We start from the raw sequence: 72,089 nt of genomic DNA on the forward strand, positions 1-72,089 counted from the left end.
TGCACCCCCGCAGCCCCACTGCTGCCACTGGGGACTCCTCTACCTCTTGAACCTAGCATTGCTGTTGATCTTTGGCTCCCACACCTCCCCCCAGAATCTTGGGCTGCAATGGATTAACCATGCAGTATCGAGGGGTGACTCAGTAAGAAGAATTCAGCAGGCTTCCATCAGTGAGGTGAGTTTGCCCCTAAAATAGGAATAGAGTTTGCGACCTTCAGTAGGTAAACAGAATCAGTAGAGAAGCCCTCTCCAGAAATAGGCCATAGGCGAGCTTGGCAAGTGAGTGAGTGAGTCCTTACTCCTCCACACAGAGAATGTCAGGTAAGTTGAGAATGGTACCAACAAGCCCTCCCCCAACCTGGAGAAAATTAAGGGGACCTGTGGGACATGCAGAGACACAGTAGGGTCCCAGCCAAGACAAACATTGTAAATAGGGAGATCTGGTGAATATGAACAACATGAAGACCTAATAACAGCAGGAACTAGGGGTTGATTTCCATCAGTACTCCTAGACTTGTAAGCCTAAGAAGAACATAGGACTCACCCAACAGCCCCTACAGGGGACATCAGGTGACTGGCGTACTTCTTCATTGTGGGACCTAGCAATTGGACAAACACCAAATTTATAGTAGGGCCCAAAGATATACATTAGCAACAGTTGACACTAGTAGGATTTAAGGACCAAATATTAACCTGAAAGGTGAAAATGGCAAAATGAAAAAGCAAAATGTAATCTCAAACATCTAGCCCACCAGGAGCAAGTACAGGAGACACTGAAATAGAGGACTTCAAAAGTAACACACCAGGAATCTCTTAAAAGGTGTCAAGTGAAATAAAAAATAAAACTTCATGAGGCTACAGAGGAAATCAAATTAGAAGTAATCTCTCATGTAAAAACAGAAATAACAGCCTTAGTAAAGGTGCAGCTAGAGAAGAAATAGATTATAAAAAAGTACAGGAGCATGGGAAACTGATTGAAACCTTTAATGAACAATATAGAAAACAAGAGAATTCATGAAATAAACTCAAAGAGACATCCAAGAAATAAAATATTCTATTGAAAGCTGGCAAATCCATTTGAATGAAGCTGAAGATAGAACTTCGGACCTTGAGGACAGGATCTCAATTAGCCATCATGAAAGGATATAACTTTTAAAAATAACAAAGCAGTATGAAATGACAATCCAGCAACTTCAAGATGATGCCAAGAGAAACAATATAAGACTTATAGGCATCAATGAAGATGCAGGATTCAAGCAAATGAAATCAGTAAACTATTCACAGAAATAATAGCAGAAAATATCTCAAACAAGGAGAAAAAGTCTGCTATACAAATAAGTGAGACATGCAGAACACCAAACAATCACAACCAATATAAATCTACACCCATACATATTAATAATTAAGATCCCAGACATGCAGCATAAAAACACAATACTAAAAGCTTTTAGAGAAAAGACACAATTCATCTATCAAGGAAAGCCCATTGGAATTACAGCAGACTTTTCAGCACAAACCCTCAAGTCAAGATGAGCTTGGAGTGACGTATTTCAAGTCCTAAAAGAAAACAACTTTCAACCCAGACTGATGTCCCAGAAAAACTTTCATTCACATTTAATGAAGAAACAAAAAATGCTTCCATTACAAATAACAGCTGAAGAAATTCATGTCCACCAAATTACCCCTAGAAAGAGCATTGAAAGGTATACTAGATAGAGATAGAAATGACCACATTCCCCAGAACAGCAACAGAAAGAAACCACCAGGTAGGACAAGCAATTAAACAAAGGGGAAAAGCAGAAAGAAAACAACTGGAACATAACATGGCAAAGTTGAGCCAATACATATCAATTATGTCCATAAATGTAAATAGCCTCAATTCACCTATACAAAAAATAGGTTGACAGAATGGATCAAGAAACAAGATCCCACAATATGCTGTGACAACAAACACATCTGACCCAAAAGAAAATTCATAGATTAAAAGTCAGAAGAAGTAAAGCAGTGTTCCATGAAGTAGGAACCCAGAAAAAAGCAGGGGTAATTCTTCTATTTGCAGACAATGTGAACTTCAAACCTAATATGATAAAAGAGATAAAGGTCACTACATACTCATAAGTGGAAAATTCAGGAGAAAGAACTAACAATTATATATATATATATATAAAATATAGGAGCACCCAAGTATATAAGACAAATACTAATGGACATGAAAAACCAAATACACAAGGACACAATTATAGCAAGGGTACTTAATACCCTATTTTCACAAAGAGATAGATCAATTAGACAAAAAGTCATCAAAGAAATAACAAATTGAATCATAACTGTGAGCAACTGAACTTAATAGATGTTTACAGAGTGTTCCAACCAACCACATCAGAATACACATTCTTTTTCAGCTGTGCATGGGACATTGTCCAAGATAAACCATATATTATACCATAAAATATTCTAAAATAAATGCAAAGATATTGAAATTAGCCCATTCATAATACCTGACTATAGTGCACTGAAATAGGAAATTAATGGCAAAAGAAACTGTAAAACCTGCATAAATACATGGAACTTAAATAACAACCTTCTGAACAACCAGTGGGCTATGTATGAAATTAAAGAAGAAATAAAGCAAAACATATAATTCAATGAAAATGCAGAAACAACATACTGCAACCTGTGGGATGCAATGAAAGTGGACTTAAGATAGAAATATATAACAATAAATTACCATATCAAGAACACAGAACATGGAGAACTGTGGAGTTTCCAGCAAGCAGGTGGGCACACACTATCCCCAGAGCCCAGCCTATTTGGGACTCCTGCACTGTCTGGGTGCAGAGGAAGGGCTGGGCGGATCTGAGGTACATGCATCCGCCTCCCCGTGTGTCTGGAAGACTGTGGATATCTCAGCAAGCAGGCAATCATCACCAGTTCCAAAGGCCCCATGGCCTGCAGTAAGTGCCCAGTGCACTCTGCCCCAAGCCCAGACTGTTTGGGTCCCTCCAGGCTTCCCAGTGCAGTGAAGTGCATAAGTGGGTTTGAGGCATCTACAACCACCTCCCCATTCTGGCTGTGCTTGGAGAACTGTGGGCCCCCATCCCCGATCCCCTCTCCAGGTGAGACCCACAAACTGGTCCGTGGGCCTGATCAAGTGGCGCCCAATGTGGGGCGGGTCAAGTGGCAACCACGAAGGGACCCCACCTGGCACGAGGTATAACTACGCGGGACCATTCACAGGAATAAAGAGCTGGCCAGCGTGACTGACTCACGGATTTCGTTCCTGTGATCTGTGCAGACAGCCACCTTACGTCTCGCCTAAATCACGGTAGGTGAACGGCATTAGCATGGGACAAGCACTCAGGGAGCATGAATTGTTCGTGACTGTCCTCAGGGAGGCACTCAAGACTAGAGAGATTAAGGTTATAAGACAAAGATTTGATAAAGTAGTTTCAGTGTGTCCATGGTTCCCCCTAGAGGGTACCATTAATTTAAACAGTTAGAATAGAGTAGGAGATGCTCTTAAAGACTATTATGAAGTTTTTGGTCCAAAAAAGGTTCCTGTAACTGCTTTTTCATATTGGACTTTAATCTCTGAGCTGCTGGAACAAGGTCATGCAGATCCCCAGGTCGCAGAGACGCCCAGGGTGAGGCTGCATTATCTACCTCCTGCAATTGTACTCCACCTCCACTGGGCTTATCTAAGGCCCCCAGCCCTCCCAGCTCTGTTGTCCTTGAGATCCTGGAGCCTTTTCAAGATGGCGACATGCCACCACTCCCTTTGTCTGGAGGCCACGAGGGTACTCAAAATGGCGTGCACCGCCCGATACTCAAAATGGGGCTGCCTCCATACTGACTCTGGTGGTGAAAAAAAAAATAATAATAAGGCCTTGGGATTTAGCTCAGCAGCATAAGCGCCTGCCTTGCAAGCAGGCAGTCATGAGTTTCGATCCCCGGTACTGATAAAAAGGAAAAAGACAAAAAAAAAAAAATGGCAATTAGATGATGCAGAAGAAATTCATTCTAAAACCAAGAAAACAACTGGGTCAGATCATGCTGAACGGAGATAATATTACTCTGCTGCAAAGTGTCTCCAACTAGAAATGATCAATGAATTAAGACAGCAGTGAGAAGCAATTGTCAGGCAATTAAGATAAATGTCAATTATAGTGTGTACCCATATAAAAAAGGCAGCTGATTAAGTGGTTTGCCTTGGGAGTATTTATAAAATGTTTGTTCATATTGTTTTGTCTACCCTTATGTTTTTACTGGGAGCAATAAATGTAGGGTTGTTTTTATTTAAAAAGACAAAAAAAAAATTGCATTGCCACGCTCCCTTCTCTGTACCGCCCTATCTACCCTGGAAATGGGAGCTTATCCATTCTTACAAGAAGAGTTTAAAAAAAAAAAGAAAAGAAAAAAAAAAAGAAAGAAATGGGAGCTTAGTCACTGGAAAGACCAAGAGGTGGTTTGGACTTGGATAGGATCAGGAAGTCCATGGTTTGTGCCCACACTCTGTTGGTTCTTTCCAGGGCTCCAATGTCCCAAACAAAGTCATGTTTACCTTTGTCCCGCAGCAACCAGGGGCAGATCATATTGTAATTCCCTGGGAAAATATTTTTGTGCTTATTGGGGCTGTGAAACAGCTGCAACAGGGTGGCAACCTGCCTTCCCCGATAAACACCTTAAAGTGACATGGGGGCAGCCAGGGTGCAGCCTAGGTGACTACCCACTGGCCAATCAAAGATCCTGTCCAGTTCTAAACGTCAGTGTCACCACTCCTGAGGACCCAAGTTGGCTGACAGGACTCACCTGGGGACTGGGAGTTTATGAGTCAGGTAAAGACAGGGGAAGTCTTATTCTCATAAAAAAGGTTCCCCTACAGACTTCATTTGTGCCCATAGGCCCAAACTTTGCTCTAAAGCCAAAATATTATCCAAATCCAAAATACATCCAAAATACAGCCCACTACAGATCCTGTTACTACTGTTCAAATAACCACAGTAAGTCCCTCAGCCATAAGGGTTTCTCAAGCTCCGCTACACCAGACAGATCATGTACCTGCCCCTCAATATTCACATTCTAACCTATTCAGTTTGATTAAAGGAGCATACATGGCTTTAAATCATACCCGACCTGATCTCACCCAATCATGTTGGTTATGCTTGGCTGCTCCTCCCCCAAATTATGAAGGAAAGGCCCTCAATTTAACTTTTATCAGTTCTTCTAGCTCATTTGCCTGTGACTGGGACAATCACCACAAGCTGACTCTCCCTGATGTCTCAGGAAGAGGGACTTGTCTTGGGGACTCCAGCCGTCCACCAGCACTGGCAACACAACTCTGTGCCCAGCTTCATTCCAAATTCAAGCCAAATAATTACCTCATTCCACCCCCAGGAACATCTTGGGCCTGCAATTTTGGCCTCTCACCCTGTATAGCAACTGCTGTTTTTAACAAGTCTGTTTTTGTGTTCTTGTACAGGTTCTTCCTCGCATAACCTCCCACCCAGGAAACTACTACCTCCAGGCATCGCAGATCAGCTATATATCTAAGAGAGAACCTGCGACGCTCACCTTAGCTGTGTTACTAGGATTAGGAGTAGCAACGGGAATAGGGACAGGGACCACAGCTCTAGTGTTGGGAAATAAGCATCTAGCTCAATTACAGGCAGCAGTGGATCAGGATTTAAAAGAAATAGAAGCATCTGTGACAGCTCTACAGGCATCCCTGATGCCTCTATCTGAGGTAGTCCTGCAAAATAGAAGAGGACTAGACCTCCTATTTATGAAGGAGGGTGGCTTATGTGCAGCCCTCAAGGAAGAGTGTTGTTTTTATGCTGACCACTCGGGAGTAGTCAAAGAGTCCATGAGTAAACTGAGAGAGCGCCTCAAAGAGAAAGAAAAGGAGCGCATCGGAGCAACCACCTTCTCCTCCATGTGGGGGGATCTCTTCCCTTACATTGCCCCCTAATGGGACCCCTAGCCGCCTTGCTGTTACTGCTTACTGTAGGACCTTATATTTTTCAGAGGATCGTGACACTCATTAATAACGTTAATAACAAGGTTGACACATTTATGGCAAAGCCCATTCAGGTATATTACCATCGGTTGGAAATGGCAGAACAACAAACTTATCGGGAAAAAACACCCACCGATAGCCCACATGATGCTGTGGCCCAGACGCCCTGAGGCGCTGGACAGGCAGTCAGAGACAGGCAACTAGGACACATATGTAATGCCAATTGGCCACCTAAGACAGGTCCAGGACCAACAGCTATCCTGCAGGCCCATGACGGGTAAGGCTTGATTGGGCTCATATGAGGAGTCCTTGATCCAAGACAGGCGCTGTCCTCCCAGGGCCTGCCATGTTCCAAAAAATATATATAATAATAAGGGAGGAGATGTAGGGAGCGACTTCAAATAGCTGCTGCTGCCCTGCCCCTCCCGCTTGAGGGCATTTTGTGTGTCAGCCTACATTTCCCATGATCCTCATGTACACCTATATTACCAATAATCCTCTCCTGCTTACATCATATATCCGGATGTGATGATGACCTATCAGATAACACTCTGTGCCCTCTTCCTGGCTTTGGCCCGCCCCCCCCACCCTATATAAGTTGTAGCCATTTTAAAAATAAACGAGACTCAATTAGAATCGCACCCTGTCTCCATCTCTCTTTTCTCTTGCCCTGCCCCCATCCCCAATCCTCTCTCCAGGTGAGACCCACAAACTGGTCTGCGGGCCGGATCAGTAAAGATAGGAAAAGAAGTTAAATTATTATTGTTTGCAGATGACATGATACTCTACATAGAAGACCCCCTAAAGTCCATTGAAAGACTCTTAGCTATAATAAATAAATTCAGTAATGTAGCTGGATACAAAATCAATACTCAGGAATCAATAGCATTCCTATACACTGAAAACAAAATCACAGAGAGGGAAATAAGAGAAACCACACTCTTCACACTAGCAACCAAAAATATGAAATATTTAGGAATTACTCTTACAAAAGAAGTGAAAGACCTATACAGGGAAAATTATAATACATTGAAAAAGAAATTGAAGATGATCTCAGAAAATGGAAAGTCATCCCTTGCTCATGGATAGGAAGAACAAACATTGTGAAAATGGCCATTCTCCCAAAACTGTTATACAGATTCAATGCAATCCCAATAAAAATACCACCAACATACCTTATAACTCTAGAGAAATCACTCCTAAAGTTCATCTGGAACCAGAAGAGACCTAGAATAGCAAAGGCAATTCTAAGCAGCAAAGGCAAGGCAGGAGGCATCCCATCCCCGTCTTCAAGTTATACTACAAAGCAACAGTAGTAAAATCAACATGGTACTGGAATCAAAACAGAGACAAAGATCAACGGAATAGATTAGAAGATACAACCACAACTACAAACACACTCAACCACCTTATCTTTGATAAAGGAGCCAAGCAGGTCCACTGGAACAATGACAGTCTCTTTAATAATTGGTGCTGGAAAAACTGGCTCTCCATTTGCCGAAAACTAAAGCTAGACCCATGCCTATCACCATGTACTAAATTAAAATCTAAATGGGTCAAAGATCTGAATATTAAAACAGAAGCACTAAATCTATTGGAAGACAAATTGGGTAGAAACCTTGAAGACATAGGGGTAGGTAGAGAATTCATGAACAGGACTCAAACTGCACGGAAAATACTTCCCAGAATCAATAACTGGGACCACTTCTTATTAAAAAGTTTCTGCATGTCAAAAGAAATCTCCAGCATAATGAAAAGAAAACCCACAAACTGGGAAAAGATTTTAGTGAACTCCCTCTCAGACAAGGGACTCTTGTCTAAAACATATAATGAATTAAAAAAAAAAAACCTCAGACTCCAAAATTCAAAGATCCAATCCAAAAATGGGCATCTGAGATGAGTACGCACTTCTCAGATTAAGAAATACAAATGGCAAATAAATACATAAAAAAATGTTCATCATCATTGGTCATTAGAGAAATGCAAATTAAAACCACACTGAGATTCCATCTCATTCCTGAAAGTATGGCCAGGATCACGAAAACTAACAACAACAAATGCTGGAGAGGCTGTGGGGAAAAGGGAACTCTGTTACACTGTTGGTGGGAGTGTAGACTGGTACAACCTTTGTGAGGTCAGTCTGGAGATTTCTCAAAAAGCTGGGATTGGAAGTCCCATTTGTTCCAGCTATTCCACTTCTAGGCATATTCCCAGAAGAACTGAAAGCATCATACCACAGTGATATATGTGCATCTATGTTTATAGCAGCACAATTTGTAATTGTCAGATCTTGGAAACAATCCAAGTGTCCATCAACTGAGGAATGGATAAAAAAGTAGTGGTATTTCTATACAGTGGAGTATTATTCATCTATAAAGAAAGATCACATTGGGATATTTATCAGTAAATGGGTGCAGCTTGAGACCATACTCATAAGTGAAATAAATCAATCACGCATATGTGAACACCGAATAGTTTCCCTAATGTAAATAATGACCCTAATATATAAAAGTATGTGGTAATCATGATTCCCCATTATGTGGCCTTGAAGCCTTATAAAGTTTTCACTTATTAATTGGAATTGCTTTATTCTGGGCTTCTTGATATGGAAATATTTGAAGCTATAGTATATGAAGTTATATTCAAATATTTCCAGGCAAAATACAGACACTATGGTAACTACTATTAAGTCGGGTTATTTCGTGGTGAAGCCCTAGGTTGCTGAAACAGTCATGCTTTGACCTGTATTGTTATGTTGTTATGTCCTCTTTTATCTCAATCTCTTCCTTATTCATTAAAAAATTATTTAGTTATTTTTCATGATTTTTTAAATTAAGGGGAAAAATTAAAAAAGCAGGATTTCTTATAGTAACTTTTTTGATTTCCTATTAACTTGACTTGAAGTCCTGTAATACTCCCAATATCTTGTTTTGACTGATTAGACTCTGTTCCGTTCTGTATGATAGTATCAAGTTTGAGGGTATAGCAACTATTTTGAAGGCAATAAGATTCACTAAGATGCCCATTCTGGTTTGACTATTATATCCTCTGGAAGTCCTGTAATGCTTACAATGTTTAAGTTTTATTGGTCTTGTTTTCTACTGTTTTGTTCAACTTTATAATACCTAATGAGATAGACAATTCTTTTTAAGGAAGCAAGAGGCATTATGGTAACCATTGTTGATAACCTTGTACTCTGTTTTTACATCATGTACTATGTCTATCCTTGGTTTTGACTGACAGCTTTGTTTTGCCATTTTGACTTTATTCTCTTCCAAAAAAAAGTAATAAGAACTAAGGAGTAATAAAACCCAAAATGTGTAAATTTTGTTGTTAATAAACAGGGGGGAGGAGGGTGCTCTGAGGGATACAGCTGCAGGTGTATTTAGGGGTGTTAAATAGCTGACCATATTAATGTTTTGGTTGGATCATTGAACACAACTGTTTGCAGTCTCACTGTTTGAATGTCCACTTTGTATGCTTTGTTACTGTGACTTGAACAACTATCTCTAAGATGATAATGTGTAATCTATTAATTGATGGTTTACTATTATTTTTTTGTATTTCTGTATTCCTTGTACCCTTACACTGCTTTGTTTTGTTTTGTTTTGTTTTTTCTCTTTTACCTTTTAAATAAAATTTTAAAAAATTAAAAAAAAAGAAAACGGAACAAGCGCAAATAAACTACCTAATGCTTCATCTCAAGCTTCTAGAAAAAGAAGAGCAAGTTAAACCCAAAGCCCACAGAAGAGAGGAAATTGTAAAGATTAGAGCAGAAATCAATGCAATTGAAAAAGCCAAAGAATTAATGAAACAAAAAGCTGGTTTTTTGAGAGAATCAAGAAAATTGATGAACCTCTAGCTCACCTTATAAAGAAAAAGAAACGGAAAACCAAAATTCAAGCAATAAAGACTGAAAAGAGGGACATTACTGCAGATCCCATGGAAATTCAAAAGATCATGAACTCCCACTTTCAAAATCTCTGCTGAGATAGAGTGGAAAATACAGCGGAAATGGACAGATTTCTAGAAACATGAACTACAAAAACTTAACCAAGGAGATATAACAATTTTGAAAAACTCAATATAAGCAGTTGAAATTATAAACATAATTAAAAACTTAAAAACAAAGAAAATCCCACGTCTGATGTATTCAGGGCTGAATTCTACAAGAAATTTAGAGAAGATTTGATGCCAATACTCATTAAACTGTTCAATAAAATTGAAAAGGAAGCAATCCTCCCTAAATCGTTCCTGGAGGCAAGTACTGCTCTGATACAAAAACCAGAGAAAGACCCAACCAAAAAGGAAAACTATAGGCCCATCTCACTAATAAACATTGATGCAAAGATTCTCAATAAAATGCTGTCAAATAGAATGCAGCATATCATCAAGAAGATTATACATCATGACCCAATGGGATTCATTCCAGAAGTGCAAGAATTTTTTAACATATGCAAATCAATAAAGCAGATTGTCTCAATAGAAGCAGAAAAAGCTTTTTATGATAAAGTCCAACACATATTCATGATAAAAACCCTTCAGAAACTCAGAAGACATTAGTCTCATAAAGGCCATCTATGACAAACCAAAATCCAACATAATAAATGGACAAAAACTGAGAGCTTTTACTCTAAAAATTGTGAACAAGACAAGGATGTCCACTATGACCACTCCTATTCAATATAGTTCTGGAAATACTAGCCAGGGCAGTCAGACAAGAGATAAATAAAAGGAATAAAAATAGGAAAGGAAGAAGTTTAATTATCACTATTTGAAGATGACATGATACTCTATATAGAAGATCCCAAAAACTCCATTAAATGACTCCTTTTAATAAACAAATTCAGCAGTGTAGCTTGATTCAAAGTCAACACTCAAAATTCAATAGCATTTGTATACACAAACAAAAACTCATTGAGAAAGAAATTATAGATATATCGCCTTTCACAATAGCATAAAAAAAGTGAGATACTTAGGAATTAACCTAACAAAGAATGTAAAAGACCTATATGCTGAAAACTTTGCTATACTGCAAAAGGAGACTGAAGAGAATATTACAAAATGGAAGGATATTCCTTACTTTTGGCTAGGAAGAACCAACATTGTGAAAATGGCCACACTTGCGAAACTGTTATACATATTTAATGCAATCCCAATGAAAATACAATTAACATATCTCGCAGACCAATAGAAAACACTCCAAGAATTCTTTTGGAAATGGGAAACCTAGAATAACAAAGGTAATTCTGGAAAACAAAGAAAAGACAGAAAACATCTCAATTTCTGACTTGAAACTACACTACAAAGCCACAGTGATAAACTCAGTTTGGTACTGGCAAAGAAATAGACCTAAGGATCAATGGAACAGACTAGAAGATGCAAACACTACTACAAAGACACTCAGCCACCTGATATATGACAAATGTTCTAAACATGTTCACTAGAAGAAGAATAGCTTCTTTAATAAATGGTGTTGGAAAAGTTAACTTTCCACATGCCAAAGACTGAAACTAGACCCATGCTTATCACCATGCACAAAACTAAAGTCAAAATGGATCAAAGATCTAATAATTAAAACAGAAACACTAAATCTCCTGGAAGACAAGGTAAGTAAAATTTTGGGGACATAGGAATAGGAAGAGAATGCATGAATAAAATGCGAACTTCACAGGAAACACTTCAAAGAATCAACAACTGGGATCTCATATTATTGAAACGTTTCTGTACTTCAAAAGAAATCACCAACAGAGTGAAAGGAAAACCCACAGAAAGGGAAAGAATTTTAGTTAGCAACCCTTCAGACAAAGAACTTATATCAAGAACGTATAAAAATTGAAAAACATCAAGCCCTTCCAATTCAAAGATCCTCTCCAAAAATGGGCATCTAAGATGAACACACAGTTCTCAGATGAAGTATACAAATGGCAAATAAATACATGAGGAAATGTTCACTATCACTGGTCATTCGAGAATTGCAAATTAAAATGACATTGAGGTTTCATCTCACTCCCAAAAAAATAGTGCCATCAAGAAAACAACTGATAACAAATGCTGGTGAGGCTTGTGGTGAAAAAGGAAGACTGCACCACTGTTAGTGGGAGTGTAGACTGGTAAAGCCACTATGAAAATCAGTATGTAGATTTCTCAGAAGACTGGGATTAGAAGTTCCATTCAACTCAGCTATTTCCCTCTGGGACATTTTCCCAGGAAAACTGAAAAGGTCATGTCAGAATGATATATGTGCAATAGTGCTCATAACAGCACAATTTGTAAGAGCTAAATCTTGGAAATAACCAAAATGCCCATCAGCTGCAGAGTTGATGAAAAAGACGTGATATTTTTATAAAATAGAATATTACTCAGCTGTAAAAAGGATGATCTTGAGGCCTTCATAGGTAAATGGAGGCAACTTGAGACTATCCTCACAAGTGAAATACATGAGAATTATATTTATAAATATCACATTTTGTCTCTAGTGTAAAAAGTAAGAACTGTAGGAGTAATAAAACCCAAAATGTATAATTGTTATTGTAAAAAAGAGAGGAAAAGAAAGCGCTCTAAAGAGTATAACTGCATGTATGTTTAAGTGTGTAAGATAGATAACCATATTACTGAGTTTTTGTTGGATCGTTTAGCAGAACTGTTTTCAGGCCCAATGTTCGAATGTCTACTTTGTATGGTTTAATGTTGTAACTGGAACAACTATTTCTAATATGATAGTATGTAGTTTATCAAGTAGTGATTTCTTAGTGTTTATTTTTCTTTGAAATTCTGTGTTATTACTACCATTTTTTCTGTTTTGCTTTTATTTTTTCTCTTTAAATAAAATTAAAAAAAAGAAAAGCTATCCATCTCGGATTCTTTCTCTCCTCAGAAGTGTTCCTTGACTGGTACAGATTACCAAAGATTCATGAGGTGCTTGAGAAAGTCTAATTGATACCACTCACCTGGTCACTTAATCATTTATTAATTGGTGAAGCTACAAAACTCTATTGCATGCATGTGATCACAATAAGGTCATAAGTTTAAGAGTAGAAGCAGTATTATATGCTTATTTTCCCTACAACAACATTCAACACACTTTTGGATACTTATTAAATGCTAGATTAATTGTAGTTTGATTGAAATGAGCTGAGTTTAATATCCATAGCTGTGGCTTAAGTTAAGAGGCATAATTCACTTGGTTGTGTGTAAAAAACCCAATCCACCCTTTAAGACAGTAAGGATAATGCTTTAGCTGAGATAAGTACGTTTTATGGTCTTTATTTTTTTGTCTTTTGGACAAATCTGCCTTTTGATATATCAAGATATCGAAAAATAAGCTTTGTTTGCAAGGATTAAAGAAGGGTTTTGGCAAGTAATTTTATAGTGGAGAAACCTAGAAGGCAGTGACCTAGTTGTCCTTTTTTGAGCTTAGATTTTCAAAATATCACTACAAAACTATCTCACAGCATCTATTACTTTCTACTCTGTTTTACAACTTTCTATCTTAGTTAGGACCATTGTTAGAACTTGAACCTCATAAATAAAATAATTTAATCAGGCAAAGAACTGAAGACACTTATGTAGTACATTAAAAACAGATAATAATGTTAAATTTGGAAGTTCAAGAAAAGCCAGTTGTTGTAAATTCTCAGCATTCTGGGGGCTTCCAGTGAATTTATACATTATTTCATTATTTGTAATATGTTACTTCTAGTTCATAAATTCTGTTCTTTGATATTCTAGAACTACTGGAAATTGTAGTTACTTATTGAAGATTTGGGACTAACAGAAGAATTACAAACAAATGCAGGAAAATACATGTTTTTTTAGTACCTTTTTTGTGTGTGTATGTGTGTGTGTGCATATGTGTGCAAATTTCATGGCATTGTTTGGAGAGCAAACAATATTAGTTGTGGGGATAAACATGGAAAAATATTTTTTATGATAGTACATGCACAACTCTTTATTGATTCTCTATATTATATAATTATAATACATTAGGTGCACATTTATAGGAACATATACATATATATATATATATAGCCTAAGTTATAGTCATAGTTAACAGTTTTTAGAAAAATATTTTTTGATGACCTGCTTAACCCCTCATCATAACAAAGTTTTGTTTAACACTTGGAATTGAAACTTTTCACTAATCATTAATTTTTTTCAAAATCATTTGTTCATAACAAATAAGATGTTTAATTCTCTGGGTGACATATTTTAGTATTAACTAAAAGCTTTGATGGTGTATCAGTTAGAGTCTGAATAAAATTTGGTAGAGAAACTCTAGATGATGATGAATATTACCTTTGCTTCGTAATTTTCAGTTTCATGTGGGATTGTCAAATACCTGATTTGATACTGACATCCCAATTCAAATATAAATCCGTACTTACAATAAAAGAATTTAAATGTCCACTGTCCATTAATTTTTATTATGCCATATGAAAAGCAAGCATGCTTTGTCATACTATCTTGCAATAACGCTGGAAAATTTTGGCCATGCTTAGCACAACATGATTTAATTCATTTAATTCACAATTGGAAAACTCAACCTTCTTCTGGAAATATAATATGTATCTTACCATTTGCTTTCCAGTGAAGAAATTTATTAGAATCAGTGTAGTTATTTATGATTTTACCTAAAACTCATAAGGGCCACTTGTAAGAATAGTTTTACAAACATAAAATAATTGGTGGGAAGCTTACACATAGGATTTAATCATTTCAGGCATATCTGTGTATAATGAGGTTGAAATCTCTGAGATGTCTCTTTTGTTTTAGCTTTCAAGTCTATAATCTCAAGAGAGAACAAGAAGAGCTATGTGAGCTCTAAGTCTTTTATATAAAAATAAATAGAGAAATAATAGACTTGGATAAAGAAGTTGCAACTGTTGGGCAAAGGAGTTGCAATTTTTGGGCAAAGACTAATTGTTGTCTTTAATAGACTTGGGTAAAAAAGTTGCAACTGTTAGACAAATAAGTTGCAAATATTCTCTTTCTCTTTTTTCTTTCTATACTCAAGTATATATCAATTTTACCATATTTTACATGCTACAACATAGTGTAGTTCAAGAAAACTGTTGGTTACTGAGATGTGATGATAAATTAGTTGAATACACCCAAGAAGACACAGTGGGTTAAGGAAGCAAGAAATTCACTGAGACTTAAATCTCTCTATTACAGGCATAGCATACATAGTGTGTGAATGAAAGGTGTTCATGGATATAGCTGTGGTGGAGGTTTTCCCATATGGTACTTGGCACATAGTATTCAGAAGTAAAGGCTGAAGTATGGCAAGCATATTCTATGTGTCAAGTACTGAGCTCATTATATGTATAAGTTTCTTTGATTCTCACAAAAGCCCAATAAAACATATACTGTTAACATCCTCATTTGATTAAAACTGAGGCACAGAGAAGTTAAATATCTTGCGTGAAGTCATGTAGCTAGTAAGAAATAAAATTAATATTCTAATCCACTAGGAGTCATTCTAGAAAGTATCCTTTAATAACATAATGTACTGCTTCTCATTCACTATTAAGTGGAATAATAGTTGCAATCATTAGTTGAAATTATTTATATGAACAACCACTGCCTATTCATATCAAAGGTATGTGACTTTTCTTTGTTTTATGTAGTGATAGAAAGTTCATAAATTTTTTTGCATTGTGAAACAAAATTGTCAGTTATTTTACATGATAGTAATGTTGCTGATAATAATAAAGATCATGATTAATTATGAGATACCTGATCCTGTAATAAAATCTTTACATTCTTTAACACTTATATCCTCACAACAAACCAGTAAGACAGGTACAGACTTCTCTTTCACTTTACACATGAGAAAATTAGGGTAAAGAAATCAACTTTTGATTATACAACCAAGAGCAAGAGTGTAAGAATTTAAGACAAAATCTTATCTCCATCATTCCTGTGTTTTACCTCCACAGTATACATTACACATAATTTTGGCAGTCTGTCACATTATGTGACCTGATTTTTCCATACAAAGTAACTCCTAAGACTTCTATGGCTCATAATATATATATATATATATTTCAATTATATATAAAGTATAAAGATAGTGTATATATGTATATCCTTTCAAATATTTTGGTATGAAAAGTGAATGTGGGAGAACTGTGGAGGCCTAAGCAAGCAGGCAAGTGTCCACTTTCCCAAGGCCCCAGACTGTTTGGGACCCTCACAACTTCTGGGAGCAGTGGAACAGTTAGATGGGCCTGGGGCGCCTGCATCTGCCTCCCGTGTGTCGAGAGGACAGTGGAGTTCTAAGCAAGCAGGCCAGCACCACCTGTTCCAGAAGCCTGGCATCCTGAGGTAAGTGCCCCGTGCACTTTGCACCGAGCCCAGCCTGTTTGGGACCCTCGAAGCTTCCGGGTGCACTGGAACACCTAGGTAGGTCTGAGGTGCCTGCATCCACCTCCCTGTTCCAGCTGTGCTTGGAGAACTGTGGAGTTCTAAGCAAGCAGGCTGGTGCCCACTTTCCCCAGAGCCCAGCTTGTTTGGGACTGTGGAATTTTAAGCAAGCAGGCAAGCACCACAGGTTCCAGAGGCCTGGCGGCCTGGGGGAACTGGGTCCCAGAGTCACAGGAGCTGTGAGCATAGAAGTGAATTTCCAACAGACCCTGAGGAAGCTTTTGAATAACACTTGAAACACAGAAATATAGGAAAATGACAAAACAAAAGACCAAATTGCAATCCCAAACCTCCAGCCATCCCAAGAAACCCTAGGAGTGATGCATATAGAAAAAAAATATATGCCATACACCTCAAATATCAGACATAATAGCAACTGAAATAAACAAGCAACTCCAGGAAGCTTTAAAGGAATTCAAACTAGAAATAATCTCCCAGGTAAAAGAAGAAATGATAAAAGAAATGAAGGAGATGCTGAACATATCTAAAGAAATCACAGTTAAAAAATTGGAGGAACTAAACAAAAAGATAGAATCCCTGGATGAGCAACATAAGAAATAAACAGAATACATGAAGCAGATTCAAAGAGATATACATTAAATCAAAAATTCCATTGAAAGTTGTCAAAACCAACTTAACAAAAGTGAAGATAGAATTTGAGACCTTGAGGACAGATTGCAGCTAGTGATCCGAAAAGGATAGATCTTTTAAACATAACAAGGAATCAGGAAATAACAATTCAACGACTGAAGATGACACAAAGAAAAACAAAATAAGACTGATAGGGATTAATTAAAAAAAGAGGACGACATAAAGGATGTCAAGAGTATATTTAGAGAAGTAATAGCTGAAAATTTCCCAAACATGAGATCAGAAACTGACATCAGGTTCAATGAAGCATGTAGAGCTCCAAATAGTCATAACCAAAATAAAACTACACCCAGACATATAATAATCACCATCCCAGAAATTCAACACAAGAATAGAATGTTAAAAGCTGTCAGAGAGAAAACGCACATGACTTATACAGGAAACCCTATCAAAATCACAGCAGACTTCTTTAAAACAAACAATAAAGTCAAGAAGAACATGGAGTGAAGTATTTCAGATCCTAAAGCAAAATGATTTCCAACCTAGACTGATGTATCCTGCAAAACTATCATTCAAAAACGATGGTGAAATAAGATACTTCCATGACAAAGAACAGTTGAAGGACTTCATGATCACCAAGCCAACCCTGCCAAAAATAATGAAAGACAGTTTAGACACACAAAGGAAAAGACCACTAAGAAAAGCAGACAATTAAACAGAACAGAAAGATAAAAATGCAACAGCAGAAAGATAAAATATCAACAATAAACCACTATATAAGAGTTATAACCATTAATGTAAGTGGTCTTAATTCACCAATTAAAAGAAACAGACGGGCAGAATGGATAAAGAAACAAAATCCAACCATATGTTATTTACAGGAAACACATCTAACCCAGAAGGATACTCATAGAATGAAAGTCAAAGGATGGAAAACAATACTTCGCACAACAGGAATCAAAACAAACAAACAAACAAACAAAAAAAAAAACCATGAGTAGCCATTCTGTTTGCTGACAAGGTGAACTTTAAACCAATAATGATCAGAAGAGACAAAGAAGGTCACTACATACTCGTTAGGGGTAAACTCCAAGAGGAAGAGATAACTATCCTAAATATATAGGCACTAAATTCCAGAGCACCCAGTTATATAAAACAAGTATTAACAGAAGTGAAAAATTAAATTATCAGTAACACAATTGTAACAGGAGACCTTAACACACCATTGACACCAAGGGACAGATCAACCAGATGGAAAATCAGCAAAGAAATAACACAACTGAATCACACCTGTGAACAAAAGGACTAGATAGACATATGCAGAGTGTTCCACCCAACAACATCAGAATACACATTCTTCTCAGCAGTACATGGGACATTCTCTAAAATAGATCATATATTAGCCCACAGAACATATTTAAATAAATGCAAAAGGGTTGAAATTATCCCGTGCATGTTATTGGATCATAGCGCTTTGAAATTAGAAATTAATGATAAAAGATATTGCAAAAATCTCACAAACACATGGAAACTGACTAATACACTCTTGAGTAATCAGTGGATCACAGGGAAATTTAAAGAAAACATTAAACAATACCTACAAAAAATGAAAACACAGAGAAAACTTACCAGAATCTGTGGGACAAAATGAAAGCCATCCTCAGAGGAAAATTTATTGCACTGAGTTCCCACATCAGGAAAACAGAATGAATAAAAATAAATAACCTGATGCTACAACTCAAACAGCTAGAAAAAGAAGAACAAGTCAAGCTCAAAGCCAAAAGAAGAGAGGAAATTATAAATATCAGAGCAGAAATCAACACAATTGAGAGTAAGAAAACAATCCAAAGAATCAATGAATCAAAGAGTTGGTTCTTTGGAAGAATAAATAAAATTGATAAGCCTCTAGAAAACCTTATTTAAAAAAGGGAAGAAAAAGCTCAAATTCATGCAATAAGAAATGAAAAAGGTGAAATCACTACAGACTCTATAGAAATACAGAAGATCATCAACACCAAGTTTGAAAATCTCTACTCTCAAAGGTTTGATAACACAGAAGAAATAGACAGATTCCGAGAAACATATGAAGTACCAAAACTAGATCAAGATGATGTAAAACTGCTGAATAACCCAATCACTATTAATGAAATTGAAAATATAACTAAGTCTTAACTATAAAGAAGAGCCCAGGCCCAGACAGATTCACTGCAGAATTCTACAAGACGTACAAAGAAGACTTAATGCCGACATTCCTCAAACTCTTCAATGAAACTGAAAGGGAAGTAATCCTTCCTAAGTCATTCCTGGAACCAAATATTACTCTAATACCAAAACCTGAGAAAGACCTAACTAAAAAAGAGAACACAAACAATCTCATAATGAACACAGATGCAAAAATCCTCAATAAAATATTGGTAAATAGGATGCAGCAAATCATCAAGATTATACACCATGACCAAGTGGGATTCTTCCCAGGAATGCAGGGATGGTTCAACATACATAAATCAATAAATGTAATCCACCATATCAATAAAGCCAGAAGTAAGAATCGCATCATGATTTCTATAGATGCAGAAAAAGCTTTCGATAAGGTCCAACATTCATTCATGATAGGAACTTTACAGCAAATTGTAATAGATGTTCTTTACCTCAATATAATAAAGGCCATCTATGACAAACCAACAGCCAATATCATACTAAATGGCCCAAAATGAAGGCCTTTACTTTAAAATCAGGCACAAGACAATGATGTCCTTTATCACCACTCCTACTTAATATAGTACTGGAAATACTAGCCAGAGCAATTAGACAAGAGAGAGAAATAAAATGGGTAAAGATCAGAAAAAGAAGAAGTTAAATTACCATTGTTTGTAGATGACCACCAAAACTCCATTGAAAGACTCATAGATATAATAAATAAATTCAGTAATGTAGCTGGATACAAAATCAATACTCAAAAATCAATAGCATTCCTGTACACTAACAAAAATATCACAGAGAGAGATAAGAGATGTCACACTGTTCACACTAGCAACCAAAAAAAATGAAATATTTAGGAATTACTCTCATGAAAGAAGTGAAAGACCTATACAGGGAAAATTGCAATGCACTGAAAAAACAAATTGAAAATGATCTCAGAAAATGGAAAGACATCCCTTGCTCATGGATAGGAAGAATAATTATTGTGAAAATGGCCATTCTCCCAAAACTCCTACACCAATTCAATGCAATCCCAATAAAAATACCATCAACATACCTCATAGATCTAGAGAAATCACTCCTAAAATTCACTTGGAGTGAGAAGAGACATAGAATAGCAAAGACAGTTCTAAGCAACAAAGGCAAGGCAATAGGCATCACAGTCCCGGACTTGAAGTTATACTACAAAGCAACCATAGTAAAATCAGCATGGTACTGGAATCAAAACAGCACCAAAGATCAATGGAATAGATTAGGAGATACAACCACCACTACAAACACACTCAACCACCTTATCTTTGATAAATGGGCCAATCATGTTCACTGGAAGAATGACACTCTCTCTAATAAGTGGATTTGGAAAAACTGGCTCTCTATTTGCTAAAAACTAAAATTAGACCCATGCCTATCACCATGTACTAAATTAAAATCTAAATGGATCAAATATCTGAATATTAAAACAGAAACACTAAATCTATTGGAAGACAAATTGGGTAGAAACCTTAAACACATAGGAGTAGGTAGAGAATTCATGAACAGGACTCAAACTGCTCGGGAAATATTTCCCAGAATCAATAACTGGGAATACCTCTTATTAACAAGTTTCTTCATGTCAAAAGAAATCTGTAGCATAGTGAAAAGAAAACCTACAAACTGGGAAAAATCCTAGTGAACTGTCCCTCAGACAAAGGACTTCTGTCTAAATCATATAAAGAATTAAAAAAAATCAGACCCCTAAAATTTAAAGATCCAATCCAAAAAATGGGCATCTGAGATAAATACACACTTCTCAGATGAAGAAATGCAAGTGGCAAATAAACACATGAAAAAACGTTCATCATCATTGGTCATGAGAGAAATGCAAATTAAAGCCACACTGACATTCCATCTCACTCCTGAAAGAATGGCCAGAATCAAGAAAACCAACAACAACAAATGTTGGAGAGGCTGCGGGTAAGAGGAACTCTCCTGCATTTTGGTGGGAGTGTAGACTGGTACAACCATTGTGGAGGTCAGTCTGGAGATTTCTCAAAACCTGGGATTGGAAGTTTCATTTGTTCCAGCTATTCCACCTCTAGGCATATTCCCAGAAGACCTGAAAGCATCATACCATAGTAATATATGTGCACTTATGTTTATAGCAGCACAATTTGTAATTGCCAGAACTTGGAAACAACCCAAGTGTCCATCAACTGAGAAGTGGATAAAAAAGTTGTGGTATTTTTATGCAATGGAGTACTACTCAGCTATAAAGAAGGATCACACTGAGATATTTATAAATAAATGGACGCAGCTTGAGATCATACTCATAAGTGAAATAAATCAAACTCACATGTGTGAATATCGAATAGTTTCCCTAGTGTAAGATATGATTCAAATATATAAAAGTATGTGGTAATCATGATTCCCCATTATGTGGCCTTGAAACCTTATAAAGTTTTCACTCATTAATTGAAATGGATTTATTCTGGGCTGCTTGATATTATTGCCTGTGATGAAATGCACAACTATTTTGAAGAAAACAAGACATCATAATAGCTAGTGCTGATTTAATATCATCTTGTTTTGAAGTACCACCAAACAGTTGCTCTTCTGTCTCCATTGGTTTTATCATGTGGTATCTTACTGGATTTTATTATATGTGATAGTATAAACAAAATTTTTTATAGGCAAAGAGATAATATAGGAACCATTGTTCATTTTCCGTTAGCTGGTTCTAAATACCCTGTAATACTTTCATCCACTTGAATGTTTTCACACTTGATATGTTTGATGTGATAGTATATGAAGTTATATTTAAATATCAAGGAAAGAGACAGTATGGTGGCTACTATTAAGTAGGGTTATTTGGTGGTGAAGCACTAGGTTGCTGAAATTGTCATGCTTTGACCTGTATTGTTATGTTGTTATGTCCTCTTTTAGCTCAATTTCCCCCTTATTCATTAAAAAATTTATTTATTTATTTTTATCTTTTATTTTTTTAATTAAGGGGAAAAATCAAAAAAAATTAGCAGGATATATTGTAGTAACATTTTTGATTTCCTATTTGAAGCCCTGCATTACTCCATCTTGTTTTGACTGATTAGACTGTGTTCCATTCTGTTTGATAGTAACAAGTTTGACGGTATAGGCAACTACTTTGAAGGCAATAAGATTCACTGTATTGCCCATTCTGGTTTGACTATAATATTCTTTTGAAATCCTGTAATATTTCCAATGTTTAGGTTTAATTGGTCTTGTTCTGTGTTGTTTTGTTCAATTTTATTATACCTAATGATATAGGCAATTTTTTTAAGGAAGCAAGAGTCATTATGGTAACCATTGTTGATAACCTTGTACTCTATTTTTACATCATGTGCTATGTCTATCCTTGGTTTTGACTGACTACTTTGTTTAGTCAGATTTGGTTGTATTCTCTTCCAAAAAAGTGATAAGAACTATGGGAGTAATAAAACCCAAAATGTGTAAATTTTGTTGTAAAAAAGAGAGTACAAAAAGTGCTCTAAAGGATACAACTGCAAGTGTGTTTAGGTGTGTTAAGATAAATGACCATATTACTGATTTTTTTGTTGGATCATTGAACAGAACTGTTTGCAGTCTCACTGTTTGAATGTCCACTTTGTGTGCTTTAATCCTGTAACTTGAACAACTATTTCTAAGATGACAATGTTATCGATTAACTAGTGATTTCTTAACTTTTTTTTGTAATTCTGTATTACTTGTAACCTTATACTGTTTTGTTTTGTTTACCTTTTAAATAAAAAAATTAAAAAAAAACAAGAAAAGTGAATGCATAAAACTTTGACACTGGGATTGGTGTTTTATGCCACTGTCATACAGCTATCAGCATGGAGAGTAATAGCCTTGAACAAAAGGCATAGAAAGTGTCAAGAAATACATATTGCATACTCATATCTGCTGTGTACAAAAGTCTTTTTCTATCACTGAAGAAAGAGCATTAAAGAAAGCAGAATTCTCTGCCCTTATGTAGTTTGTATTTTAGTGGTAAAAGGGCCTTGTTCAATAAGCAAATTATTATCAGTGTCATGGAAAACAGTATCCCAAAGGGAAGGAGTTAAAGAAAGAGATATTTGGTCAAAAAACGAATGATATGAGCTCAATGGATAATGTTCAAAATACTGAAATGAATCAAATGTACAACAACTGGTGTTCGGGTAAATAAAATCTAATGTATCAATACAATGGAATATAATTGAGCCATAAATACAATAAAGTTTGATGTATACCACATCATTCATAATTTCAAACACATTATACCTATTATTAAAAAGTCAGATAGAAAATACCACATATTATATAAAATAAGATATTTATATGAAATATCCAGAATAGGCAAAAAGTCATAGAGACAAAAATAAATTAATGACTGCTGGGATCTGAACAATGGAATAGTAAGTGATTGTTACTGTGTATGAGATTTCTTTTCACAATGAAATTCCAAATTGAAGTAGTGGTTATAGTTGTACAACCTTGATAATGTAGTAAAAATTACAAATTGTACAATTTAAAATGGTGATCATTGTTGGAACGTGGTGGTATACACCTGTAATCTCAGCACTTTGAAGGCAGACGAAGGAGAATTGCGTAAATTATAGACCAGCGTGAACTACGTAAACTACGTAGGGGAACCTTGTCTGGAGGAAAAAAAAGAGGATCTTGTATTATCCCTTTTACTATCTGGGTCATACCAATGGCAGCAAAGGTGTGGGGGGAGTATCTAACGTTAAAGTTAAACTTGGGCAAGTTTTGTAGCCTAGTGATGTGGCTTCTAGTTTAAAAAACAATCAGACTACCACTTGAAGTAGAAAATAGTGATAGGAGCCCATTTCCCAATCTATTGCCCATCCTCCAACTATGAAGTGGGAAGGGCCTACTCCTATGCTAGTTAGGCGCATGAGTCAGTCCTGAGAATTGTGATGTCACAGGAACCCTCTGGACATTCCAGTCAGTCACATTTGAACACAGCACCCAGATTGGTAGCCGGTCTGGGTGTACCGGTAAAGGCTCTCTATTTTAGAGACATAATTGCTGGGGAAAACCCACCGAAATGGGGCTGAGTCATTAAAGGCGATGCCTTGATGTTCAGATCTATGATCTGAACTTCAGAATCTTGATTTTATAGGTCAGATTGAAGAATTCGCTGCTGTCATAGAGTCTAGCTAACTCCAACCTAAATACAGCATTTTCAGAGGTAAGAAACTATTTAAAACACTGTATTAACATATATAATACAACAAAAGACAGATGATTTAGTAAAATACACTTGCTGATCAATAATTAGTATATCATATCTATGTAACATTCTCCTCACACTGTATATAATATTGGTATTACCAATTACAAATATGTACATATTAGGGTTAATTTTATACTTTTAAAACCTAAAAATTAATACTTTTGTGCATCAATTGAGTAATAATCAAATTATGATATATTCTTACAAGAGAACGTTTTCATTGTGAATAGGAATGAAATACTGGTGCGTTACAATATGGGTGAACCCTGAAAACATTATGTTAAATGGAAGCAGCCAGTTGGGGGATACTGAAAGGGAAAAAAGTGATTCTGCCTCCCATTCTCAGCATATTTATGTGGGAAACTTAATTTGTGATTCCTTGTTATGCAATTATCATATTTTGCAGGTTTTTTTGTTTAACTGGCATATATCCTTTATAAATATTTATGGGTTGTATTGTGACAGTTTGATGCATGCATACGATGTGTAGTGATCAACAAGGGTAATTAGTATTTTCATCTAATATTTATCACTTCTATTGGCTGGGAACTTTTTGACTTTTTAAATAGATATTTAAAAGATATTTAAAAGACTTAAAATAGATCAAAATTGTTATAAATTATAATCACCCCATGGTCTTATAGTGCATTGAATCTAATTTCTTCTGTATGCCTGTATTATGATATATTATCTAGGAAATTTTACAATCTAGGTAGGCCTCCTATCTCCTTTACAACTCAGAAGTATTCTTCTATAGACTCCAGTAGCCACCTCTTAGAAAAGAAAATTTTAAAAAACATAATGTAAAAAATTTCCTGATAATGGAATATTTCTGTTGAACACGTTTGGTAATGAAAAGCAACATTCTTTATTTTCATCATACTAGGAAATGGAGTCAAACGGTAATAGCATTAAAATTACTCTCAAATTAACTGGAGTATTTAGACGTCATTATCCTTCATTATAATTTCATCCATATCTTTCAGTAAAATTCTTTAATAGACATACCATTTCTTTTTGTTATTAACAGACACAAAACAAAAGCATACATATTAATGAGATACCATTTGATAGTTTCATATTTGTTACGTCACATAATGTTTAAGTTAAAGGAAGCATGCCTGTCTCCTCAAACATTTGCCATTTCTTCATGGTGGAAACTTTTAAAATTCCTTCTTGCAGCTTTTTGAAATGCACATGTGTTACAGTAATATATAGCCACCTTATTTTGCAATAGCACACCAGAGCTTCTTTTTCCTGCACATCTTCATATTCCTAAAGCTTCATATTAATTGACTCAAAATCATTTCTTAGGGGCTATGAGGGTTGGGTGTTGCTCAGTGGTAAAAGTACTTTCTTGGCATGCATGAAGCTGTGGATTTCATTCCCAGAACTGTAAAAAAGAAAACATTTTAAATAATGAATAACATATCTGCATTAAAGCTTCCAAAATAACGTTGAAATAATGTAATATATAAGACTAAAGTTGTATATACCGTAATTTTGTTTGTTTAATATTTCAGTAGGCATTTTAAGCTATTTTAATAGCTCAGAGTTATCATAGTTAACGTTGACATCAGGTTAATGACCAATATTTTAGTTAGAAATGAATAGGTACTCAGTGTTTCTGTCCTTGATACAGAATAGGTCCCGAAGAATTAATTTTTGATAGATCCTTGTATCATCTTACTAATTTTCACCATCATTTATTGTTGTCAAGATTCTGAAATTATTGTGCTCTAACCATTTGATTGTAATAAAAGTAAACTTTTCAAGTTTGAAGACATACTCAAACACCAGACTGAAAAAGGGCTTTATTAAATAAAACCTTTTCCAACACATGAAATACTGTAATTCTTACCACCCAACCTTAGTTGATTGAGGAGCTTGGAGAAGTGACAGTTTCCAAATGTCTTAGTTACTTTTTTTCTCGTCACTGAGAGAAAATACCTGAAGCCCAAAATTGGGAAAGGAAAGGTTTATTTCTTACAGTTTTTGGAGGTTTCATCCATACTCAAATGGCTCCAAGGCAAGGTGGCATGGCAGAGCTGCAGTTCATGGAAGATGCAAACAGCAAGGCAGAAACCAACAAAAGAGCAAGACACACATTCTCCCTGCCATTACATTACATCCTGGCTCCACCCCCAGATGGGTGTAACACTGACACCATCAATCCAAGCACTAGACAATGAACCATCATAAATGCACAATGCAAACTCATGAGGCCTGGGGGCCACAGACATAAACCATGACGTTCCACTCCTGGCCCCTAGGATTCATGTACATCCTTTATAAAAAGACGTTTATTCCACCTCCCAGAGTTGCCAAAGTCCTAACAGTTTCAGCACTGCTGAAAACTCCAAGTCCCAAGTCTCCTCCAAGATCTATGGTAAACTGTTAACTGTAAACCCCTGTACAAATGAAACAAGGTTAAACATTTCTGAACTGCAAAGGCATAAGATAAACATTACCATTCCAAAAGTTATAAATGGGGGAATAAAAAGCATTGGAAACAAAGCAAGTCCAACATCCAGCAGGACGAACATTAAGTCCTAGAGTTCCATGCTCAGCATCTGAAGCAATCTGGTTGCAAGCTCCAAAAGGCTTGGGTGATTCCATCCCTAAGGTAATTCCAGGAACTCTGCTTGCTTTTTGCAGCTTTCCTTGGATCATCCACATTCCTGACTTTTCCAAATTTCTGGGATCTCCACTGCATCTTTGGCTTCACTTTTACATCTTCACAAATTGCCCTCTCAGGGACACACTTCTTGGCCTCCCAGGCCCTTTGCAATTGAGGTGGAAGCCATCTTGCCCTCAGAATTCATGCATTTTCCTTGTATCTAAAATCAGCACCATGTGGATGCTGCCAAGGTTTGCTGCTAGCTGGAGCAGTAGCCAGACTTTTCTCTCTCTTGGCTGTAGGGGTCAGTTGCCTGGATGGCAGGGCTCTGTTTTTCTGATTGTAAGGAAAAGCTTCTCTACATTGCTGCCATTCTGGAACCTCATGTGGCCTCTGCCACCATTCTGGAGCCTCGTGTGGCCTCCATCACCATGCTGGAGCATGGTCCTCTGCAGCTTTCTCCTCTGAGCAAATTCTTTTATCTTTCTGTTTCTCTTCAGCAATCAAACTCTCAACTCTGTCTTTACAATCCACAGCATTCCTGGAATTTTCCTTCTGGCCAAACTTACAGTATTGCAAATTATCCTGCTGGGCTCTTTGCTCTTGATTTGCAACATAAAGCTACAATAGCCATGCCACAGATTCAATATTCCATTGCTTTGTAATTTCCTTTTCTAGATTAATCAGTCCATTGCCCTTTGTTTCAGCTCAGGCAAAGTCTCTGGGCATGAGCAAAATGCAGACAAACTTTCTCTCAAGCCACAACATACATCATGGGGAGTCCAACAACCAATGCAGTCCTTCTTCCCTGCAGAAACCTCCCAAGCTTGGTCTTTACCGTGAAGCTTTTTATCAGTGTTAAGGTCTTCTGAGCTCTGACCAGAATCTCCATGACAGAACAGCCTAGGCTGCTCCAGCTCTATGCATCAAGGTGATATGTCCAAACCTTTCCAAACTCTCCCCACAAGCCATTTCCAAAGCCTCTTGAAAAACATGGTCAGGTATAGACGCAGCAAACGACCTCACTCCTGGTACCATATTCTGTCTTACTTCCTTTTTACTCATTGCTGAGACAAAATACCTGAAGCCCAAAGTTGGGAAAGGAAAGGTTTATTTCTTTCAGTTTTTGGAGGTTTCAGTCCATACTCAGATGGCTCCAAGGCAAGGTGGCATGGCAGAGCTGCAGTTCATGGAGGATGCAAACAGCAAGGCAGGAGCCAACAAAAGAGCAAGACACACCTTCTCTCTGCCATTACATTACATTCTGGCTCCACCCCTATGTGGGTGTAGCACTGACACCGTCAATCCACACACTAGACAATGAACCAATCACAAATTCACAATGCAAACTTATGAGGCCTGGGGGCCACAGACGTAAACCATGACACCAACAGACTAATAGCGGGTGCTGTTACCGATATTGCTTCAGTGTTTTTTGCAAAGCCAAAATGAACGATATCAAATGGTATATACTTATGCAAGCTTGACTTTAGCAAAGGAAACACTTAAATGGTCATTTATCTACTAATGATATGTATTGCATATTTTGCAGAATTATCTTTGTATACTTTTCAGGTTTTTATTATTTTACATATAATTCAAAAGTTAAAAGTTATATAAAACTTTTTAGACAAAATAGTCAATTTGATTATGGCTTCTGCATCAGTTAGAATCTTACCAGGAAACAGAACCTCTCATTGTTTTGAGAATCTACTTAGAGAGGGATAAGCTGGGCTAAGAGTACTAATAAGAGATGTGGTGGTTCCCTGTAACCAATCACAGTAGGAAGCCATTATCCCGCACCAGGCCTGAAGAAGCAAGGAAAGAAAATGTTATTAATGCAGTTTAGAGTAAGTTAGGTGTTGTAGAAGAGAGACTATCTTATGACAACTGTGAGCATAGTAAGACAAAAGGAAAAGGATGGATAAGGATAAATATACTGACTTCCTTTCTCATACCTGCTCTTTCTCCCTGTTTCAAGCCTCTAATTTGATGCTGTTATGCTATTTCCAACCAAGTAGAAGAACCGAAGTCAAAGATACCCAGCTAGAGTGCTCCTCTAATACTTTCAGTAGCCTTTCAAGAGGGCAGATGAGGCTATGCAAGGTTAGAGCGTAATCTTGAGGAAGGGAGGATAGGGACAAACAGAATAATTATCACCGTCCAAGACTGAAAAGCATTGTGTATTTTTTGGAACACTTTTGAACTTCAACTATTAAAAAGAAAAATTTACTAGCTTTGTTTTTAACGCACTACTCAGATATCTCAGGTTGTGTAACCTTGAAATTTTAGTGGCTTCCACGACTGTACTTGGAGGCCCTGGCAGTTTAGGTGCGAGCTGTACTGTAATAGTGGTCCGTAGTGTCCATGACAGGCAATAACACACTATCCTAAAAAACATTGACCTTGAAGATGGAGACTGAGGAGCTGTCATATGATCTAGCAAGAGTGCTTGGCCAAGGTAATTATGGAGTTGTATACGAAGCTATTGTCAGAAATACTTCCACAAAGGTTGCAATCAAGAAAATGATATGCAAGACACCTGAACATTCCGAACTGGCCCTTCGGGAGCTCTGGTCTCTAAATTGCATCAGGGGCCAGCATCCTAATGTAGTTTTTTTAGAGGAATGCATCGTGCAAAAAGATGGAATACTGCAAAAGATTACACGAGACTATAGTGCTCCATTATACTTAGGGCTGGTAGAAAGCTCACTAAAGGGTGCAATTGCTTTTTATCCAAGAAGTTACTACTGTGTATGGTTCGTAATGGAGTTTTGTGAAGGTGGCGACATGAACAAATATCTACTATCTAGGGAGCCTAATCGCAAAACCAACAAGAGTTTTATGCTACAAATGAGTAGTGCCGTAGCTTTTTTGCACAGAAATAAAATTATACACAGAGATCTAAAACCAGAAAATATCTTGGTTTCACCAAGCAAGCTAGACAAAAGTGAATTTGAACCTACAATAAAAGTGGCAGATTTTGGTTTGAGTAAACTTTGTGTGCCCACTCCCCAGAATCCACATGAACCTGTAAATCTAAACCAATGTTTTATTTCCACCCCATGTGGAACCCAATTTTACATGGCCCCTGAAGTTTGGGAAGGCCGTTACTCGGCAAAGACTGACATTTTTTCCCTGGGCGTTATTATCTGGGCAATGCAAGAGAGACTCACCTTTTTCAATCATGAAACCAAAAAAGAACATTTAGGAAGCTACATCAAGAATGGAAATCATGTTGTCCCAATTGGAAAGGCACTGAGAGAAAATCCGAATCTGGAGCTGGAAATTCCTTCAAAGAACAAACACATGAATGTAAGAATCAAGAAGCTGATTAAGCAAATGCTAGCGGTTAATCCTCAACACCGTCCAGATGCCGCCGAAGTGGAGTTCAGACTGATGAAAATGTCATACAGAGATAGTCGCTGAAAAATGTGATGCGATTTACAAATATTTGCATGACATGTATGTTGCTTACTTAACATCAATGCAACACTATGGATGAAAAAATAATAAAATCTGTCTCCATATTCTAAGCACTTATATTTTATTGTACAATGTCTTTTTCTTTACTTTTCTGCATCCAATCCATCTCTTTTATTAGTATATTTTAAATGTGTATTACTAATGTAGGTATAAATTTTTAGATGGTCGTTGGTAGAAGGTTGGCAGGAAAATTCTCTAAAAGACAAGAAAAGAATACAATTTTTTGGAAATGTCTCAAGTATTGTAGACAATCCTTGTAAGTATTAGGCATTGCCATGGGAGAAGCTTGAATGTTGGTAATGCAACCTTTGAAGTTCTGTAAAGAAAACATGTACACATATACTTATGTGCCTATAAGTATTTGAATATATGAATTTTTCATTTCATACAAAAACTGCCGCTGCTGTTTAAATTATTTTTACAGACTTGAGTTTTAGAGATTATTGGTGAAATCAGTGGTGAAAAATAAACCTCCCTCATTTTCCTCCCTGTCTCTTTCTCTAATGAAAAACACTGTTTTTGTAACAATATACAAATTTTTTGAAATCATCATTTTGGAGGCTTTATAATTTTGAGTAATCATAACTGAAATTGAGCCATTCAAAGCTGCTAAAGTATGTTTGAGCTCTTCAGTGCTCTGTATCACTGATGCTACTTACTTTTGTCACTTTGTGTCAATAATGACAGTAACAGTTGTCTTAATTATCACCTGTTTTTAAAAACAGAAGATGATTCATATGCACCTTGTGAAATGGATAAAATAGTATGGCATCAACTATCATTCCAATAGAAAAGATAATGATTTTTAAAAATCATTTGGTACAATTTATGTCAAAAATTGTGAGACTATTATTTCTTTTGTAGTCAGTTTAATTTTAAATATATGATCATCTCCACTTTTCTTGTACATGCACATAGTTAAAATCTAAAGAAGAAATGTTTTCCTGGAACACAACATTAGTGTTTGAACTGAAATAGACTTTACATTTTATTTAGGTTAATCTTGCTAAAACACTAGAGTCTGAAAAGTCAAAAAGGAACTAGAATATTGAAATTATAGATAGGTGGAATAATATTCTTGGGTTCTTTTGAATTTCCACAACTTTTAGAATATTACTACTATTTGTTCCCCATTTAAAGTATCTTCAGAGGAAAACTGAAGATAAAAAATCAAAAAAAAATTGGAGTATGAACATTTCTGCACCATATATTAATGTGGAAGTTTAAAATTTGGACTGGATGGTCATATTGAAATAAAACTTCAAAAAGAAAAATGTAATATATATTTAATTTCACTTTCAATCTTTTAAGTGTAAGAATTCTTTTGTTTTTTAATTTATTTAAAGAGAAAAAAAACATAAAAAGGGCACAAGTAATATAGAATTTCAAAAAAATAAACAGTAGGAACTCACTAGTTAATAGATTACATATCGTCACCTTAGAAATAGTTGTTCAAGTTACAAAATTAAAGTATACAAAGTAGACATTCAAACAGTGAGACTGCAAACAATTCTGTTCAATGATCCAACAAAAAATCAGTAATATGGTTATGTATCTTATACATTTAAATATACATGTGGTTATATCCTTTAGAGCACTTTCTTTTTTTAAAATTTTATTTAAAAGGACAAAGAGAAAAAACAAAACAAAACAAAGCAGTGTAAGGGTACAAGTAATACAGAACTACAAAAAAAAAAAAAAAAAAAAAACAGTAAGAAATCACCGGTTAATAGATTACATATTATCATCTTAGAGATAGTTGCTCAAATCACAGTATCAAAGCATACAAAGTGGACATTCAAACAGTGAGACTGCAAACAGTTGTGTTCAGTGATCCAACCAAAAACATTAATATGGTCAGCTATTTAACACCCCTAAACATACTTGCAGTCGTATCTTTAGAGCAATTTTTCCCTCTCCTTTTTACAACAAAATTTACACATTTTGCGTTTTATTACTCCTTATTCCTTATTACTTTTTTTGGAAGAGAATAAAGTCAAATATGGCAAAATAAAGCTGTCAGTCAAAACCAAGGATAGACATAGCACATGATGTAAAACAGAGTACAAGGTTATCAACAATGGTTATAAACAATGTCTCTTGTTTCCTTAAAAAGAATTGTCTATCTCATTATATATTATAAAGTTGAACAAAACAGTAGAGAACAAGACCAATAAAACTTAAGCATTGTAAACATTACAGGAATTCCAAAGGAGACAATAGTCAAACCAGACTGGGCATCTTAGTGAATCTTATTGCCTTCAAAGTAGTTGCCTATACCCTCAAACTTGATACTGTCATACAGAATGGAACAGAGTCTAATCAGTCAAAACAAGATCGTGGGAGTATTACAGGCCTTCAAAACAAGTTAATAGGAAATCAAAAAAGGTACTATAATATACCCTGCTAATTTTTTAAATTTTTCCCCTTAATTAAAAAAACATAAAAAATAACTAAAAAATTTTTTAATGAATAAGGCAGAGATTGAGATAAAACAGGACATAATGCTATAACAATACAGGTCAAAGCATGACTGTTTCAGCAACCTAGTGGTTCATCACCAAATAACCCGACTTAATAGTAGTTATCATAGTGCCTGTCTTTTTCCTTGAAATATTTGAATAAAACTTCATATACTTTAGCTTCAAATATTGCCATAGCAAGAAGCCCAGAATAAAGCCTTTCCAATTAATAAGTGAAAACTTTATAAGGCTTCAAGGCCACATAATGGGGAATCACGATTACCACATATTTTTATATATTTGAATCATTACTTACATTAGGGAAACTATTCGGTATTCATACATGTGAGATTGATTTATTTCACTTATGAGTATGGTCTCAAGCTGCACCCATTTATTGATAAATATCTCAATGTGCTCCTTCTTTATAGATGAATAATACTCCACTGCATAGAAATACCACTACTTTTTTATCCATTCCTCAGTTGATGGACACTTGGGTTGTTTCCAAGATCTGGCGATTACAAATTGTGCTGCTATAAACATAGGTGCACATATATCACTGTGGTATGATGCTTTCAGTTCTTCTGGGAATATGCCTAGAAGTGGAATAGCTGGAACAAATGGGACTTCCAATCCCAGCTTTTTGAGAAATCTCCAGACTGACCTCCACAAAGGCTGCACCAGTCTACACTGCCACCAACAGTGTAGGAGAGTTCCTTTTTTCCCACAGCCTTTCCAGCATTTGTTGTTGTTGGTTTTCTTGATCCTTGCCATTCTTTCAGAAGTGAGATGGTATCTCAGTGTGGTTTTAATTTGCATTTCTCTAATGACTAATGATGATGAACATTTTTTCATGTATTTATTTGCCATTTGCATTTCTTCATCTGAGAAGTGCGTACTCATCTCAGATGCCCAATTTTGGATTGGATCTTTGAATTTTGGGTGTCTCAGTTTTTTTAAATTCTTTATATGTTTTAGACAAGAGTCCCTTGTCTGAGAGGGAGTTCACTAAAATCTTTTCCCAGTTTGTGGGTTTTCTTTTTACCATGCTGGAGATTTGTTTTGACATGCAGAAACTTTTTAATAAGAAGTGGTCCCAGCTATTGATTCTGGGAAGTATTTCCTGTGCGGTTTGAGTCCTGTTCATGAATTCTCTACCTACTCCTATGTCTTCAAGGTTTATACCCAATTTGTCTTCCAATAGATTTAGTGCTTCTGTTTTAATATTCAGATCTTTGACCCATTTAGATTTTAATTTAGTACATGCTGATAGACATGGGATTTAGATTTTAATTTAGTACATGGTGATAGACATGGGTATAGCTTTAGTTTTCGGCAAATGGAGAGCCAGTTTTCCAGCACCATTTATTAAAGAGACTGTTGTTCTTCCAGTGAACCTGCTTGGCTCCTTTATCAAAGATAAGGTGATTGAGTGTGTTTGTAGTTGTGGTTGTATCTTCTAATCTATTCCATTGATCTTCGGCTCTGTTTTCATTCCAATACCATGCTGATTTTACTACTGTTGCTTTGTAGTATAACTTCAAGTCAGGGATTGTGATGCCTCCTGCTTTGTCTTTGCAGCTTAGAATTGCCTTTGCTATTCTAGGTCTCTTCTGGTTCCAGATGAAATTTAGGAGTGATTTCTCTAGATCTATAAGGTATGTTGATGGCATTTTTATTGGGATTGCATTGAATCTGTACAACCGTTTTGGGAGAATGGCCATTTTCACAATGTTTGTTCTTCTTATCCATGAGCAAGGGATGTCTTTCCATTTTCTGAGATCATTTTCAATTTGTTTTTTCAGTGAATTGCAATTTTCCCTGTATAGGTCTTTCATTTCTTTCATGAGAGTAATTCCTAAATATTTCATATTTTTGGTTGCTAGTGTTAAGAGTGTGACATCTCTTATCTCTCTCTGTGATTTTTTGTTAGTGTATAGGAATGCTATTAATTTTTGAGTACTGATTTTGTATCCAGCCACATTACTGAATTCATTTATTGTATCTACGAGTCTTTCAATGGAGTTTAGGGGGTCTTCTATGTAGAGTATCATGTCATCTGCAAACAATGATAATTTAACTTCTTCTTTTCCTATATTTTACCCCTTTTATTTCTCTCTCTTGCCTAATTGCTCTGGCTAGTACTTCCAGTACTATAATAAATAGGAGTGGTGATAAAGGACATCCTTGTCTTGTGCCTGATTTTAAAGTAAAGGCTTTCAATTTTTGGCCATTTAGTATGATGCTGGCTGTTGGTTTGTCATAAATGGCCTTTATTATATTGAGGTAAAGACCATCTATTCCAATTTTCTGTAAAGTTCTTATCATGAATAAATGTTGGACCTTATTGAAGGCTTTTTTCCGCATCTATAGAAATGATCATGTGATTTTTGCTTTTGGCTTTATTGATATGGTGCATTACATTTATTGATTTATGTATGTTGAACCATCCTTGCATTCCTGGGATGAATCCCACTGGGTCATGGTGTATAATTTTCTTGATGATTTGCTGCATCCTGTTTGCCAATATTTGATTTAGGATTTTTGCATCTGTGTTCATTAGGGAGATCGGTCTATAGTTCTCTTTTTTAGTTGGGTCTTTCTCAGGTTTTGGTACTAGAGTAATATTTGATTCCAGGAATGACTTAGGAAGGATTGCTTCCCTTTCAATTTCATTGAATAGTTTGAGGAGTGTCGGCATTAGGTCTTCTTTGTATTTCTTGTAGAATTCTGCAGCAAATCCATCTGGGCCTGGGCTCTTCTTTGTAGGTAAGGACTTAATTACATTTTTATTTTCATTAACAGAGATTGGGTTATTCAACAGTTTTACATCCTTCTGATCTAGCTTTGGTACTTCATATGTTTCTAAGAATCTGTCTATTTCTTCTGTGTTATCAAACTTTTGAGAGTAGAGGTTTTCGAATTAGGTGTTGATGATATTCTGTATTTCTATTGGGTCTGTAGTGATTTCACCTTTTTCATTTCTTATTGCATGAATTTGAGCTGTTTCTTCCCTTTTTTAAATAAGGTAGGCTAGGGGCTTATCAATTTTATTTATTCTTTCAAAGAACCAACTCTTTGATTCATTGATTCTTTGGATTGTTTTCTTAGTCTCTATTGCATTGATTTCTGCTCTGATTTTTATAATTTCCTCTCTTCTTTTGGCTTTGGGCTTGACTTGCTCTTCTTTTTCTAGCTGTTTGAGGTGTAGCATCAAGTTACTTATTTGTATTCGTTCTTTTTTCCTGATGTGGGAACTCAGTGCGATAAATTTTCCTCTAAGGACGGCTTTAATTGCATCCCACAAATTCCGGTAAGTTGTATCTGCATTTTCATTTTCTTTTAGGTGTTGTTTAATTTCTTCTTAAATTTCTTCTGTGACCCACTGATAACTCAAGAGTGTGTTATTCAGTTTCCATGTGTTTGCGAGATTTTTGCAGTATCTTTTATCATTAATTTCTAATTTCAGAGTGCTATGATCTGATAACATGCAAGGGATGATTTCAACTCTTTTGCATTTGTTTAAATATGTTCTGTGAGCTAATATATGGTCTATATTAGAGAATGATCCATGTACTGCTGAGAAGAATGTGTATTCTGATGTTTTTGGGTGGAACATTCTGTATATGTCTATCAAATCCATTTGTTCGAGGTTGTGATTCATTTCTGTTATTTCTTTGCTCATTTTCTGTCTGGTTGATCTGTCCCTTGGTGTCAATGGCATATTGATGTCCCCTGTTACAAGTGTGTTTCTGATAATTTGAGTTTTCATTTCTGTTAATAGTTGTTTTATATAACTGGGTGCTCTGGAGTTTGGTGCATATATATTTAAGATAGTTATCTCTTCCTCTTGGAGTTTCGCCCTTACGAGTATGTAGTGACCTTCTTTGTCCTCTATGGTCATTGTTGGTTTAAAGTTCACATTGTCTGCAAACAGAATGGCTACTCCTGCCTTTTTTTTTGGGTTCCTGCTGCATGAAGTATTGTTTTCCATCCTTTGACTTTCAGTCTGTGAGTATCCTTCTGGGTTTCCTGTAAACAGCATATGGTTGGATTTTGTTTTTTGATTCATTCGGCTAGTCTCTTCCTTTTGATTGGTGCATTGAGATCATTTACATTAATGGTTATAACTGTTAAATGCTGGTTTATTGTTGACATGTTATCTCTCTGCTGTTGCATCTTTATCTTTCTGTTCTGTTTAATTATCTGCTTTGCTTAGTGGTTTTTTCCTTTGTGTATCTGAACTGTCTTTCAGTATTTTTTGCAGGGTTGGTTTTGTGTTCATGAAGTTCTTAAGCTGTTCTTTGTCATGGAAGTATCGTATTTCCCCATCAATTTTGAATGATAGTTTTGTAGGTTACATCAGTCTAGGTTGGAAATCATTTTGCTTTAGGATCTGGAATACTTCACTCCATGCTCTTCTTGACTTTATTGTTTGTGCTGAGAAGTCTGCTGTGATTCTGATAGGTTTTCCTTTATAAGTGATCTGTCTTTTCTCTCTGACAGCTTTTAATAATCTATTCTTGTGTTGGATTTCTGGGATGTTGATTATTATATGTCTGGGTGTAGTTTTATTTTGGTTATGACTATTTGGAGTTCTATGTGCTTCACTGATCCTGATGTCAGTTTCTGATCTCATGCTTGGGAAATTTTCAGCTATTACTTCTCTAAATATCCTCTTGACATCCTTTATGTTGTCTCCTTCTTTTTCATTAATCCCTATCATTCTTATGTTATTCTTCTTTGCATCGTCTTGCAGTTGTTGAATTGTTGTTTCCTGATTCCTTGTTATTTTTAAAAATTCTTTCCTTTCCTGTTCACTAGCTGCAATCCTGTCTTCAAGGTCTGAAATTCTATCTTCACTTTCATTAAGGCGGTTTTTACAACTTTCAGTGGAGTTTTTTATTTCCTGTATATCTCTGTGCATCTGCATTATGTATTCTGTTTGTTTCTTACATTGCTCGTCTATGGATTCTATCTTTTTGTTTAGTTCCTCTAATTTTTATCTGTGTTTTCTTTAGATATATTCAGAGTCTCTTTCATTTCTTTTATCATTTCATCTTTTACCTGGCAGATTATTTTGAGTTTGAATTTCTTTAAAGCTTCCTGGAGTTGCTTGCTAATTTCAGTAGCTATTGTGTCCAATATTTGAGGTGAATGGCATATATTTTCTTTTATATACATTGCTCCTAGAGTTTCTTGAGATGGGCTGGAGGTTTGAGGTTGTAATTTGGTCTTTTGTTTTGTCATTTTCCTATATTTCTGTGTTTCAAGTGTTATTTGAAAGCTTCCCCAGGGTCTGTTGGAAATCTCCTTCTATGTTTGCAGCTCCTGAGACTCTGGCACCCCACCACCCCAAGGCTCTGGGCCTGCAGAACCAGTGGCCCTCCTCTGCCTGCCCAGAACCCTGCAGCTCCAGACAACCTGGGCCCCAGGGACACTGTGCCCCCACCTGCCCCCCGGAAGCTTCACAGCTCTCCAAGCGCAGCTGGGATGTGGAGGCAGATGTAGCTGCCTCAAACCCGCCTCTCCACTTCACTGCACCTGGAAGCCTGGAGGGTCCCAAACAATCTGGGCTTTGGGAAGAGTGTGCTGAGCACTCACCACTGGCCGTGGTGCCTCTCAAACCTGTGATCCTCCCCTGCTTGCCAAGTCATCCACAGTCCTCCAGACACACAGGGAGGCTGATGCAGGCACCCCAGACCCACCCATCCCCTCCTCTGCACACCGATGGTGAGGTGTGGGAGTCCCAAACAGGCTGGGCTCAGGGGATAGCGTGCGCCCGCCTACTTGTTGGAAGCTCCACAGTTCTCCAAGTGCAGCCGGGTTGGGGAGGGGGATGTAGAGGCCTCAAACCCACCTCTCCACTTCACTGCACCCGGAAGCCTGGAGGGTCCCAAACAGTCTGGGATTTGGGCAGAGTGCGCTGAGCACTCACCACTGGCCGCGGTGCCTCTTGAACCTGCGATCCTACCCCGCTTGCTGAGATATCCACAGTCCTCCAGACACACCATGGGGCCGATGCAGGCACCCAGATCCGCCCTGCCCCTCCTCTGCACACCTGTGGTGAGGTGTGGGATTCCCAAACAGGCTGTGCTCAGGGGATAGCATGCACCTGACTACTTGTTGGAAGCTCCACAGTTCTCCAAGTGCAGCCGGGATGGGGAGGCAGATGTACAGCTAGAGCACTTTCTTTTGTTCTCTTTTTTACAATGACAATTACACATTTTGGGTTTCATTACTCCCCCAGTTCTTATTACTTTTTTTGAAGAGAATAAAACTAAATGTGACAAAACAAAACCGAGTCAGTCAAATCAAAAGGGTGGACATAGTACATGATGTAAACACAGAATACAAGGTGATCAAAATGGTTACCATAATGCCTCTTTCTATCTTAAAAAGAATTGCCTATATCATCAGTTATTGTAAAATTGAACAAAACAGTACAGAATAAAAGCAATAAAACTGAAACATTGGAGATGTTACAGGACTTCAACAGAAGAAAATAGTCAAACCAGAATGGGCATCAAAGTGAATCTTACTGTCATCAAAGTAGTTGCCTATACCCTCAAACTTGATACTATTAAGCGAAACAGAATAGAGTAACATCAGACAAAACAAGATGGTGAGAGCAATACAGGGTGTCAAATCAAGTTAATAGGAAATCAAAGTGGGTTACTATAATATATCCTGCTATTTTTAAATTTATTTTTCATTTAATTGCTACTAATCTCTTTTGGTTCATCCAAAACAACAGTTATGCTTTCATTGTTTGATTGTTTTTTGTGTCTAAATCTTGTAACCTGAATAAGTATTTCTAAGAGAGCAATATGCAATATATGAATTATTGTTAATATCCTGTTATTTTAAAAATTCTGTATCATTTCTATACTTTTTCTGCTTTATTATTAAAAAAAGGAAAAATAAAAGAAAAATATGAAGGGACTATGTGAAATCAATAAAGCACCGGCTGCATGAGGCAAAGAAGAATAATTGAAATTTGATTGGAGTCAAAGAAAAAAGAGATAGCACTAACTGTATATATATATATATATATATATATATATATATATATATATACATGCAGAAAACTTCCCTGGTAGGGAAAAAGAATCTGGCATACAGATAATTGAAGCATGCAAAATCCAATTAACCATGACCAAAAAAATTCTACAGACAAGCATATCATAAACAAGATTCCAGAAATTCAACATAATAATAGACTCTTAAAAGCAGTTAGGCAAAAGAAACAAATCACCTATAAAAGAAAGCCTGTCAGAACAACAAAGGCAGCACAGGAAGCACTACAATCTGTGACTTGATATCATATTATAAAGCTACTCTGATAAAATCAGCAGTGTACTGGCAAGTAAAAAACAAAAGGCCTGAGGATCAGTGGAACAGATTAGAAGATGCAGACACAATAAAATCACTCTGAGCCACATACATTTCTTTTAAAAATATACTCTTTATTAATAAATTGCGGTGGAAAATCTGACTCTCTACATGTGAAAAGACTAAGAATAGACTTGTGTTTCATATACTAAGTCAAAGTCAAAATAGATCAAGTATCTAAATATTAAAATAGACATTAAACTTGCTGGCAGATAGAATAGGTAAATCCTTTGAAGACATCTGTGTAGGCAAAGACTTTATGAATAAAATCCTAATTGCATGGGAATGTCACAAAAATCAACAACCGAAATATCGTCTTATTAAATAGATTTGTACAGCAAGAGAAATCACCAACAGAGTGAAGAGATAACCAGTAATGTGGCAAAAGTGTTTTCCAGCTGTTCCTCAGATAGCTGGATCTGCAGACAAAGGATCACTTCTGAGAATACATACAGAACACAAAAATATCAGACCTCCTAAACTTAAAGATACAGTCCAAAAATGGTCATTTGACATGAACACACACTACTTCAATGAAGAAATGCAAATAGCGAATGAATATATGAAAAAAATTTCACTGGTCATTACTGAGATGCAAATTAAAACAACACTAGGGTTTCATCTTATCCCAGAAAGAATATTTATTAATCAAGAAATTAATCAATAAAATGTGGGAGGGGCTGTGGGGAAAGAAGAATCCTATCCAATGTTGGTGGAAATGCTGGCTGGTACAACCACTGTGGAAGTCAGTGTGAAGAGTCTTCAAAAAACTAGAATTGGAGGTCCTATTTAACCCAACTATTCCCCTTCTGGTTATCTTCCCAGAAGAATTAAAAACATCATACCACAGTAATATAGGTGCATCCATGTTTATAGCAGCACAATTTATAATAGTCAGATCTTGGGAACTGAGGGATGGATAAAGAAGATGTGGTATTTCTATACAATGAAATACTTTTCATCCATAAAGAAGGATAAACTGGACATTTGAAAAGATAAATGGAGGCATCTTGAAAACATACTCAGTGAAATAAATAAGACAAGCATGTGTAAAAATTGTATTGTTTTATTAGTGTGACAGGCTGTATATATATATATGTATATGTATATAAAAATAGTTAAGATAGTTATAATACTGATTGCTCTGAGTTTACTGAAGAGAAGGATTTATGCTGGTATTTTTTGGATTGTTTCAGGTCAGGAATTGAGATGCTTCCTGCCTTGTCTTTGTTGCCCAAAATCGCCTTTTATATTCTAGGTTTACCCTGTTTCCAAATAAATTTTAGTGGTGTTTTCTCTAGACCTGTAAGGTATATTACTGGTATTTTGATTGGGATTGCATTAAATCTGTATAAGTTTTGTTAATTTGGCCATTTTCAAAATGGTGGTTCTTTCTAACCAAGATCAAGGAATATCCTTCCAATTTCGAATATCTATTTCAATCTCCTTTTTTAAAGTAGTGTAATTTTCAGCATATAGATCTTCTACATTCTTGGTTAGGTTTATTCCAAAGCATTCCATTTTTTTAGATAGTATTGTGAAAGGTGATATGTCCATGATTTCTCTCTCAGTGAGTTTTTTGCTTGTGTACAAGAGTGCTATTGATTTTTGAGTGTTGATTTTCTATCCAACTACACTGCTGAATTTGTTTACCTCTAGTAGTGATTCAATGGAGTTTTGAGTATCACATCATCTGTAAGTAGTAATATTTAACTTCTTCCTTCCCTATCTTTATTCCTCTCTCTTATCTGATTGCTCTGGCTAATATTTCCAGAACTACATTGAACAGGAATAGTGATAGTGGACACCTACATCTTCTTCCTGATTTTACAGTGAAGGCTTTCAGATTTTTCCAGTTACTATAATGCTTGCTGTTGGTTTGTCATAGATGGCTTTTATCAGATTGAAGTAGATACCATCTAGTCTGAGTTTCTGTAGGGTTTTTATCATGAACAAGTGTTGAACTTTATCAAAAGGTTTTTTCTATTAAGATGATCATCTGATTTTTTTATGGCTTTGCTGATGTCGTGTATTACATTTATTGATTTATGTATGTTAAATCATCCCTGCATTCCCGGATGGTTATTATGTATTATCACATGGTTGATTATGGTTATTATGTATGTATCACATGGTTATTATGTATAATCTTCTTGGTAATTTCTTGCATTCTATTTGGCAGTATTTTATTTAAAATCTTTGCATCAATGTTAATTGGAAATACTGGTCTATAGTTCTCCTTTTTGGTTGGATCTTTCTCTGGTTTTGGTATCAAGATAATACTTGCCTCCAGAAATGACTTACAGAGGACTGATTCCTTTTCAATTTCATTGAAGGATTGAAAGAGTATTGATATTAAATCTTCCCTAAATTTCTTGTATAATTCAGCTGTAAAACCATCAGAACCTGGACTTTTCCTTGTTGCTAAGTTTATAATCATATTTTCAATTTTAATAGGTGATATTGGGCTATTTAAAGTTTTTGCGTCTTCTTGATTGAGTTTTGGTAATTCATATGTTTCTAGAACTATATTCATTTCCTCTGTGTTTTCCCACCTAGAGTAGAGATTTTCAAAGTATGTTCATGATCCTTTGAGTTTCCATGGGATCTGTAGTAATTCCTTTCTTTTCAGTCATTATTGAGTAAATTTTAGTTTTTTCTTTTTTTCTTGATAAGATTGGCTAGAGGTTTATAAATTTTGTTTATTCTCTCCAAAAAGAAGCTCTTTGATTCTTTGTACTGTTTTTTAGTCTCATTTGCATTAATTTCTGCTCTGATCTTTACAATTTGCTCTTTTCTATGGGCTTTGGGTTTGACTTGCTCTTCTTTTTCTAGAAGCTTGAAATGTAGTATTAGATTGTTTATTTGTGCTCATTTCATTTTCTTGAATATATGTATAATACATATTTCCCTCTTTGGACCACTTGCATTGTATCCCACAGATTTTGGTGTGCTGTATCTGAATTTCCATTGAACTGTAGGTATTGCTTAATTTCTTCTTTAACACAATCATTGTTCAGAAGGTTGTTATTTAATTTCCATGTATTTATCCAGGTTTTGAAGTTTCTTTTGCCATTAACTTCCAGTTTCATTGCACTTTGGTCAGATAGTATGCATGGGATAATTTTAATCTCTTTGCTTTTACATAAGAATGTTTTATGGGCTAATATATGGTCTATTTTGCAGAATGTCCCATTTGCAACTGAGAAGAATGTATATTCTGATGTGGTTGGGTGGAACACTATGTAAACATCTACTAAGTCCATTTGCTGACAGACTTGATTTAGTTCTGTTATTTCTTTGCTGTCTTTTTGTCTGGTTGACCTATCTCTTTGTGACAATGGGGTTTTAAAGTCTCCTATTGCAATTGTGTTCTTGCATATTTGGTTTATCATGCCCATTAGTATTTGTCTTATATTGTTGGGTGCTCTTGTATTTGGTGCGTATATATTTATAATTGTTAGTTCTACTTGTTGAATTTTTCCACTGAGAAGTATGTAGTGACCTTCTTTATCTCTTTTAATTATTTTAGGTTTGAAATTCTCATTGTTTACAAACAAAATAGCTCCCCTTGCTTCTTTCAGGGTTCCTGTTGCATGGAATACTGTTTTCCATCCCTTGACTTTTAATCTATGAGTTTCCTTTTGGGTCATGTGTTTCTTGCATGCAGCATATTGTGGGATCCTGTTTCTTGATCCATTCTGTCAATCTATTTCTTTTAATAGGTAAATTGAGGCCATTTACAATGACAGATATAGATGATATGTACTGACTCAACTTTGCCATGTTATGTTCCTTCTGTTGGTTTTCTCAAGGTTGTCCTTCTTTAATTGATTGCCCTGCCTTGTGGTTATTTTTTACTGCTTTTCTGAAAATTGTGGTCATTTTTATCTTTATATAGTATGTCTTTCAATATTCTTTCTAGTGTCGGTTTTTTGGACATGAATTTCTTCAGTTGTTCTTTGTCATGGCAATATCTTGCTTCTCCATTGAACTTGAAAAAAAAAGTTTTTCTGGTTCATGAATCTGGTTAAAAGCTGTTTTCTTTCATGGCTTGAAATACTTCACACTAAGCTCATCCTAAACTGAGGGTTTGTGCTGAAAAGTCTTCCGTGATTCTAATGGGCCTTCTGGAAAGGTGAGTTGTGTCTTTTCTCTAACAGCTTTTGGTGTTCCATATTTAATTTTTTTTATTTATTAAAAAAATTCAAAAAATAAAGAAATAAAAAAGAAAGAGATTAAGATAAAATAGGACAGAACAACATAACCACAAAAGTCAGTACAGAGCAATTTAAGCAACGTATCGTCTCACCACAAGATAACCTGACATCACAGTAGTTACCATAGTGTCTCTTTCCTTGAAATATTCAAGTATCACTTTATATACTATAGCATCAAACATATCAAGACAGTGTAAATCTATTCAAGAGAATAAAAGTATTACAGGGTATTTAGGGCCAGCTAACAGAAAACGAACAATGTTTTCTATATTATCTCCTTGTCTATTAAATTTTTATTTATATTATTACATATAATAAAATCCACTAAAATACAGCATGATAAAACTGATAGAGACAGAAGAGCAAAACCTTGATGGGACTTCAAAACAAGATGATATTAAATTAGCACTAGCTATTATGATGCCTTGTTTTCTTCAAAATAGCTGTTCATAGCATCACAGACAAAATCAAACAATCCAGAAAAAAACATTCCAATTAATGAATGAAAGCATTATAAGACTTCAAAACAATATAAGGGATAATCATGATTATTACATACTTTTATATATTATTACCATTTCTTACACTAGGGAAATTATTTGGTATTTATATATGTGAGTTTGATTTATTTCACCTATGAGTATGGTCTCAAGCTGTGCCCAGCTCTTTATAAATATCTCAAAGTGATCATTTCTTATATCTGTGTAGTATTCCATTGTATAAAAATACCACAACTTTTTTATCCATTCCTCAGTTGATGGGCACTTAGTTTGTTTCCAAGTTCTGGCTATTACAAATTGTGCTGCTATAACATGGGTGCACATATATCACTGTGGTATGATGCTTTCAGTTCTTCTGGGAATATGCCTAGAAGTGCAATAGTTGGAAAAAATGGGATTACGCATCCCAGTTATTTGAAAAATCTCCAGACTGACCTCCACAATTGTTGTGCCAGTGTACACTCCCTCCAACATTGCAAGAGTGTGTGCTTTTCCCCACAGCTTCTCCAGCATTTCTCTAACGAGTAATGATGATGAACATTTTTTCATGTATTTATTTGCCATTTGTATTTCTTCATCTGAGAAGTGTGTATTCATCTCAGATGCCCATTTTTGAATTGGGTCTTTGAAATTTGGGTGTCTAATTTTTTAAAATTCTTTATATGTTTTAGACAGAAGTCCTTTGTCTGAGAGACAGTTTACTAAGCTTTTTTCCCCAGTTTGTTGGTTTTCTTTTCACTATGCTGGAAATTTCTTTTGACATGCAGAAACTTTTTAATTAGAGGTGATCCCAGTTATTGATTCTGGGAAGTATTTCCCATGCGGTTTGAGTCCTGTTCATGAATTATTTACCTACCCCTATGTCTTCAAGGTTTCTACCCTATTTGTCTTCCAATAGATTTAGTGTTTCTGTTTTAATATTCAGATATTTGATCCTTTTATATTTTAATTTAGTACATGCTGATAGACATGAGTCTAGCTTTAGTTTTCGGCATATGGGCAACAAGTTTTTCCAACATCTTTTATTAAAGAGACAATCATTCTTCCAGTGAACCTGTTTGGCTCCTATACCAAAGATAAGGTGGTTGAGTGTGTTTTTAGTTATGGTTGTATCTTCTAATCTATTCAGATCTGTTTTAATTCCAGTACCGTGTTGATTTTACTTACAGTTATTTTGTTTTATAACTTCAAGTCAGGGATTGTGATGCCTCCTTCCTCACCTTTGCTGCTTAGAACTGGCTTTACTATTCTAGGTCTCTTGTCACTCCAGATGAATTTTAAGAGTGATTTCTCTAGATCTACGAGGTATGTTGATAGTATTTTTATTGGGATCGCTTTGAATCTGTATACGAGTTTTGAGAGAATGGCCATTTTCACAATATTTATTCTTCCTATCCATGAGCAAGGGATGTCTTTCCATTTTAAGAGATCCTATTCAATTTCTTTGTTCAGTGTATTGCAAATTTCCCTGTATAGTTCTTTCACTTCTTTCGTGAGAGTAATTCCTAAATATTTCATTTTTTTGCAAGTGCGAAGGGTGTGCCTTCTCTTATTTCTCTATCAGTGATTTTGTTGTTAATATATAGGAATGCTATTGATTTTTGAGTATTGATTTTACATCCAGTTACATTGCTAATTTATTTATTATATCTAAGAGTCTTTCAATGGAGTGTTGGTGGTCTTCTATGTAGGGTATCATATCATCAGCAAATAATGATAAATTAAGTTCTTGTTTTCCTATCTTTACCCCTTTTATTTCTCTCTCTTGTCTAGTTGCTCTGGCTAGTATTTCCAGTAGTATATTAAATAGGATCAGTGATAAGGGGCATCCTTGTCTTGTGCCTGATTTTAATGGCCTTTAATTTTTGGCCATTTAGTATGATATTGGCTCTTAGTTTGTCATAGATGGCCTTTTAGATATTGAGATAAAGTCCATCTATTCCAATTTTCTGTAAGGTTCTTATCATAAATGAATGTGGGATCTTATCAAAAACTTTTTCTACATCTATAGTAATGATCACACGATTCTTACTTTTGGTTTTATTGATATGGTGGATTACATGTATTAATTTATGTATGTTGATGCATCCCTGCATGCCTGGGATGAATCCCACTTGGTCATGGTGTATAATCTTCTTGATGATTTTCTGCATTCTATTTGCCAATATTTGATTTAGGATTTTTGCATCTGTGTTCATTAGGGAGATTGTTCTGTAGTTCTCTTTTTTAGTTGGGTCTTTCTCTGGTTTTTGTACTAGAGTAATATTTGGTTCCAGAAATGTCTTAGGAAGGATTGCTTCCCTTTCCATTTCATTGAAGAGTTTGAGGAGTGTCAGCATTAAGACTTCTTTGTACTTCTTGTAGAATTCTGCAGTGAATCCATCTGGGCCTGGGCTCTTTTTGTAGGTAAGGACTTAATTACATTTTTAATTTCATTAATAGAAATTGGGTTATTCAGCAGTTTTGCATCTTCTTGACCTAGTTTTGGTACATCATATATTTCTAGGAATCTATTTCTTCTGTGTTATCAAACGTATGAGTGTAGAGGTTTACGAGAGAGCTGTTGATCTTCTGTATTTCTACAGAGTCTGTAGTGATTTCACCTTTTTCATTCCATATTGCATCAATTTGAGCTTTTTATCCCTTTTTTTAATAAGGTTGGCTAGGGGCTTATCAATTTTATTTATTCTTTCAAATAACCAACTCTTTGATTCATTGATTGTTTTCTTAGTCTCTCACGTTAATTTCTGCTATGATGTTTATAATTTCCTCTCTTCTTTTGGCTTTGGGCTTGACTTGCTTTTCTTTTTCTATATGTTTGAGGTGTAACATCATGTTGTTAATTTGTATTTGTTCTGTTTTCTTTATATGGGAACTCAGTGCAATAAATTTTCCTCTGAGTAAAGCCTTCATTGCATCCCACAGATTCCGCTAAGTTGTAATTGTATTTTCATTTGCTTGTAGGTATTGTTTAATGTCCTCTTTAATTTCCCCTGTGAGCCACTGATCACTCACCAGTGTGTTATTCAGTTTCCATGTGTTTGTGGGGTTTTTTCAGTATGTTTTATCTTTAATTTCTAATTTCATGGCACTATGATCCAATAACATGCAAGGGATAATTTCAACACTTTTGCATTTATTTAAATGTGCTCTGTGAACTAATGTATGGTCTATTTTATAGACTGACTCATGTATTGCTGAGAAGAATGTGTATTCTGATGCTGTTGGATAGAACACTTTATATGTCTGTCAAGTCCATTTTTTCACAGGTGTGATTCAGTTTTGTTATTTCTTTGCTGATTTTCTGTCTGGTTGATCTGTCCTTTGGTGTCAATGCTGTGTTAAGGTCTCCTGTTATAATTGTGTTACTGCTAATTTGGCTTTTCATTTCTATTAATAATTGTTTTATATAAGTCATTGCTCTGGAATTTGGTCCATGTATATTTAAGATATTTATCTCTTCCTCTTGAAGTTTTCGCCCAAACAGTATGTAATGACCTTCTTTATCTCTTCTGATCGCTATTATTTTGAAGTTCACATTGTCTGCAAACAGAATAATTACCCATGCTTTTTTGGGGGGTTCTTGTTGCGTGAAATATTGTTTTCCATCCTTTGATTTTCAGTCTGTGAGTATCCTTTTGGGTTAGATAAGTTTCTTGTAGGCAGCGTATAGTTGGATTTTGTTTCTGCCAGCCTGTTTCTTTTGATCGGTGCATTGAGTCCATTTACATTAATGGTTATAACTGTTATATGTTGGTTTATTGTTGACATATTATCTTTCTGCTGTTGCATCTTTACCTTTATTGTCTAATTGCTTTGCTTAGTGGTTATTTCCTAAGTGTATCTAAACTGCCTTTCAGTATTCTTTGCAGGGTTTGCTTGGTGAACATGAAGTTCTTCAGCTGTTCTTTGTCATGGAAGTATCTTATTTCTCCATCCATTTTGAAGGACAGTTTTTCAGGGTACATCATTCTAGGTTGGAAATCATTTTTCTTTAGGATCTGAAATACTTCACTCCATGCTCTTCTTGATTTCATTGTTTGTGTTGAGAAGTCTGCTGCTATTCTCATAGGCTTTCCTTTATAGGCTTTCCTTTATAGGTCTTTTCTCTCTGACAGCTTTTCATATTTTATTCTTATGTTGGATATCTGGGATGGTGATTATTATATGCCTGGGTGTAGTTTTATTTTGGTTATGGCTATTTGGAGTTCTATATGTTTCGCTAGTCCTAATGTCAGTTTCTATTCTCATGTTTGGGAAATTTTCAGCTATGACTTCTGTGAATAGCCTTTTGATATCACTTGTGATGTTCCCTTCTTTTTCATTTATCCCTATTAATCTTATCTTATTTTTGTTTGCACCATCTTGCAGCTGTTGAATTGTTATTTCCTGATTCTTGTTTTCTTTTAAAGATCTTTCCTTTCCTGTTATCTAGCTGCAATCTTGTCTTCGAAGTCTGAAATTCTATCTTCACTTTTTTTGTGTTGGTTTTGACAACTTTTGATGGAATTTTTGATTTCCTGTATATCTCTTTAAATCTGCTTCATGCATTGTTTGTTTCTTAAATTGTTCATCCAGGAATTCTTTTGTTTTGCTCCTCTAATTTTTTTAAACTATGAATTCTTTATATATTTTCAGCATTTATTACTTTTCTCATTTCTTCTTTAACTTGGGAGATTATTTCTACTTTGAATTTCTTTAAAGCTTCCTGAAGTTGCTTCTTTATTTTAGTTGCTATTATTACAGCTATTTCATGTTTATAGCATATATTTTCTTCTATGTACATGGTTCTTAGGGTTTCTTGGGGTGGGCTGGAGTTTTGAGATTGCATTTTGGTCTTTTGTTTTGTCATTTTCCTATATTTCTGTGTTTCAAGTGGTTTTCTAAGGCTTCCCCTGGATGTGTTGGAAATCGTTTCCTATGCCCTGGGCTCCTGGGACTGAATGGAGGTTGTTGAGCTCAGGCCTCCCGGCCCCCCAGGCACAGACCAATGCCCTGAAACTCACTTCACCTGCTCTCCAGTCCCTTTATTGAAGAAGGTCAGTTGGGGTAATCTACTCTGGCTGCAAAACCTTCCAAGGCGAGTCTAGTGTGGCTGGGTTCTGGGCAGGTCCTTGAGCTCTGGGAGCAATGATCGTAACACAATGTCCCAGGCTGGGGATAGCACACAGACTCACCCCAGCTGCCAGCTGAGTTTCCTGGTTCTGAGTTCCAGAGAAGGTCACTGGGCATGTTCTGGGAAGGCCTGAAACCTGACAGGCAAGCACAGCCTAGTGGGACTGTGCTCTGGGTGGGTCCTTGAGCTCTGGGAGCAATGATCTTAACAGAATGTCCCAGGCTCGGGATGGCACGCGGACTCACCCCAGCCGCCAGCTGAGTTTCCTGGTTCCCGATTCCAGAGAAAGCAAAGAATTCTTTTGTAACGTAGAAGTGGCAATGCACTAAAAATTTCATGGTAATCTATCCTCTAATTTACTAAACTAACTGAACATATACAACTGAGAAAATGGAGTTTCTAGGGGGATAAAAGCACATTATGATGTCTAATGAATATCGTGGCACCTCAGCAGATTGGTTCGTGTATTAGTGTTGTTTCAGTCAGAAACTGAAGTAAGTACCTACTGTGTGCATGGCATTAAAAATCAGTTGATAAAAATGATAATTTAAAAATAGCATTTAGTGACAGGGTTTCCTAGTGAAGAATAAAAAATAAAATATGATGGGTGATGCTCGAAAATTCCCAGTTATACTCAGGATATCTTGTGGTGAAACACTATTTTGCTTAAATGGTTATGTTTTGACCTGCACTGTTCTGTTGTTATGCCCTCTTTTATCTGAATCCCCTTTTTTAAAAAAATATTTACTTTTTTCTTTTTTATATTTTAATTAAGAGAAAAATAAATAAAAATAGCAGGATACATTATAGTAACCTACTTTGATTTCCTATTAACTTGATTTGAAATCCTGTATTGCCTTCACCATCTTGTTTTGACTGATTTTCCCCTATTCTGCTTTGCTTGATAGTACCAATTTCGAAAGTGGAGGCAAAATTGTGAAGACAATAAGATTCATTATGACGCCCATTCCAGTTGACTATTATCTTCTTTTAAAGTCCTGTAATGTCTCCAGTGCTTTGGTTTTATTCTTTACTGTTTTGTTCAATTTTATTATAACTGGCAATTCTTCTTAAAATAGCAAGAGGCAGTATGGTAACCATTGATGATCACCTTGTATTTTCTTTTCACATCATCTATTGTCCATCCTTTTGATTAGACTGACTGTGTTCTGATATGTTGCATTTGGTTTTACTCTCTTCAAAAAAAGTAATAAGAACTGTTGGGGGTAATAAAACCCAAAATGTGTAATTGTCATTGTACAAAAGAAAAGAAAAGAAAGTGCTCTAAAGGTTATAACTGCATATATGTTTAAGTGTATAAGATAGATAACCATATTACTGAGTTTTTTTCAATCATTGAACAAAGCTTTTTGCACTATCACTGTTTGAAAGTCCACTTTATATGCTTCAATTTTGTAACTTGAAAAATTATTTCTAAGATGAGAGTATGTAATCTACTAACTGGTGATTTCTTACTGTTTATTTTTTAAATTTTGTATTACTTGTACCCTTTTTCTGTTTTTTTTTCTCCTTAAATTAAAAAAAAAGAAAAGAAAATTCTCAGATATTCCCTAGAGGTAAAGTAAAATCAAGAATTCAAGCACAGTTCATTTCCCATAGCATATACTAAATAAACAATTATTCCTCATGGATTGTTTTGCCATGGTTTCTTTAGTGTTTTATGAAGTTTGTCTTAAAGTGTCTAAATATTCAAATAACCTTATAGGCAGCTATGTCCAGTTAATATGCAAGGTTTCACAGTTAGTTCCTAGGATGTTGTTTTACACTTGTTGTCACTTAGGACGGTGGAGTTCCTGCAGATTTTGGGTGCTAAGGAATACTTTTTCATTATGAAGTGTCAAATATCATGTAAAGAGAATACAGAATAGTTCTTTCTGCATGTCTGGTGTTTTTCTTTGTTGTTGTTGCTTTTAATTGTAAAATGTTATCAAACTATTGTAACAGCTAAGAAATACTTCGCAAGCTTGACAAAATGGTAGAAAGAAATCATTATTACTCCAGAAATGAAATCAATTTCTGAAAATTTCTTTAATGTTGTCAAATATATTTTGTTTTTCAACTTTTTGTTGCTATAATTAAATACCAACAGGCTATACATAAAAATGGTAGGCTTATTTAACAGTTTTGGAAGATCAAAATTAAAGATTAGGAGCCTTTTTTACGTGAGCTCGGATGAGTGCAAAGGCTGGTTGGATTGCAAGGCAACAGCAGATACAGGAGAAAGCAGTCATATCTTGAACAGAAGCAGAGAGAAAGAAAGTGAATGTGGCTAGATTTGCTTCTTTCATTCAAATTATCTCAGGATAACTGCCAGAGGGTTCACACAGGAACTATTGAAAGCTTCCCATGAGATATACTTCATGACTCAGTGACTAAAGGACCTCCCAATAGGTTTCACCTCTCAAAGTTTCCACTACTTTCCAATGACATCACATTTGGATAAATTAATTGCAATCAACCCTTGGTGGATACACAAAATCATATGCAAAACAAGTCGCAGCACTTAGAATTTAGAGCAAATTTTACCTATATGCAGGCTAACTTGTGTCTTAGTATTCTTTCTCATTTTTCATAGAAATGCAGAAACATTTTAAATTGACTATTTATTTTGAAAAAAATAAATGTAAATAACATAGTGCAAGTGAATGAAGAAAAGGGTAATTCAGATATACCATTGGTATTGAGAGAAAAATCATAGTTGTGCAAGGGAGGTGACAAATCATAGTCTATGTGTCATATCTGCAGGAGTCAGATATTAATCAATGTAACTGATACTAGCATTTATGAATTGCTTAGTATGCACTAGATTTTTTTCTGTACATTTATATAATTATAGTTGGATGACCTTATCATTACCTTCCTTTTGCATTGGGAAAATAAGATCAGATATGAAGTAACTCACCAAAGTCACCATTTTCTGTGAAAGAATGTAAGCTTCGTTTTGCTGTATTTCCTGATATGTCAATGAAAGTAGAGAATCTACATATTTTCATGGTAATTCTATATGTTTAAATATAGATTGACTTTATTCTGTTTTCTGGTCAAATATATACATTTCTAGGTGTGATATAGTTGATAGACCATTGTTTTTAGATTCTATCATACTCAAATATAATTATAGTGTCACCAGAGTCATTAGAAAATTTAGTCAAAATTATGAGTAATGGAAAAATTGCTGGTACAGGGTAAGAACTATAAAAGTAAAATATCTGAAACAAAGGAGGCTTTTGGTGCCCATGCAATCTTACAGATGCAATTTAACATTTGTAGATTCTGGGGAGAAGGGGAGAAGGAAGTTCTTTGAAAAGAAATATTTCTAGAAACATCTTTGTGTATCATATAATTACTATATTCCCAATATTCAAGAGAGAGAGAGAGAGCACACCAATTCACTCTATTCAAGCCAACAGTAGAAAAATGTATGGCTTTGTGTTTCACATCAGCCTAGCAAAATACATCTAGTTTATGAATAACCGTACTATGATATGAACAAAAACAAAAAGACTGTCATTTCTAATATGCAAATGTTTTTCTTTTTCCAACTCCCACCCTGATACAGTAATCACTGGAGGTAGCTTTCACACACATAGTTTCAGTGCTAATGGACTTGGGAATTATATTGGGAGCCAGTAATTTCTTTTTTTGTAATTTAATCTTTTCATCAGATTTTTTGTAGGTACATAGCATGGAGAAATAACCTGTAGTCCTAGTGTTGAATTTACATTGAAAATGATACATGTATATGGAAGTAGAGGGTACACATGCAATTTTGAGGAAAGAAGCATTCCCATGCATTGCAATAGATGTGAGGCAGAAAAAAATAGACAAATTGGTTTGGACACTTAATTGCAGTAACTCTGAAATTGTAGCAATTGCATCACTTATGTTAGAAATAAAATGCAGATCTAAATATATTCCTTGTTTATTCATGCCAGGAATTTTATTCTACCCTCTCTGCTTTAACAAAAACAACAGTAAACATAAAATAAAAAACATGGAGCAAATTTAAACTACAAGTATAATGTGTAATTCCTCATACTATTATTTTGAATGAAGAAATAGTGTCATTTCATCTCTGAAAAGCGCTGTATTTGGTGAAAGCTGTATTTTATAAATATTGTTAAAGAAAGTTTCACATTCAGAAAAATATCTAATTCTGAGGAAACTTCTAGACACAGAAAAGCCCAATTAACCAAAAATAATGGGAAAGGATTAAAGAGAGCAAAAAGATAAGGATAATTGGAATCCATAAATAATCCTTCTTGTTTAAATCCTTAGTTTCAACTTGTTTTTCCTTCAAATAATTTATCAAAATAGCTCACAACACAAGGCAATTGATTTGAATTTAAACCTTTTCTCATAAAATATGCATAGGAATATTCCAGTAATGATAATTTTTATACTTTAATGAATTCTTAATATACTATATACATGTATTATCACAATACTTAACAAAAATCATGCAAACCAGATATTACCAACAAGTAACTGAGGTGTAATGAGGTAAAGTGGCTTAAGAAAATTCAGTTAAATTTAAATCATAGTTTTGTTTCCAAAATCAATGATATGTTGTCTCAAGTATAATTGGAAAATTGTACTGAATACTAGGAATAGATGTAAGTAGTGTTGAGCATTTATAATTGGATGTAGGACACTGGAAAATAATTAGTTTTACTATTATATTTTTCCATTTAGGTTTTCCTTTGCTATCAATCTTAAAGGAATTTATTCATAATGGCTTAACAACTTACTCCATAGATTTAAGCCTACATGTACCATCAAAAGAATGCAGTCATTAGTATTTAAGATATAATTGTATTTATGTGAATCATTAGATTGGATATATGGTGTGATCAAAGTATAAAGTGAATGTTTAAATTTTAAAAATAATTAGTGACACTTTCAGGAGAACATGGTGGATAGATAGCAGCAGCTACAGAGGCTCTCTGTGATACCCCGTTTATAATCCAGGAATAGGGTGGTGCGAGGAGTCCTAAGCAAGGGGAGATATACCCTGCCGACCCAGGAATAAACTAAGCTAAGAGAAACCAACTGGGAATGCAATCCTGGTGATATAACAGGAACAGATAACATGTCAGCACAGAAGCTAGAGCCTGCACTATTGGATACCGCAATTTGAATTTCCTGCTGCCGCTGGTGCATCCAAATCGGAACGGCACGGAGAGAGATGCGTGAAAACTCTGAGAGTGGGAATCGGCAAGCGGAGTTGAGAATGGGACTGGCAGGGAGCTCTGCATCGACCTGCAGTGAGTGAGTGGAACGGGGACCCTTTCATAGAGTAGGAGGCTTTAGCAAAGGACATACTGGGACCGGGCAGACTTGCCTGGAACAGAATGCTGCAGTAACTTTAGTCGCATATTCCCCTCTCAAGCGGGATTGGTGGGGAGTGCCTGGCCTGGGTGATGCCGCTGACTAAGACCCAGTAGGCTAGCCCAAACCAGGTCCCAGTACCTGCAGGTGCACCCTAGCAGTGAAGCCCTCGGTAGGTTGACCTGGAGGGGTGGGCCCAGCAGAGGCTGCCCAGGTCTGTGTCTCCCTAGTACACTGCAGTGGGCGGGAACACCTAGCCAGCACAATTCAAACAAACTTTAACAGACAAAGAGAAGAAAAAATGAACTGGGCCTCCTATATTCGCTTGTATGGAACGAACAAAAAGTATGGGAAGAGGAAGCAGCAAGAAAGAGTCCTCAGTCCCCAATCCTGAGAACACTGATCCAGGAAAGGTGAATGCAAAGGAGAATGAGGAAAGAAAACATGCAAGATCAGACACGGCACCAATAGACATAAAGTGATGTCTCTGGAGCCTCATAGACGAGTTCAAAAGAAAAGTATTTAACAAAATAAAGCAAGATATAAGTAGAATAGTTAGAAAAATGCTAAGTACTGCCCAAGAATAAACAGATGGTGGAATCAAGAACAGAAAAAAAAAAAAAAAAAGGTGAGAATCGTCTGATGGATAAAACAGAGAAAACTTAGAATATGTGAAGCAGGTTGAAAGAGATTACCAAGAAACTAAAAACTATCAAAAGCTGGCATAATAGCTTGAAAGAAACTGAGGATAGGTTATCTGAACTGGAGGGCAGATTTGTAATGTGGGGGCATGAAATGAAAAACTTCTTAAAAATAACAAGAAAACAGACAGCAATAATACAAAGGCTAGAAGGTGATAAGAGGATCTATAACTTAAGAATTAAGAACATAAAAGAAGAAGTAGGGACACAAACAAACAAACTACAAAAGCTATTCACAGAAATAATCCAAGAGAATTTCCCTAATTTAGCAAAAGGTAAATATACTCAGATATATGAGGCATATAGGACCTCAGCCACCTACAACCCAAACAGAGCTACACCCAGGCTTATAATAATCAAAATTCCAGAAATCTAATATAAGAACAGAATATTAAACACTGTCAGAGACAAGAAACAGATCACTTACAAGGGAACACCCATCAGAATTACAGCAGACTTCTCAGCACAACCATCAAATCACAAAGAGCATGGGGGGAAATAATTCAAACTTTGAAAGATAATAACCTCCAGCCAAGATTGATATATCCTGCACAACTGTCCCTAGAAATTGATGGAAAAACAAGGTGCTTCCAAGATAAAGAGGAACTAGGGGAATTTGCAACCACCATTTCAACTCTACAGAGAATACTACAGCATATTCTAAAAAAGGAAAATATGAAGATTCCAGAAAGAGTGCCAAAGAGGCCACAATGAATGGAGCAGAAAGATAAATGAAAAAGACAAACTAACAACAAATGACAGAAAAAGATCTCAACAGAAATGAGGCAGAGAAGATTGGATGGTAGGAACAGCTATTTTGGAGAAAACAAAACATCATAATAGGTAGTGCTGATTTAATATCCTCTTGTTTTGAAGTCTCATTAAGCTTTTATTCTGTCTCCATCGGTCTTGACAGGTTGTATCTTATTAGATTTTATTATATGTGATAATATAAGCAAAAACTTTTATAGACAAGGAGATTATACAGAAACCATTGTTCATTTTCTGATAGTTGGTTCTAAATACCCTGTACTACTGTCATTCTCTTGAATGGTTTTACATTGTCTTGATATGTTTGGTGCTACAGTATATGAAGTTATACTCAAAAGATTTCAAGGAAAGAGACACTATAGTAACTACTTTTATGTCAGGATAGCTTGTGGTAAAACACTATTTTGCTTAAATGGTTGTGCTTTGACTTATGCTGTTTTGTTGTTTTGCCCTCTTTTATCTCAATCTCCTTTTTTTAATTATTTATTTTTTTATTTTTATCTTTTTAATTAAGGGAAAAATAAAAAATAGCAGGATACATTATAGTAACCCACTTTGATTTCCTATTAACTTGTTTTGAAACCCTGTATTGCTCTCACCATCTTGTTTTGACTGATTTTCCCCTAGTCTGCTTGCTTGATAGTACCAAGTTTGAAAGTATAGGCAACAACTGTGAAGACAATAAGATTCATTATGATGCCCATACTGGTTGACTATTATCTTCTTTTAAAGTCCTGTAATCTCTCCAATGTTTTGGTTTTATTCTTTACTGTTTTGTTCAATTTTATTATAACTGCTGATATAGGCAATTCTTCTTAAAATAGCAAGAGACAGTATGGTAACCATTGATGATCATCTTGTATTTTGTTTTTACATTATCTATTATGTCCATCCTTTTGATTTGACTGACTCTGTTCTGTTATGTCACATTTGGTTTTACTCTCTTCAAAAAAAAGTAATAACTGTGGGAGTAATAAAACCCCAAATGTGTAATTGTCATTGTACAAAAGAAAAGAAAAGAAAGTGCTCTAAAGGACGTAACTGCATATATATTTAAGTGTATGAGATAGATAACCATATTACTGACTTTTGTTGGATCATTGAACAAAACTGTTTGCAGTCTCACTGTTTGAAAGTCCACTTTGTATGCTTTAAATTTGTAACTTGAACAACTCTTTGTAAGATAACAAAGTGTAATCTATTAACTAGTGATTTCCTATTGTTTATTGTTTCTGAAATTCTGTATAATTTTTACCCTTTTTCTGTTTTTTTTCTTCTTAAATAAAATAAAAAATAGTGACAAGCATATTACCTTAACCTCGATCAATACACTTGTTTTTGCTTCACCTCAAGCACATTTATTCCAACATTCTTGCAAATTTATGCAGTAGTGCTTTAAGTGTTTTGCATGGGGCTGTTCAAGAGTTATGATTTAAAAATGCAGTGAATGCTGCTGCCACATGCTATGTAATAGAAACAGACTTGTCCTTACCTGCCTAATTCACTGGATCTGGCACCCTGTGATTTCTGGCTTTCCGGAAATTCAAAATAATCTCTTAAAGAGAATATTTTGATTTGATACAGGACATTGAAGAAGCTAAGGCAGCATAATTAAAGACAAAATAAAAGGACTTCCAGCACTGCTTCAGAAAGTGGTAAGAATGATAAGACAATTATGCTTGAAGTGAGGGAAAGAATTTTGTTCTACACTATAATGACAATTTTTAAATTTAAACTCCCACTGTATGTGTTCATCATTTCTCCTCTGGAAACACATTATAAACAATGCTTTACAAAATGATGTTTTATTAATTATGCCAACGACAATGCTTACTTAAGGTTTACTTGACATGTGATAGAAAAGTTAAAAACCAATAGTCTGATTTTCTGAGACAAGATGTGTGCACATAGCCCATCATACAGTTAGACCATTAGACTCAGTCAGGCTTGACTGACTGCATCAGCTTCAACTTAGAGATAGTGTGACTTTACTTACCTCATCTGTCTGGACTACCTGTACTGTCTGACATATTATACATATTCTACTTTCAGGGTCTCTCCATCCTAGATACACAACTCAAGGACATGCTTAGTTTTAACCACCTCCTCAAACCAGCTCCCTCCTTATTTTTTTACCACCTTCTGATAAATAACTCCTCGGACTAACCTGCCCAGAACAAACTTACCTCACAACATACTATTTAATTCACATAACCAACTATATGATAACCTGCTATCAGCTTTTGTACTTTGTGCTTACAAAATGCATATAAGTATATGTATATATATGTGTATATATATATATATATATATATATATATATATATATATATTTCTGTTTCACTCTCAGTCGGGGTTGGTGATTTGGACTTGGTCCCACCAGCTTGCTAATGTAATAAATAGTTGCCTACCAACTCTTTTGTGCAAAGCGTCTTCCATTTAGTTTAATATCAGATTTCTGTAACAGAGGCATTCTGAACTTTTATTCCATTAGTCAGTTTATGCAGTGTGTATTTAAGGTATATCAGCAGTATACTAGGTACCCTTAAGTATAATGTGTCTAAAAATATTAGTATGTAACTTCAGTTACCTGGGAGGCAGAAAGAAGTAAAGATAACTATAATTAATAGGTAATTTACTATGTGATAAATAACTTCAAATGCTGATAAGATACTAATTATATGGACAGAAACAAGGAATGTCTCACAAATAGAATACTCACATGTGGCACTAGCAAGGCTTGAGGAAAGGAAACAAACTAGCAATATCCAAAGGAGAAATGACCAACTCAACAATCCAATCAAATTTACAAAAAAAAATTATACTATGTGTTCTTCTCTTTATTCAAAAGGTAAAATACATATTATGGATTACTGTATGGAATTTTAAATAGGTGCTTGTATTTCAGGTTCTGGATAAGGTATTTCATATAGCAATCAATTACCGAATTTATTAGGTAAGGTAGATACTGTCTGTGTGTTGTAACAGGAATTTCTGTATTATCTTTTTATTAGTCCATTTTCTGTTGCTATAATATAATTCTACATACTGGGTAGTATATGAAGAATATGAGTTCATTTTCTACACAGATCTAGGGAATGGAAAGTCTAGGCATCGTGCTAGCATCTGGTGAAGACCTTCACAATGCATCACAGTAAAGTAGAGGATGAAAGGACAAGTGAGCATGTGCAAGAGAGAAAGCCCAAGAGACCAAGGTTATTTCTGTAACCTGTTTTCACAGTAACTGACCCACTCCTTTGATAGCCATGTTGATTTATATAAGAAGGCTCCACTCTGATGAGACTCTCACCCGTTCCTGACACTCTTACATTGGGATTAAGTTTCTAGCACATGATTTGGGGGGTGGTGCATTCAAACCATTGAAAACTTCGTATAAAATACATGGGAGGAAGAACAGTAAAGTTTCTATTCAAGATGTTGAAGGAAGATTTAAAATATGAAATCATTGTATGCAAGTCACAGCAGACATACAAATTATATTTAAAAAAAAATTAATGACCACTACAAAGGGAGAATTTGATGCATGATCCAAATGAAAGTATCACTGTACTTTGAAACACAGTCTTCACCAATTAAAAGAAGCAATTGATTCACAGAGAAGCACAAGGAATACAGAGACAATGATATGACTTATACAATCAAGTACTATGCCAAACTGATTTTCGGTATCATGATAAATGCTTCTATATAATCAATACAAATATATAATACTCATAAACAGAACTTCCTAAGGGTGCCTCAGGCAGTTCTGTATGTTTTATTAGTGTTAAGTAGTGGTGATGAATCTATGCCACGCATACCACAATTGACTGTCTATTGTCTTGGAAAACTAAAATGGTTTCCATCAATGGTATAGACAGTGGTAGATGCCTATTTATGCATATGTATAAATATATAATCGTGGGTCAGCAATTGATATTTATGAGTGAGAAATCAGTGTTAATTCTTTCATATATGTTTAGTACTATATAAGGAAAAGTAACTATTTTCAAGGGATCTTTAATTTGGCTAGGGAGTTAAATCTAATATATGTGACCAAAATTAATCTCCATATAAAGAAGTGTCACATTTTCAGATCTTCAATGCTCCAGAATGGGTGAGAAAAGAATTTTAGAAGCTCATTCCATACATGCTTCTCATTTTGATCCACCCATCTCTGGTGTCTTTCTCTTATAGTGAACATGATTCTTGATGAGTGCATTGTCTCCCTCAGGACTCTGGCTTCTGTTCCAATGATTTCTTAAATTCATTTTCTTACATTCTTTGAAAAATAAAGATCCACTCATTATTCATTTAACAAATTAAGTCTGGAGTGTAATATTCAGAGATAATATCATTTCTGTTTGTATGTCTAACATGAAACACTAGGCCATTAATAAAATAATGAGCCTGTCACATTTTAACAAATTGTTCTTGTTAAACTAAAGTAAGAAGATTATGATGGGGTTTAAAGTATAAACCAGGTGGTACTGATTTGCCCACAACTTTGATTTTTTTTTTCTTCTTTTAGTGACCGAGGATTGAACTCATGCCCTCACACTTGCGAGGCAGGCACTTATGCCACTAGGCTAAATCCCTAGCTCGGAATTGTTTTTCTAACAGTAATGGCAAACATTTTAGAGCTTCCAATGGTAACAACCTGCCATGGCACGTGTACCATAGTTTCACCACTACTGCTTAAATCATTCCTGAAAATTCAGTAGGACACATTTGTTATGAAATTTAACTCGGATTAAATACAGGTCTAAAAAGCCATAAAGTTCAACATAAGTCCTTTTAAGTAATTTCAAAACATATTTATTGGACATCTACTTTATGGTAAGCTTTATACTAAGTAATGTGGGGATTAGTTAGGCATAATTTTATATATTTTTATTAGGAGACTTTTTCTGTTACAAACTGCTTCAACTTCATGTAGGAAGTGTCAGAATAATCTCACTATGGACTTAGGGGCTTTGGGATTTGAAAACCTACCTCTTTTTCTTTATCTTTCTGATCATGTAGACTTTTATTAATTGCTAAGTGCCTTAAATGATAAAAAGCAGACCCTCATAGTTCCTAGTTCATATGGTTGTTATGAAAATTAAATGAGCTAATATACGTCAATTACTGATTCTGAGTCTGGCATTTATTAGACACTCAGTTATTTTAGGTATTATTTTTAGAAAGAATAAGAAGTCTATCTTTGACAGTCAATAAACTTTAAATGCTTGCAATTACCACAGCTCCCTTTTTGAAGCAAATGTTAGTTTTCTGTATTGTGCCCTAAATCTGCTTATAACTGTAACTAGTGACATAATCCTTATTGATTAATGAAGGATCATAGGTCAATACATTACTGAATCAAAAGTGATTTTCAGGACAAGTATTCTCCACATTTCAAGTCTGCTGTACCATTACATCCTTTCCCCAAAACTGAGTGGTGCTGTTGCTAACCTAGATTATGATGTTTCAGATATCACTCACCTTAAGTCCTTGCAAAAAATGTTCAGAAATTTCAACATTTTATGCTTTTGAAGCTCAATATTTTAAGCAATCATCAAGGGAAATATGTTCTTGAAGACCTGCATTAGTCCTGTTAAATTTCTCTGGCTATGCTGGCACCAGTACAGAGTACTATGTACCTGGCTATGGGATGTTTTTGCAGCTAACTTCTATAGCTTAGATCTTAAATTCTAATATTATTTTATCTCCTTTTATGGACTGAAAAATGCAAAGGGACTTCCACTGAGATTTTTGGATTTATTGACACTTGAAAATAGCTGCACACTGAAGTAATATTTTTTCTTTTTCAGTAATCTTGACTTTGTTTTGACAAGTATATATTTTGTCTCTTCACTATCTAAAACATCCTCCCCTATGACATTTTAATTTAGCTATGTATTTTGTCATGATGCTTCCTACAGTAAAACCTAGTTGTTGGAGAACTAAACTTGGCACTAAAAATGATTAGGTCCAAATTGACTGTATTAATTAGGTTTTATAAATGTAATCCACTGAAGATTGGAGAATGGCTATCAACCAAAGTTTGTTACCCTTCTTAAGTAATTGTTTAAAGACAGTCAATAGAAAACATTGTATTTCCAGGCAGCCACAGTGTGTCTGATTTGAATGTTACAACTTTAGTGTGTTTCCTAAATCTGCAAAGGAGATCATTAGAAGAAAAATAATAAAAAGTGTAATTTAAAATTATCAGTGGAAAAAATGAATTAAGAATAAATGTGAGATTAGTAAATAATAAGGAAGATACAAACATGAAAAGAGAGAAAAAGAAGCTAAAATATGGTATCAATAAATCTAATTAGAGATCAAAATAAATTGATTAAACTTTTCAGTTAAAAGACAGTTTCAGATAAGAGAATTTTTTATTTTTAATCTTTGTACATTTATGCAGTGTGTAATGATTGTATTCTTTATGTGGAGTTGTTACATGTGCATATCACATTTTAATACCTTTTATTCAACTTCCTTCTTCCTCACTTCATCAATATCTTAGCCCCGTTCTCTGTTGCAAAAGCATGAACATTTTGAGTCCCTCTTTTCTTTTTATCAGAAACACTGCCAAAATTTCAAATCACAAGAATGCTAAAAGTTTTTTAAAATGCGAGTAAGCTATTAGCCAAATCAATGCAATGCTGACTCTGCTAAGTAAAGGAGATCAATGAAAAAATATGAGGCAAGATATGTAATAAAAACAATTTCTTCATGGATTTTGAGCATTTCTAAATTTGAATGTACCTAGACTCTTCGACATTAAATAAAAATATATTAAATTGTAAAAAGTTATCTAACATAATTGATTATTTTAACATAACTCCCTTACTGTTTTATAGTTCAAAAATACTAACACAGTGAAATCATCATTTTTTCTTACATTTTACATAAAAACATACAAACTTTAGCATGCTTTTGTTTGTGAAAGAGTGGTGAATAAATTGGCTATAGAATATTTATTATTTTTAATTCAAATGAAACATCTTTAAGAGTTCTTTTCAGTTAGAAAATGAGTTAGTATAACTTTCAAAATATTATACAGACAATACCAATGATTAAAACATTTAAATCAATAAGAGAAATGATACAGATTTTCTAGAATCTGAAAAGTACACCTGTAAATAGTAATCAAGTAAGAAAGCCAAATGAAAATTTGAAATGACTTAAATTTAAAACCATTAAATACTTCATGTAAAACTTGGAGAATATAGCTAACGTGCTATTTAATGGGGGAAGGTATAGCATTAAATGCTGATACTGGAAGACAAAAAATGGTAAAAATTAATGAGCCAAGAACATAATAAAAGAATTTAGAATTTAGTAATATACTTAACCTAAGTAGAGAACAGAATGTGGATTGGGGCTGTAGATTAGTGACAAAGCCCCTTTCTGTGTTGTGACCTGCTTTCATCACCAGTACCAGAAAAACAAACAAGGAAACCTGAAAAGTAAAAGAAGAGACCAAAATACAGTAAAAAAGATGAAAGAATCCCAATTAAAATTGTAAATTCAATGACAAAATCTTTGTAAAGATTGATCAAAGGAATATTTACACAATCACCATTAGCAATGAATAGTGGCTCAAAAATACAAATGTAGGGATAAACCCCAAAATTATGAAACCATAATTAACATCTTTAGAAGGGCCAAAATGACTAAAACACAGGTTAAGCAGACAAAGTCCTAAGAGACTATAAATTATCAAAGCTTATTCAAGGAGAAGCAGACAACTTGAAAATTTCTATATTTGTCTATAAATTTGAATGAGTAAACTATTATGAAAATTTGTTGTCTCATCATTAATAATAGAAAATAAATGTCATGATACAATGAGATGAGAATGGTATAAGGGGCCCGGGTTTTATCTCAGCTGCATAAGTGCCTGCCTGGCAAGCATGAGGTCATGAGTTCGATCCTCTGTACCAAAATATAAAGTGCTAAGAGGGAAGACTATAATGCCTGAAAGCAGGATATGTAATTGTGGATTTAAAAACCACTGATCAGTTGTACTTATGGCAAGGATCTGGGTGTGATAAGTGGTAGGAAGAAGGCAGGAAACCACTGGTATTGAAAGATTCAAGAATGAAAGGATTTGCATGATCATCCTGAGACTTATTGAAGTTGCTCAAAATAATGAGAAGGCTTGTTATGAAAAAAAGACTATAAGGCACAGGGCAAAATCTTCGAAGAATAAAGGATAAGGTGGTTTATTACTATTTGATTTTTACTAATATTTATTAATTGTACATGTTAGTGGAATTCAGTGTGATGTTTCAATAGATGTAGAAAACACATACTGATTAAATCAGGGAAATTAATATTTTCTTTCTCACATCATTTCTTTATGTACAGAGCCATCAACCACCTCTCTTCTAGACATTCATAAAATATATATAAGTTATGGTGAAATACAGGCATAGTCACCCTATGGTACTACAGAACAATGATACACATTCCTTCCAGAAATATGGTTTAACCAGATGGTTTTCATACAGTTAACCCTCCTCTTCATTCAACATTAAACACACCTTAATGATTATCAGTGCTTAAATTTAGGAGGTTGCTATATCCAAGGCAGCAGACAACTGACACCAGTGAAAGATGAAATGAGAGGCACCTGCTGTCAGAAGTGTCTGATCCTTTAAATACTGGAAGCTTGAGTTATTAGGGGTTACTCTTATTTCTCTTATTGCCTTTCTGCCATTCTTGCTGCTACCATCCTATGATCTTCGATAAAAAGAGCTAGTTATGACTTCTACGAGGCATGCGTTGGGTAATCCTTTGCTTGTTGTACACAAGAACCTGAACTATTTTTGAAGCATTCAATTGTAACGTTTGGCTAGCCAGTTAGGATGATATCACCAAATCTTGAGAGACCTCATAAAACATTGCAGATATCACCAGCAGCCTCAGCAACTGAGGAGATGTGGGCAAGCAGATAACTCAGCCAGCAAGGAAAGTAACCTCCCATTCCATGAAACGATCTTCTGTTTTCCCCTTTCAGAGTGCAAAAACAGATTTCAGGGAGAGGATAGACTAATCTCTGCATGGAAAAGACTACATTCTGGAACAAAAGTCTTCTGTCCTTATGGGAGACAGGGGGGACTCTGATGGTTATATGGGCTTAGATTCTACTTTTGACCCACACTATAGGGAAAGTCCATCTTTGAGACCATTCTATGTGCCACAGCTGGGGTTGGGTGTAAGCCGCGTAGAGCAGGGGAAGAGGCCGCTGGAACAAGGGAGAAGCCTGCTGGTAGACAAATGTTTTGACTTAATTGCTCACAGCAGGGGACCAGGAGACACAGACCTGGCCTGCTGCCTGAACAGCTGCATTTTGCTACAGAGTACCTGATAATTTGTCCTGAATTTGTACAGTTCTTTGTTCAGCACCAAGGGGTGTTTTTGCTTCCCAGTGGGTCAAGTACTGAAAGGGCAGGCTTCCTTTTCCATAGGTTTTATAATTTTCCTTATTGTTTTCTGATCCTCTCTCTCCTTCAGGCTTTCCACTATTAGAGTTTTCCATTTTTAGGTATTGGTTTTGGATAAAACAAAGGACAAGTTTGAGAGATGCAATGTCTTCCAGTATGGCAAGAGAGAATTGGTCCGTTTAAACCACCCACCACCAACCACCTCTGCATGTACTGCCTTGTGGCAGGTAGCAGATTAGTGGGTGGAATCAAACAGACTGACTCATCTCCTCTGGGTCCATAAACCCTGCCTATATCCTTTGCTTCCTATGGTAGTTTGCTGATACTGATTTGCTGTCCTTTTCACTCAGTGTTGCTTTTGTCTTGATAACTATGGCATTGAGTTTATGTTGCTGTCTGAAAAGATGGATAACCTGTATTTGCTTACTGAATTTGAATAGTGCCTGATTTTTATTTTGAAATTTTTGTCACCAGATATGTATGCTTTATGCCTTCATCAAGTGAACTGAATTTTCTCTAAGTGTGGGTCTTGTTCTTATTTTTCACTGGCTGCAGCCAGTAAAGCATTCCACTTTTAGACACTTTGACCAGAAGATGATTTGTGTTTATAGAGAAATCCAATGGATTGAAACAACACTGGTGCTCAGTCAAGGATACACATATCCAGTCCCCAAATTCAGTTTATACCCCTGGGTGAATGAAAAGTCTCAGGAATTCAGCTTTTCAAGTTAAAAACCTGGATGGCTGAAGGTTACCAAATTAAGCCTTGCTAGGTAAAAATTCTGGATGGCTGGAAGGCTCAACCTCATCTATTCCTTGTGAGTCCCCACTTGGATGTCTTCTTAACCACTTATATGAATTACATGCTAAGACACTACAAAAAGATCATCTTATATTCCTGTGAATTGATAAATGACCTATGTATCCACTTAGAGCAAATGAACTGTGGCTATCCCTTAGCAAGTTAAAATTTAATGCCATATTTCAATTATATATTTTGTAGTCAGGCAAAATAATAGATTTAATACAAGAATATAATTTATAGGATTATATCAAAATATTCACTCCAAAAGACAAATGCAAAAGAGTGCAAGAGATCTGTCCTCATACTAGGGATCCAAAGAACTGAGTTGAGGTTGTGGGTTTCATGACAATGTCCCACATAAGTTTAGTTAAAGACCTAGAGCCTATGGCAATGTTCACCACAAGTCTAGCTAGAGACCTATAGCTCATGACAATGTCTCATGCAAGTTTGTATCAAGGACCTGCACTAGGAAGGCACAAATATCAGTGGTGGAAGCTAGAGTCTGTGCCAATGGTATAAAGGATCTGTGCCACCCAGTTGAAGGATCTGGAATCATAAACCAGCATTCAAGGTAAGGACTAGAGCTTCCCCAAAATAACTGCAGCCATCCTCAGCAACAGGGAGAATCCAAGCTCCTCCAATGATGAGAAAAGCTCATTTCATCTCAGGAAAACCAGTGGGACAAGCTTCTCCAGGAAAATCAACAGCACACCATCTTTCCCTCCAGTTCTCCTTTTATGCTGTGGACAAATACCTTGGGTAGATTTTCCATACCAAGAACTATACTGATTCAGTGCAGCTGGATGTTACAAGCTGATTGTCAGTTAACCCACTACAATATCCTTACTGTAAGAAACAAAATAAATGGTCAGAAGTGCCTATGGTCAAGCCCTCAGAGGTCTCTAATAGAGGCCTGATCTTTTCCCTAGAAGTAATCATTTCTTGGAGTTGTCGCTGCAGAGGACTCCCTCCTGTCATCTCCTTTCACAGAATACCTCCTCAGCCAGTACCCTAAGGAGACAAGGGCTGTTTCCTGAGTTTGCCCAACGCTAGATCAAAGGCTGCTTACTATAGAACCCCGATTCAGGGAACTCAATTATCTAAGCCCACCACTTCCCTACCCCTTCAAGTAGTAGCAGGCATTGATAGTAGTGTCCAGGTGCTAATTCCTTTTTCAGTTATAGATATTCAGCAATGCAAGGAAAAACTGGGTAGATTTTCTTAGAATCATGAAAATTTGCTGATGGTTTTCATATCATAATAACTATTTTTGAGGGTCAATTCCTCTTCACTTCCTGTTTCCCAGGAGTAGAAAGTAAAAGGTTTATAGAGGCTGTAAAGCAGGCCACTGATGAAACTTTTGCAGGTCCACCTTCTGATCATTCTCCAATTGCTGTATTATTTGGATTGCCAGAAGGGCCTGAGTAGGATTATAACACAGTGGATGAAGAAACTAAACAAAAGTTAAATATCCAAGTTATTTTATCTGGTACGTGACAAGGGATGGCTAAACCTGTGAGTTGCAATAAGCTCAGGTCTACTAGTCAGGGGCCCCAACAGAAAAAAAGTCCAGTTGCTTTTCAGCCTCAACTTGAAGATGCACTTGTAAATACATTTATTTAGACTCTAATTTTAGAAAAGCTGATATTACCCCAAGGTAGAATTTTATCAGTCAATCAGCTTCAAATATTAGGAAAAAGCTCCAAAAATTCCAATTGGGTAATAAAGCTTATTTGGTGTTCAATAACCTGGATGAAGCAGAGGAAAAAAACAATAGAACTGACTAAGGAAAGGGGGCAAGTGAAGTCATGCAGGTCCTGTTTGATGAGGTGTGTAATAAAGCCTACAATTCTGCGGTAATCCAAGGTGAGCAAATCAAGGAGTGATGGGAGCAAGTCAGAGTGTTTCAAGTGCAAAAGAATGGGGCAGTGGGTAAAGGAAACCCACCTAGCCCTTGATGGACCTGTAAAGTTAGTGGAGAAAACTCTTGGAATTGGAAGAGAGACTGCTCTTGTTCTCAAAGAGGGACAAGGTTGTCCCTCACCAACATGGCCTTTGAGGAAAGTTCAGACAATGAGAGTTGACAGTGCCCAAGGCAACCTACAAGGTTCCTACACAAGAGTATCATAATTAATTCACAGTAGCCTCAAGTAACTTTAGATGTAGCAGATAAGTAAGTTACATTCCTCTATGATACTCTCACAATTTATTCAGCTCTAGTATTTTTTATTGGGGTGAGCTTTCATCACATTCTAAAGTTGTTATGGGCCTTAAGGTAATTAACTGAATAGGTTTCTTTACCCCTACTCTGATATGCTGTTAGCAAGACTTCCTTTTTCATACTGCCTTTATGATTATATCAGAGTGCCCCATATCAACAACTGGAAGAAATATATTCTTCCTACGCAGGGCCACTCTGATACTCAAACCCTGGCAACCTGTATCACAGCCTTTCGAGGTTCAGAGCCTGATGTTTCTGCCAAGACTAGATCCTCAAGCATGGTGTATTGGCTCCCCAGGGAGGGTTTTCAAGGCCATCTCAGTAGTCCTTCAACTAAAGGACCAGAATCTATGTCCTCAGAGGATACAGTGTTTCTTTAAGAAGGAAGGTAGCCTGAGAGTAAAACCAGTAATTAACAAATTTCTATCTACAGGATTACCGGTGTCTGTAGTTCCCATGCAATATGTCTGCTTCACAGTAGCCAAATCATCAGGAGAATATGACCCACTGCAAGATCTCAAAGTCATCAAAGAGGAAGTAGTACTTATTCACCCATTAGTAATAGACCCATATACCATTTTAGCACATATCACTGGAGACACTAAATAGTTCTCTGCCTTTGATCTTAAAGCTTCCTTCTTTATATTCATGTGGATTCTAGTTTCCGATATTTGCTTGAATTTGAATGGGAAGATCTCCAAGAAGTAAGACTTCACCAATATTATACTTGGGGCATCTTGTCCAGACCTTAGAGATAAGCCCCAGTCATTTGCAAGGGCTTTAGCTCAAGACTTGAGAGATCTAACTTCAAAAGGGAGGACTATTACAGTATGTAGATGATGTCCTCATTTGTAGCCTCACTCAGGTAAAAACACCATTAAAACTCAATTTCCTAGCAAAGTGGGGTTATAAAGTATCCCAAAACAAGGTCCAAATTTCTCAACAAAAGGTGACTTATGTAGGATATACCTTAACTCTAGGACAAAGACAACTTACCTCAATGAGAACAGAGGCAATCTGTCATCTGGGTCATCTAAGGTCCAAATAGCAACTGAGAGCTTTCTTGAGAATGGTGAGCTTCTGTCTCATATGGATACCCCACTTTGGAGTAATAGCCAAACCACTACATGAGACAAGTCAAGCACCAGAAACTGAAACTTTAAAATGGATAGCAGATGTTCAAGAGTCTTTAAACGCCTTAAAACTGGCCTTGATACAGGCCCCAGCATTAGGAATCTCAGATCTAAGGGGTTTTTTGTTTATCCATTTTGTACCTAAGAGACAGGGAGTAACCATGTGAGTACTAACTCAGTGTCTAGGCCAGGAAAACTGATGAGTTGCTACTTTCCCAAGCAACTGGATGGAGTATCACAGGCTTGCCTATATGCCTATGAGCAATAGTCATTATGGCATTCTAGTTTAGAAAGCTTCTAAAATAACTTTAGGACAAATACTCATAGTTATAACTACACTAAGACTTTGTCAGAACTCAGGGAACATTTGTGACTGGAGAAAGGTTCACTTAATATCAGATAATTCTTATTGAAAATACAGACATGCTTTAGGCTTACACTGTTCTAATCCCAGACCTGCTCCTCCTAATCATCCAACAGATGGAGCATGAGTGTGCACAGAGCATCACTCAAAATTATGCTACCCATCCTGATCTGAAGAACTAGCCATTAACAAGACCAGCTAGCACATGGCTCACTGGTAGCAGCAGTTTTATAAAGAATGGCATTAGGAGGATGGTTATGCCATAGTCAGCCCCACTCAGGTCACGGGAGTAAAAGAACTCCCCCCTGGGACTTCTGCCTAGAAGCCAATCATAACTTTTTGTCTTCACCTAGGCTCTCCAAATTACCCAGGGCAAAAGGGTTGTTATATTACATCTTCAAATGTCCCTTTCTCCTACATGTACATACAGCCATTTGGAAAGAAAGAGGAATATTAACTAGTCATGAGTCTCCAATAAAACATGGATCAGAGATCTCCAACCTCCTCAAGACTGTAAATTTTGCATGTGAGGTAGCAGTTATCCACTACAAGTGAAATCAAGTTGCTGTGGAGTCCAACTCCCAGGGTAACTCTAAAACAAATTCCACTGCCAAACAGGCTGCTCTCCAACACAGTTCTAACCCATCAATAGCTCTAATCATAAGATCTTGATTTTAAATCAGGATAATCTACAGTAGAACTTTAAATGACTCATAATGAGGGGGCAACTCAAAAGGGAAATGGTGCCATATATGACCCTGACCCTTCTTGCCACAATGAGCATAATGGAGAGTTATTAAGTCCCTACATGTTGCATTCACCTAGGTTAAGATAGCACCATCTCTCTGGCATGTAGACTCTGTATAGGGCCTGACCTATGTCTGTAAGGTATGTCCTGTCTGTGCCCTCCACAGTCCATTGATTCATCTTCCCCCATTGCCTGAACCAATACAAAGGCATGGGTCCTTCCCTGGAGAAGATTGACAAACAGATTTCACCT

At 35.8% G+C, this 72,089-nt stretch overlaps 1 protein-coding gene across 1 annotated transcript; it reads left to right on the forward strand.

Moving 5' to 3' along the window:
• Positions 1–29,342: 29,342 nt before the first annotated feature.
• On the forward strand, positions 29,343–30,543 carry LOC100718749 (serine/threonine-protein kinase PDIK1L-like). The gene has a single exon (XM_063245577.1). It carries the CDS (start codon positions 29,527–29,529, stop codon positions 30,541–30,543), a length of 1,017 nt encoding a protein of 338 aa, XP_063101647.1. The 5' UTR covers positions 29,343–29,526.
• Positions 30,544–72,089: the final 41,546 nt, after the last annotated feature.

This window comes from Cavia porcellus, unplaced genomic scaffold (assembly GCF_034190915.1).
Source record: "Cavia porcellus strain 051 isolate PalLab524CR breed Dunkin Hartley unplaced genomic scaffold, mCavPor4.1 scaffold_3, whole genome shotgun sequence".
Taxonomy (NCBI): domain Eukaryota; kingdom Metazoa; phylum Chordata; class Mammalia; order Rodentia; family Caviidae; genus Cavia; species Cavia porcellus.

Excerpts from the sequence above, each read along its gene's own strand:
- LOC100718749 (XM_063245577.1), top strand. The coding sequence starts at position 29,527 with ATGGAGACTGAGGAGCTGTCATATGATCTAGCAAGAGTGCTTGGCCAA.